At 33.7% G+C, this 63,854-nt stretch overlaps 4 protein-coding genes across 6 annotated transcripts; 2 read left to right on the forward strand and 2 right to left on the reverse strand.

Moving 5' to 3' along the window:
- Positions 1-1,037: 1,037 nt before the first annotated feature.
- On the forward strand, positions 1,038-18,060 carry LOC133173761 (B-box type zinc finger protein ncl-1-like). Of its 2 annotated transcripts, none has more exons than XM_061308787.1 (2): positions 1,038-1,120; positions 9,526-18,060. In XM_061308787.1, the coding sequence occupies exon 2, from the start codon at positions 9,548-9,550 to the stop codon at positions 11,846-11,848; it is 2,301 nt and encodes a 766-aa protein (XP_061164771.1). In that variant the 5' UTR covers positions 1,038-1,120; positions 9,526-9,547; the 3' UTR covers positions 11,849-18,060. The 2 variants fall into 2 exon arrangements, with proteins under 2 accessions (XP_061164771.1, XP_061164772.1); XM_061308788.1 differs by lacking the exon at positions 1,038-1,120 and adding an exon at positions 8,118-8,309.
- A 2,294-nt stretch (positions 18,061-20,354) lies between these two features.
- LOC133173765 (probable bifunctional dTTP/UTP pyrophosphatase/methyltransferase protein) lies at positions 20,355-34,147 on the reverse strand. Its single transcript, XM_061308792.1, has 6 exons — positions 34,020-34,147; positions 32,491-32,628; positions 30,543-30,646; positions 26,293-26,357; positions 25,733-25,859; positions 20,355-20,573 (listed from the first exon to the last, which is right to left on the reverse strand). Exons 1-6 carry the CDS (start codon positions 34,107-34,109, stop codon positions 20,438-20,440), a joined length of 660 nt encoding a protein of 219 aa, XP_061164776.1. The 5' UTR covers positions 34,110-34,147; the 3' UTR covers positions 20,355-20,437.
- Positions 34,148-34,357: 210 nt separating this feature from the next.
- LOC133173763 (protein ABHD18-like) lies at positions 34,358-45,287 on the forward strand. 2 transcript variants are annotated; one of them, XM_061308791.1, is made up of 12 exons: positions 34,358-34,437; positions 34,908-35,038; positions 35,659-35,743; positions 36,478-36,578; positions 38,646-38,724; positions 39,006-39,090; positions 39,998-40,025; positions 41,616-41,754; positions 42,087-42,176; positions 42,567-42,668; positions 42,832-43,289; positions 43,671-45,287. In XM_061308791.1, the coding sequence occupies exons 2-12, from the start codon at positions 34,953-34,955 to the stop codon at positions 43,723-43,725; spliced, it is 1,308 nt and encodes a 435-aa protein (XP_061164775.1). In that variant the 5' UTR covers positions 34,358-34,437; positions 34,908-34,952; the 3' UTR covers positions 43,726-45,287. The 2 variants fall into 2 exon arrangements, with proteins under 2 accessions (XP_061164775.1, XP_061164774.1); XM_061308790.1 differs by having other exon boundaries at positions 34,364-34,440.
- A 553-nt stretch (positions 45,288-45,840) lies between these two features.
- On the reverse strand, positions 45,841-56,670 carry LOC133173949 (uncharacterized). Its single transcript, XM_061309013.1, has 8 exons — positions 56,616-56,670; positions 55,989-56,054; positions 50,952-51,122; positions 50,678-50,762; positions 50,377-50,546; positions 47,739-47,845; positions 47,259-47,307; positions 45,841-45,980 (listed from the first exon to the last, which is right to left on the reverse strand). The coding sequence occupies exons 1-8, from the start codon at positions 56,668-56,670 to the stop codon at positions 45,853-45,855; spliced, it is 831 nt and encodes a 276-aa protein (XP_061164997.1). The 3' UTR covers positions 45,841-45,852.
- Between the last annotated feature and the right edge of the window lie 7,184 nt (positions 56,671-63,854).

The raw sequence follows: 63,854 nt of genomic DNA on the forward strand, positions 1-63,854 counted from the left end.
AATTTCTCGTGACACCCCCCCCCCCTGAAATTGCTTCTTACGGACCTGTTTAATTTCCAGTAGTATAATAAACCTAATTTATAATCGGCAAAAGAACTCAATTTGTTAATTTGGCGTAGCACACATATTGTTCCCGGCGACAATATGTAGGCCTACATGTATAATTTGGCAGCCGGCTTCAACATATGTGATGGACAATTAATCATGTGAGCAGAAAGGGTAGGAAGATAGGCTCGTAGCAACGATTTCAAAGGGGGGGGGGGGACTTCCCAGAAAAATCTGACAAGCAAAAAAAAAAAATCCTAATTTGCTGTCCAAACTATCCACATCCTGGAATTTGCCCGTACTAGAACTTACAACTACAAAAAGTGGGGCAGGGGGGGGGGGGGGCGCAAACAGCATCTATAAAAGATAAATTTACTATAGCAAAATGCTACACTCAGAAAAAAAGTGGGGGAGCCCCCCCCCCCCCCCCCCCCCCGCGTTCTACGGGCCTGGAACATACGTTGCATACCACAACAGGATACAATTTCTATACCGTCACATCTTCCATTTGATTGCATGGGCGGACTAAAGAATTTTTTTTCAAAACGAGGGTGTGGGACGGGGGTGAGTACATAATCAGTGAAAAAAATATACCCCCCTCCCCCCCCCAAAAAAAAAAATCTGTCAAAACGTCTCATGGATATGTCAGTCGCTTTCTTCATGTACCAAGACGTACATGACTTTTCTTAATTACCAATTTACGGGGGGCCCGTGTTCTCTAGGATGAGAGAATGGAGCCCCAAGGTAATTTTTCCGTCCGATCCCCCCCCCTTTTTTTAGATCCTCTATTTTACATCCTATACAGATCGGGTTATCATAACAAAGGTAAATATTTTTTAAAAGATTTCATTATTCCCGCCAAATTTAATGGGATTTAAACTCGGGTAAGCCGTGTTGACCACTAATCAGGCCCATTCTCGTCAAACAAGGTACACGCCGATAGGAGGCGCGGTTTCCTAATTAATTCAATCTCATATGCATATTCACAACGAGGCTTCGATATCTTTTTTCAATGGCGGGACGCTAAGACGCACATGTCTTCCCTCGAGATCAGATCACTAATTTAACTCACCAAGTAAGTAACTGTTAATTATTTATACATGTATGGACTCTTCATAAAATGTTGTATCTATGGTATAAAAATATTGTAGATCGGGTGTGTCGATTAGCCATTGTGATCCTTATAAGCTTTCCGGTCATTGTGTATTTCAAAACATGGCGTTTACAACATGTCAAAAAGAACTGTCTAAGAATAGAATGACATGTGTTGAAATTAATGAACGACAGTGTGTTTAGTAAATTTTCATTGGTGTGACATTCTGTGGTTATTGAATTAGTGGTTCGTTGTTGTGCTGAAGTTTTCTCTTTGTTTATAACGTTACTTTCATTGTTTTGAAATCAAGCATGTTTTCAACATGACCAAGCATAGTTCATTTCTGTCGAGGATTTTGATTGGTTGAAGTTTCAGAACTCTGTCTTTGTTATTCATTTTAGTCGAAAAATAGACAACAAACTAGAAAAAATAGTATCATTTTGAGCACTTGTCATCTTAATGTTAATATTTTAGTCGCACGAAACTTAAAGTTGTCATCAGCTTCTTTGTTGATGCAGTCGCCGGGGCAATGATGCCAGAGCTGATTCATGTTATTGTCGTGGATATTTTATGAGTCACTTAAACAAAGCAGATCTCTTTGTCAATTTAACACACTGTGTAGGAATTTTCTTTGTGTATTTCACTTGAGTAATATCCCTAGGAAATCAGGAAATTGTGACATTTAAAAAAAACTAGGTCAAACAATTTCTTGTTTCCTTTCTGTTGCCAGGATCCAGGGATGGTATTTTGTCTTTTACTGGGGATACACCCATTTGGTGATGATTAACACTGACACTTTAGAGCAGTCTGACTTTTTCTTAGCATAACCATGGATTAAAACTTTAAATATATCCAGATGTCAATAATAACTGGAGATGATTTTTAATTGGTCAACAATGAAGTAAGTTCTACTCTAATTTGTCACTTATGCAATTAGGCCAATATGAATTTCACAGTTTTTAATTTACTATGGAGGTGAGAAACTTCCTCAGGTAGTTTTAATTAATAAGCAGGAGGTACTCTTATTATCAGTAATTGTGTCATTTAACATAAATGTATTTAATATAAGGTAATATGAGGTCCATCAGTTCTTTCTGAGATTAACTTTAGAGACAAAGCATCATGCCTTCCTTTGAATCTTTTTTGGAAAGGTTAGTTGATATGAATTTACATAATATGTTTTCACCTTGTAGGTCAGTTTCTATCAGTTTCTATGATACTTATAGGATTATATTCTATTAATGTATAAGTGAAGGTAAGGTGATCTGTTTAAAAAATGAATATAGAAAGTGGTTTTGTTGCACATTGTGAAATAAAGTTAAATAGCAAGACAGATTTAAATAACTTAATATTCTGCTTAAATGTCTGTTGTAAATCAGAAAAGCATACCATATCGTAAATAGATATTCTACCATTTAACATTTAAATATAAAGCTGTTGAAGTTGAGTGATGGAGGAATTTTCTGTTGAATTTAGGATCATTTGCTTGATAAAGGATGCTCATTTTGCTGAGCACTATTAATTTCTTAAGTACCTGCAAGAATTTTTTTTAAATTACATTATACATGGTGCTAAAGTTGTACCAATTTTTTTTTTTAAGGATACATAACACAAGCAAAATTTAATGCATGGATTAATATAAATTTTTTGACTGATTTTGAATAGAAATGACATAAATCCCTTAAAATATATTTAAGAAATAATAAGTTTTCTTTGATGCTAAGTAAATGTATACAAAATTTTTTCCATATTACAAATATTTTAAACATTTTTACAAAATCTTGCAAAATTTTCCCATTTATCCTGGCAAACATTATTCAGGTAACCTGTATGAATATTATTCTATGAGATATATTGCTGATATCTGAAAAAAAAGTTTGTTTGAATGTGTTAACCAAGGTTGCAAATAACACTTTAAACCTTAAGGGCCATGTGGGCCCCCAACTTTACAAGTTTTACTAGCCTACAATGCTTTTCGGGCCCACAATTTTCTGTTCACTTAGTGAAAAAATCTTTTCCTATCATTATCTCAGGTAAAAATACTTTATTATGCCCCCCTTCGAAGAAGGAAGGGCATATTGCTTTGCTGCTGTCGGTCGGTCTGTCTGTTGGTCCACCACAGTTTCTGTTCATTTTCTTGGCAGAGGTTGCACATACTGAAATGAAATTTGGTATACAGATTTATCATAAAAATATCTAGGTCAAGTTAGCTAGGTCAAGTTCTGTTTTGGGTACAATTGAGCAATTTTTGACAGTTATGCCCCTTGGACTTAGAAAAATTCCAATTATTTGTTTAAGGGGGGCATAAGTGTTTCACAAACATATCTTGTTGTCCACAGTATTTCTTTTCAATTTTTCCTGCAGATTTTGACACCACTTGTATGAAATTCCCATGTTTTCATTCACTTCAAGGCATATATTTTGAATTATATGTTTCTGTCGTAAAATTACAGAAATCATACTCTCCCGACTTTCATCATGAAATATTTTAACCCACGGTAGCAGCAAAAGATCAGAAAACGTCTTTCGTACATACTTATTTCAGGAGGAAAATTAATGAGTATAAAGCTGCTAATTGTGAATAATACACAGTGCATCTTAATGGGATATGGACGAAAACCCACTACCACTGATACATATAAAGAATTTTCATACCTTTACTTTGGCATGATTCTTGGTTTTGAAAATGTTTTTTTAGGAAGAAAACAATGAAAACGAAAGTGCATGTAATAGTAGAACCAAACCACGATCTGGTTCCGGAAAAGGTCCGACAAAATTCTTACTTGCCATGTGAGCGATAACATCCTCAAGAGTTGGTCACCTACAGGCAAAATTACTCACATTTGCGAGTGGTTATTTGCAACCCTGTTAACTGTATTTTGTATCTTTTACAATATACATTTTAATTTTGCAGAATATTTGGCAACATTAAAACCTTGGGTCTTTCAGTTATACTGGTTCCTAAAAAAATATTTAGTTTAAATAGTTTTGCATCTTTTAAAATATAAATTATTGAATTGCCAATAATTTCCACAGTATTATTTTATTCTACAAAGTTTTGAATTTAAACAGCTAGGGGATGAAAAAACTAGTTGATTTGGGGGAGTGATCAGAAATATTCTATTTGCTTATCCTATCAGAAATATTCTATTTGCTTATCCTTTGGGCAAGAAATTTATCTAAAAGGCTGCTATTTAAACTTGCTTAGACAATGGTTATCCTAGTTGCCTTGCCAACCCGCCACAATGGTTTCATAATCTGGATTTCTCTTTGACCCTTTAAAGATTTCAGGTAGATTTTCATAAATTTCAGGTTTAAATGACTGGAAGTAAATGACCTGTCTCCCTCCATTTACTTTATTCATGAATTTGTAGTGTACAGTAATCTTCAGTGTACTAGGCCATATAAAATTAAATTTAGATTTTCATCCCTGCCTGCCTCTCTCAATTTAAGTGCCCCCATCCTGTTTTTAAGTTTTTTTTGTTTGTATCAAAAGTATTTATTACTTTTAAAGTTTTTTACTCTAGAAGAATCAGTCAAACTTAAAGAGTTACCCCCCGTTTATATTAAAAGTCGCATTTATATTAAAAGTCGCGTGACACTGTTTATAGCACAAAAGCCATGTAGAGAATGGAGAAAAAATTGGCAAGAAAAGCAGTTTACCTATATATACGAAAAAGATGATTTGCCAGTTTAGAGAAGGCAGAAAAAGCAAAATTAACACTTCAATATTTATTACTTTGATACATATCTAAATACCGTCAGTAAGCTTTTAAAGATATCAGAACAAAGTAAAAGTATAGCAAAACAAACAAAAATAAATTACAATTTTAAAAAATTTAACAACTCACAGCGATTGGCAGTTGTATGTTACTTTGTATTTTGAGGGAAAAAAAAAGGTTTCTAAGAAAATGGTCAACCTTAGAACTGTTCAGCATAGGCTATTCTATGCAATAATTTAAGCACACTGGTTTGCAAAATGATGATATTGAATGTGTCAAGATTAAAAAATTGGATGCACATGTATTATTAAAGGACAGTGGAAATCTATAATATTTTTGCACAAAACAAAAGAGTTGGCCAAACTTAAACATATTTAGAGCAAGCCATTGAGAAGTATTGACTACCAGCAACAGCATGTGCAATTTATTGGGATCCACGCCCCATTTCATAGCAGCAGTTGTGTGTGGCATGTGTCGTATGTGTGTTTTTGTAAAATCATAAACAGTGAATGTATAAGAAGAACTTTTTTTTTTTAGAAATTTATTAAAAGAATAAATGATAAAATCTATCCATATTGTGAGAATATTATATAAGAAAAATATTAATTATGTAGAGATTGTAGACATTTTCAATAATTAAAAGTAAAATTTGCCCATCTGGCCCAATTTTTAAGCAAGTTAGGATGAGAATCTACAGTTAAATTTATGTGGCCTTTTGCTGATTTTTCTAGATTGTGTTTTAGTCATCACATTTTTTTCTGAACTGTCTTGTAAAGGTCACCAAAGCAACCAAATTAATTATTGTGGAATTGGTCACATTGTACCAGTAGCTTCCCTTGTAGGTATTATGTAACTGTTTAGCACAATTTATAACTGAATCATCGTTGCTTCAAGACTTTTTAAATGATTCCAGTATCTGGGCTCTTCTCTGTTTAAATTTTATTGTGAAGAATTATATGCATGGTCACATCTGTTATCCTACCAAAGCTATGTGCATATATAGAGTTAATGTACATACAGTGTTCGAGATATGTATATGACATAAGGGGAAGGACTTACACTTATGGGCACTTAATTCAAGTGTTTCCAGAATCAGCTGTTCACTGTAGCCATCTCATTGTTAGGATCAGAGAGAGAAGGATTTACACATACATGTATGTAGATGTGGAAATTTGAGATGCATTGTTTTCAGTGCATAATGCTGTAAGCACCATGATTTGAAAAAGAAAAAGCATTTGTTTTAAAACCTTATATCCATACAAGCATAATATATATACAGGCAAGAAAAACAAGGTAGAAAATTTTATAGTACTATATTTTGGAAAAAAAAAAAAGAGAGAGAGAGAGAGAGAGAGACTTTTCTGAATCCTGTTGACAAGCTTGTTATTTGAATGATGAGGTTGTGATTTGATAGCAACATCTCACAAAATCCCTCAAGTATTTACATGGTTTGTCAAAAGCTAATATAACACTATGGTTTAAATGAATTATGAAAGTGATATAAATTAGGGAATAACTATCTTCTATTTTGGTATTTGCGACTGTTAATGCCGATTTAACTGTCCAAAACTGGGTTTTATCGGCAACACATAAGCGGAGCCGGTAAAATGGATGTTTGAGACCGTTAAATCAGCATTACTGGTCGCAAATAGCAAAATAGAAGATAGTTATTCCCATTCTAATGCAATCTATGCATTTTGTTTGATGTTTACATTTTATTTTGTTGAATTTTGTTTATATATGAAATACATCATGGAGCATTGTGTTTTTGAGTTGCTCTATTATGATGTCACAATGAAAAGCTTTCGTTCTCATTAATGCTCCTTTTACTGCTTCAAACATCAGTGTATTAGCCAATCAAAATGTGTTTTACAAAACAATTGCATTAGAATTCTTTTTATCTGGTTTTATGAAAAATATTGTACTCGGAAAATCTTAACAGAGGACCTTACATAAAAAACCATGTTTGTGTTTATAACCACACTGACTTGCATCAAAGACCACAGTGTAAATTTTTTTTTTAATAAACATTTCTTAAATGGGGAAAGGGGGGGTTAATTTGATGTCATCTTGTCATGTCATAATGCATTTGACAGAGCCTTGGGAAGGGGGGGGGGGCTTGCTTCTGGAACTGGAATGCTTCTGAAGCCATGTACTGATTTTTGCTTTATAGATATTTGCTAAGTTTTGGAGGATTGATATTTTTCAGATCTTAAGAAAATCAAATGATAATTAATTTTAGCATTTATGCCGTTATAATTTTTTTTTGAAACTATAGTGATAGAGTAGCTACCATCTGCTACTAAAATTTCCTTTGATCTGTTTTTGCTGACGGCAATTCTGAATTAAATGACTTTTGTGAATAGTCCAGTGACCAATATTAAGATATGTCTCCGCTGCAAAACTAAAACCAACACATATAAAACAAATGACTGTCTTCATTTTTTTTTTAAAGGAAGAAAGCATATATGTATTTTAATTTAGCTTAGAATTAACTCACTTGAAAGTTGGAAACCTGATTTTTTTTTTGATTTTTTTTTTATCCTTTTATTCAGTTTATGAGTACAAAGACATGAGTTAACAATTGATAAATTTTGAAAAGAGAATAATCCTATAATAATTATAATAATAAAGTTTAATCCTGTGGTGACTGCCATTCTTTCAAGTCTAAGATAGATCTAGCAATACATGGCAGATGTTTTGTTGTGCCCCACAATATCATTTCTACATCACTATACAGATGACAAATTGAAGCAGAAAATCATAAGGAACTCGGTTTCTCTTTGTTCCCAAAATTTGAAATGCATCACTTAACACCTGTATCTAAACAAAGAAACATCAGATAAAAACAATTATATTCCAAGCAGACTGCAAAAATTGTAAATCAATATTCCAAAATAAAAGTGATGCAGGGTATTTGAGGAAAACTCTGATTTTATCCCAAAGATGAATGCTTAATTTATGCAGGTACAACTGCTGAGTGGCTGGTTAAAGTGATTGTCATTTAAAATCCTTCCCCAATAATAATTCTGCATCACAGAGTTTATTGGAGGATGATCAAGCCTCTGCCTGCCTGCTAAGCACTTTGGAAAAATGTTTCACCAACATAATGAGTCATGCTTTCCGTCTGGTGATCATTTTGAGTCATAACCAGGTCTCTTGTTGGCTTGCCATTTTCTCTCCAAGACTAGTGTGTCATTCTGAAAAAAAATTGTCAGACTGGGCAGTTTGAAAAAATCTGACACAGGAGGATCTGGTTGTGTGGGTTTTTTTTTTTGTTCTAAAGAAGCAGCTAATGGTTTATTCAGCAGAGCATTTGGAGAAATTATTTACGCCTCAGTAAGGCCCCATTTCAGACACACCTGCAAAGGATAATACAGTTTCAGGCCAGATTTAACTCTGCAGAGATTTTGTGATTGAAACCAATAATGGAATTCATGGTTCTTCAGGTGATATCAGGGATATTTAACTTTTTTGTTTGTTAGTTCATTTGTTTAGTGTTTGTGTACATGGTGTATGTATATTTATTTATAGAACACAAAAAAATAGTTTCCTGTACATCCAGAATCTTAGTTTTTTTCTATAATTATAGCAGCTTTTTATTTATGAGCATAACACAGGCTATTTAAGTTTTGCTTCATGAGATTGACAAGATACAATGTTTCACTTTATAACTTTAATTTCTTTTTGGAGATTTGATATATGAATACACGGTCACTGGCCTTGTTTGTTTACCAGAAAATTAATGTTTAGGTATTTAGCCATGGGAGTGAAGTTCATGTGTCATTTAAATGAATGATCATGTGAAGTGATAACCTAAGTTAACAAAAAATGTAGAAAATGGTCATTTACACTCAAACTGTTTTTCACTAGGTTTTGGTAATTTGAGGTAATTGTGATTTTCAGTTATTATATTAGGATTTTATTGTTAAGCATACAAAGAGGATCGCATTGTCAGAATGAAATTCAATCTGTTAGCATAAATTTTATTTACATTATGATCAGCGTAGAGTTAGTCACACTATTTTTAAACACTCAAGGAACAAAGAAATGTTTTTATGAGACTTTTGGCCTCTTTTTACTTGTGTGGTTCATTAAAGAACATCAGCCGAATTAGAGGTCAAAGGCCCCAAAAGACACAGTGAGTTGTGCTCTCCCAATCTTGACTGTCTGTTCTTACCAACAGTAGTGACTGCAGCCAGCAGTTATAATGGCTGCTGAGATCAGATAGGAAGGATCTGGTTACAGTATAAATCTGCCACAAATCTTTGTTCTACTGATGTTGTTGTACAATCATGATAATGCTAAGAGTCTAGGGCATAAGTTTGCTAATGCATATTTATGTTCTGATCCAGACAATTTTTTCCCTTGCTTTCATTTTATGAACTTTCATGGTGACAGTAAATAAAATTTAGAAGTTTTCTACCTCAAGGCATTATATAAATTCATCCACTTCAAAAATAGTACAAAGCTACTGTGATAAATATAGTAATTAATAATAAATTGTCAAAATAAATAAATGCAATACACTGGAATAAAGATTGTGATTGCTATAATTATTATGAAAGAAAATTATTACTGAACTGTTATCTAAGGAAAATCAACCAGTTGGCATAATGATCCACTAATTAAGCTATGTATTTATGCATTTATATTTATTTTTAGGTGCAATTTGAAACGAGACATCATGTCATCACCCACACCATCCCAAAGCGATACAGTCACCACGGCCTCTACCGCCTCCAACTCGTCCGACAGCGAGATGGAAAATGCCAATGGGCCTAATACCCGCTGTTCAATTTGTCAAGAAACATACACTATACCCAAAGTCCTCAGCTGTTTTCATACATTTTGCCAACCCTGTCTCGAAAAACTTCAAGAAGTTGCAGACAAGATTAGCTGCCCAGAGTGCCACCAAGACACATTCCTTGGAGGTCAAGGCTTGACAGGTCTCCTGCCCGATTACGCTGTAAGCAACCTATTGGAAACCAACGCATTAGATACAAGTGCCTTACACTGCACAGGCTGCAAAAGCAAAGAAACCAACGCTGTTGCAAGGTGCTTTGATTGTGCAAACTTCTTGTGTGCCAACTGTGTCATGGCTCACCAGTTTATGCACTGCTTTGAGGGACATAGAGTAGCTAGTCTGAGTGAGATTCAAGGCAATAAAGATGAGAATGGCAGTGGCAAGTCAGAGAAACCTATCTACTGTCCCAGACACAAGACAGATGTGCTAAAGTTCTTCTGCAAAACCTGTGTACAGCCCATCTGTAAAGAGTGCACAGTTTTTGACCATGGGAGAGGCCATGACTGCTCATTTATCATGGACATCGGAGAAAAGCAGATGGAAGTCTTGCAGAGAATGGAAGAGGATGCGAAAAACAAAGTCAACGAACTGCGTGTAGCAGCCAAAGGGATAGAACACATTTCTAGTCGTCTGCAGGTGCAGTACCATAAAGCTCAGAATGATATCAATGACACGTACAACTTTTACAGAGCAATGCTGGAGGAGAGAAAACAAGAATCTCTGAAGGAGCTGGATCAGGTTTTCAATACAAAGCAAGTTGCCATTAGTTCCTTAGCCCAGAAGATCCAAGACAACATCGATCGTCTTTTCCAGGGATGTGAATTTGTTGACAAAGTTGTCAAATATGCAAGCATCACTGAAGCTTTGATGTTCAAGAATTTGGTGGAACAACGATTTCAAAATATGTTCAACTTCTGCCCCGATATCAACAATCATATGTATTTTGATATCGAGTTTGTGTCCAACTTTCAGGCCATCACCACTGGTGTACGCAACACATTTGGATACATCCGTGAGGCTGAAGACATCATTCCTCCAGTACAGAAACCACCTCCAATTGCCCGACCAAATGGTGTCATAACCACTGCTACCACCTCCACATCCTCCTCACCACCCCTAACCAATGGCCATATCTTTGAGACTCCCATGCTGTCAAAAGATTTCGGTGGCTCTCAGAATAGCCTCATATTTCCACCCGCAGATACTAACATGTATGAAAAATGGTCTAATGGAATGGACATTTTTCAGAATGGAATTGATGTGTTTTCCACCAGTGCTGATCCACTCTTTGACATATCAACTAAGCTTAACCTTACCAGTCTGTACCCACCTAAGTCACAGCTGAAGCGACAGAAGATGATCTACCACTGCAAATTTGGAGAGTTTGGTGTCATGGAAGGACAGTTCACAGAGCCAAGTGGGGTAGCTGTTAATGCACAGAATGACATCATTGTTGCCGACACAAATAACCACAGGATCCAGATCTTTGACAAAGAAGGAAGATTCAAGTTTCAGTTTGGAGAATGTGGCAAGAGGGATGGTCAGCTGCTTTATCCAAACAGAGTTGCTGTAGTGAAATCTTCAGGAGACATCATTGTCACTGAAAGAAGTCCAACCCACCAAATACAGATCTACAACCAGTATGGACAGTTTGTTCGTAAATTTGGTGCCAACATACTCCAGCATCCACGAGGAGTGACTGTAGACAACAAGGGAAGAATTGTCATTGTGGAATGCAAAGTCATGCGAGTCATCATCTTTGACCAATTTGGAAATGTCATCCACAAATTTGGCTGTTCCAAGCATCTTGAATTTCCTAACGGAGTCGTCGTTAATGACAAGGAAGAAATTTTCATCAGCGATAATCGAGCTCACTGTGTGAAGGTCTTCAACTACCAGGGTGTCTTTTTGAGACAGATTGGAGGAGAGGGCATTACCAATTACCCAATTGGAGTCGGCATCAACAGTGCTGGGGAAATCCTTGTCGCTGATAACCACAACAACTTCAATCTCACGATTTTCACTCAAGATGGCCAGCTTATCAATGCCTTAGAGAGCAAGGTAAAACACGCACAATGTTTCGATGTGTCCCTGATGGATGATGGTTCTGTTGTGTTAGCAAGCAAGGACTATCGTCTCTACATTTACCGGTATGCACAGATACCCGGCATTCCTATGTAATAATCAAGCAGAGACCTGCTGAATCTGGAACAAAGTGAACTCAGCGTCCAAGAGCAACTTACGGGGTAGTGTTGCTTTAGAAATGACTGGAATAAAATTCCATTTTTATTTACTGTATTACTCAAATGTTCATTTCTAGTCAACATTTGAAAATGATGCCAAGTATGGATAAGGGAAAAAAAAATAGGGGGCAAGAAAACCTTAGTATTGTAAGCCTTGTATGAGCAGTGTTACAGGCACATGTCATGTTTTTAATCATTTTGCATGCCATTACTGTTAAATTTATACAAAAATCAGTATTTTCATCAATTTTGTGCCTGTTCCAGCAGCTTTTATGAGTGTGAGCCCCCTGAAACACCTCAAGACTCTGTACACAAATTCGAAAGCCTTTTGTTCTTAATATGTGATAGCCGTGTTTTTGTTGTGGCTCTTCTTCACAATTTGTAAATGAAATGCCTGCTTTTGTAAGTTATTATTTAATAGTTTGAATTGTGTTATGTTATATATATATAAGTGTTATTTAGTCGTTTAATTTACTAGTTGTTCTTTTTCATTTTTTCCAAGTTATTAATATTTTTCTCGTTGTTGGTATTTTTTGAGGATATTACACAGAGATGGGTTAGAAATTTCACTGTGTTTTATTGAGTGTGCTTTTTTGCCGTAAGATAGGATAATCTTTTTTTTTTTTTTTTTTTTTTGAGTGCTACCTCAATGTTCAGAGAATCAAAGATCAAAATATACTGCAATTTAATGTCAACTCTCAATAAAATATGCAAAAGGAGTCAAAAATGAGGCTTCATATCCATTGATCATTATGTACTGCCTTAAAAAAAGCCATCAAAACTTAATATTTTTAATCAGATGATTTGAAAAATAAAATTTACAGAGAAAAAGAGAACAAAAGGTAGGGAAATCCAGACTTTGATAAGAAAGTGCAGGCACGTTGAGGAGTGATTAGTAGTACGTTGCTATAAAATCGGGTGTAAGGTTCTCAAGTCACAATGTAATGGCTGCAAATTTTTTTTTATAGCAAAGCATTGTATAACTAAAAGATTTTTTTTACTATGTATGTGCTCTGAAAGTGAATTTTTTGTAGCTTTAAATACATGGTTTTTGTGCAATGTTGAAAGGGGGTGGGGGTAGGAAGATACATAGCATTTTGTATTATTGTATTTTTATACTAAAAGATTTGTACTATAAGTTTTTGGCTGTTTTTTGTAATGTTATTTTAATGAGCTTTCCAAGGAAAACATCAATTTTTGTATTTAAAAAAAAAGTATGTATAAAAATATTGCTAGAATTTATTTGGTTTTTGAACAAAAATGGTCATGGCTTGCTTTCCCTGTACCAGTGTTTTTGGGTTATTTTATATTGTTATCAAACTGAAAGTTTCATATCAGTCTTGTCAAAAAAAAATTTCCATAAAAATAGTGTTAAAAATATCTTAAAAAAAAAAAAAAAATTGTGAAAAAGTTGCTTCTTGGCTTGAACATCCACTAGCATGAAAGTGCCATAGCATTTGCATTTTCCTCACGATAATTTGCCATATTGTTAGACTTTTTTTGTATTCCCCCCAACAAAACTCTACATTGCAATTTTTTTTTTTGTTAGTGAACAAAGATCAGCTTTTCATTTTCATTCATATCTACCCCATCATGTAGCAAAAGGAATGTTATAAATTTTATTGTTACAGCATGGTGCTAACCGTTAGACTTGGTCATTTCATGCTCTTTCATGCTAGTGGTTCTCAATTTTTTTTTTTGAAGTATTGTTGTACTTGAGTGTGTTCATAAACATTGATTATTTTTCTACAAAATGCTGTTAAAAAATTGTTGTTTTTGGGAGGTTGTGTTGAAATCTACCACAGTGTCTTCCTTCCTGTGTAAAAGTTAATTGTTAAGTCTACATTCATTGGCTTTGCCCAGGAAAGAAAGTAATGTAAAATTCATTTTCATTGGTTAAATTTTTTGTCAGCTAGATAGATGGATAAAACCAAATTATTACATTTTTTGCAAGTTATTCATCCTTTCTCTGCTGTTCAGCAGATTTATTACGTATGTAAACATACAATAAAGTTAAGCACTGTTTTTTTTTTTTTAATAAGGCCATGTTTTTTTTTTAAGTTGTTTTCTTTTGAGAGAATGGCTGCATTATGTTTGCAATTTGCCAATGGTGCTGAAAGCATCTTCTCCATGCACACACTCTTTCTGTTTGTAATTGACTTGAAACCATTTTATCACAACTGCATGTTCTACAAACCAGCAGACACTTAGCACTGTTCTAGACTTCAGTGTTGGTGGGAGTTTAAAGCCAGGAACATGTTCTTCTTCCCCTAAAAGAATCGAGTCTTCGGCAATCCGATGACAACTGACTGTTTGACAACATTCCTCCCCGTTTATGCTCTACTACTGTTTTTGTCGTTGATTTTAAAAAGATACGACCAATAATTATACGGTGTTCATCTATGCTCATTTATGAATCGAGATTTTTATTGAACTTTGCCTCCAGTCACATTTTTTGTTGATAATTTATTTTGTATTTGTTGACTTGTATTTAGCTGCCGTTCTGAGGGCCCTTGTGTGTATAGTCATTGCGTGTGTGTCAAATATTATGTTTACTAACTTGAAGTTGGGGGGAAATAACTGTCGTGACATTTCATTGAATGACATTCATGCAGTTTTTGTCCTCGGAGAATAGTGTGGCCTCCTTTATATATAAATATATATAATATATGTCTAATCCAAATGTTATGTGGTTTGAGAACAACTCTTCTATTCCAGAATATTAAAAATAATGGTATAAATTTTTAATATGATGATTTATTTATTGTAATTGAATATTGAAATGGTGGATTTTGGTGATTTTTAATGTATGAAATAGTTCTGGAAAGGAGGCAGTTCTCTGCCCACCACTGTTGTTGAGTGTCAGTGTTTTTGGCAATCAAGCTGTTATAACTCTGTGCCATTATATAACCTTGGTTTGTTTTTGTTTGCCCCCTTATTTATATTTCAGTTGATCGGTCATCTATGTGGTCAATACAATCATAAATTATTCTGTAGTTAGATTTTTATTATGTTCTTTGATGTGAATCCTTATTTAGTTTATCTGTGATTATAGTTTTGCCAACTTCAGGAATTTAGATAATTTTATCAAAATATACCACATTCTTTAATTTAGAAGGTGGTAAAATAGCTTGCAATTTCTCCAGGGTATTGCCATTGGCATTACATTGAAATGGCAAGGAATTCATGTATTTTTCTCTCTTTAAGTCATCTAAATTACAAAACTGGCATTATTGTATTCAAGTTAATGTCTTCTATGTTCTGTATATTGCAAGTGAGTACTCGTTTCTTATTCCTTAGTTTAAATTATATTGTTGTATTTTCTTTCTTTATTTGGAAAAGTCCCAGTTAAGCCACAAAGATCAGCAGATGATATTAATTGGGTGAAAGTGCATCCTTAAAGTGCATGTGGACTCTCTTCTTTGTTTACAAGTATTCGTGTTTTTTTTTTATGTCGTACTAATTGAGGCATCTGTCTAGACTGGGGAACCATACTGGTGCAAAGGATGATGTTCTTTGTAAAATTTAAATAGGTCCGAAGAGTTTGATTTTTTTTTTATGTTCAGATTTGTTCTACACCCCTTTCCCATCAAAGTTTTTCAGTTGAAATGCGGATTTGTTTCCTCCAGATGTAAAACTCTACAAAATATGAGGCTATTTTCCCTATTTTGCATTGATAGCGCCAAAATATGATTGGGTTCTGAATAGTAGTATAGTGTTGATTCTTACTCTATTTGTAAATGTCTTTTATTAAAATAAGATCTTTAATATAAAGTTGTATTATATAATAATATAGTTAGTTAATATGTTGTGCAGTTTATAAGTTATTCATACAGACATTTATCGTGTTGTTGTTAAATGCTTCATTCCAGTCCTGTATTATTCTGGGATATTTTATTTTATTGGATTATTTATGTTGTGTAAGAATCCAGAAAAGCAAGTTTAACAATGGTTAATCAAACAGAACATCACTCAAAATTGACAGGGAGCTTTAAAATCTAACTTCTGAATGAGACCACCCTATCAAAAAGCATCATCAACTTCACAGCAAACTTGAATAGTGAATCAGAGATTACATACATGACATAACACTACAAATTTCTCTGTGATTTGCTGCATATTTTACATCATTGCATATTTTACAAGTCATAAGAATCCCCATCCTTCGAATATATTGTTATTGTTAGACTTGAATTTTTTTTTTACAAAAAAAAAAAAGAAAAAAACAATTTTATAAAAAAAAAAAAAAGTGTTTGTTGGGACTGAATGGAATTTTTGCTTGCTTTCATCAAATTGAGAGGCAAAAACCTTTGAATGCTCTCCATAACATGGCCAAATAACATACACCATTAATGACTGAATGTGTATGTTTGAAAGGAAATTTTCCAAAGTTGTAGAAGTTTAAATGAGAATATTCTATAGAAGGGATCTATCAAGTTCATTGGTTGAAATTCATAGGATATATCAATTGGATAGGTGTGGAATCTTGATTTTGTTATTTCTTTGGAGAAATTTTGCCAAAGGGTGTTCAGCATTAATATTTCAAAGTAGCAGAGAGCAAGAAATTTTTTTTGCAATGTTGATTTTCTTTTTCGTTGATATGTTTTATAAACAAAAGTCTGCCAGTTAATCCCTTTTTTGTTGACCTTTTTATACTTACATTTACAGTTAGGTAGAAATATATGCTTATTGTCTTTAACTAATTTACCACTTTATGCAATTTTCTAGACCCCTGTACAACAGTTCAGTGTTTGTAAAGGAATGATTAGTTAAATTAATTTTGAAAGGAAATATATATCAGAGTGGAATGGCATTTACCCAGGAAATCTGGTCTGAAATGGTGGTCTAACGTTAAGTTTAGTAACCAAGATTTTTTTTTGTTATTTAGCATTTAGTGTGAATGTTTTTCTTTGTTGTAATCCTGTGTACAAAAGTTGAGTTTCTTTTAGAGTTTTGCTTTGCTGTTTTCAGTGTAGTTATTTAGATCAGTAGTTCTCACTCATGGTGTGTTAAAATGGTAATGTTCTGAAAAGGAACCATTTTATTTTGTTGTGTGTCCGATGACATGTTGAATTTGAAATGAAAGTTTGCAGATAGCTGTAAGCATTATCTGTTCAAAAGATATTCAGAACACCTGACAAAGTCACACTAGGACTAACAAGCCCTTTACCTCTAAAGCCAAAGACTAGACTACTGCAAAAAAGTATTCTCCAATTTGTACAAGTCATTGCATTGGAACATAAGTCAGTGCGCAATTCTTGCCGGTTTAAAATACTCATTCAGGGAATAAGGACAGTTGGGTGCAAGAAACACATGCATTGGTCTTTAATTAGTATGAATGATTCATTTTCTAATTTTCTTGTATCTAGAAGTCTAAATGATTGTCATTTCAGTATATTAGTGAATACGAGTTCAGGTGTCTTAATCACGTCAAATTTTTTAAGAAGTCTTCAGTGGTTGTTTCCGTCCACGTCTGATTTGGAAGCAGTCAGGGTTTTACAAGTGTTTGGCTGTGTGACTTGGTCAGGTCTTGTTCACTAGTCTTTATTTGGACCAGGATTTTTTTGCTTTTCACACATTCCATTTCTTGAAGAATTGAAGTCTTTTCCATCTTAAAGTGAATGGCTGAAAAATTCGGTTCCCATCATCCCAGGTGACCAATCATAAAAAAAAGTTTGCCAATCTGCGGAAAGGTCAACATAGCAGGATGAACCCAGAAGGTCACACACACCAGGTCTCTTTTGTGATTGGTCACCAACCATGTACATTACTGTGAGGTGATTAGTTTAGAAGTTTGTTGTTTTTTGAATGGGTATATGGTTTTTTTTCACTGTCATCCTGTTAGCGATCTGAATGCCCAGGCCTCCCAACTCAACCTGGCTGAAAAAGAAATTGTTAAAGGACACCTTATGCATTGTTTTTATACTAATTTGTGTTATTTTCTATGTAATTTTTGATGCAATAGTGCTTAGTCGTAGAACTATATACTTAGACGTTAACACTGATGGTTAAATTTTGATCTCTTATTTTGTATGTCAGGTTTTCATGTTAATATATCAACGTACAATGGAAAATTTTTAACTGTATTCACAGGTTTTTGTTATGCGTGTAAACTGAATGGAATTCAATAAAGTATTTTGTTTGCTTCAATCTTTTGTTTTTAATATAACGTCAATTTTCATACAAATATGAAGGGAAGGAAATGACAAATCAGATTCCAGTCATCCAAGATGTCAAATCTGTTGGAAATGATGTGTAAAAAATATGCAGATGAAGGACATTTCACTGTATCAACAAGGATTCTAATATTAACTATAAATACTTTGAAGTTACTCAGTTTATCTTGAGAATCTTGGTCATTGATATATTGTTTCAAATACCAGAAATAAAAATTCTAGGGTCCAAAGCCGAGTCGAAACTGTTATTTATCCGAAATACGAAAAACTTGGAAATGTTCACATTACGTACTATAAAGGATACTGTAAACCAACGTGTGAGAAATATCTGTGAGTTTCGCGACCTACTTTAGTTCGCAAATATTAATCCCTGCTAACTTTTAGTTTTGCTTTTGTAGAGAATGTTTCCCTAGTCACGAAAATTAATGGTAACAGATTGATTTCATACTGATGAATCGCGAATAAAAGATGACGTGAATAATAGTTGGTTTACAGTAGCTTGACTGTACCTACACGTACACTCAAGGAAAATATTAAGAAAATGCGGAAGCATTTTGTGTTGTGTGCAGGAGTTAGCTATAACCATGTTAAACTGGAAAACAGTATTTGAATTCAACCTCATAACCCCTTATCTTTTTGCAATATACAATGATGTGCATTAAAGTGGTGAAAATTTTCTTTTGAATGGAACTTTTTGAGCTTTTTTTTGGAATGTTGATTGTCAGTGTAACAGGAAAGGAGAAAATGTATGGCTTGACTGGGAATCGAACATCACCAGTAAGGTGCTCTACCGACTGAGCTACCCAGGCTGATATTCACGGCCCAATCCTTTACATTCCTCCCTCCTTAAATTGTTTCGCCCTCGAAGACACAATCCAAGTTCTTATTTTCCCCTTGCAGGACTTTCAACTGCAAGGCAATGGCACCAAATTAAACAAGCATTCTGAGAGTATTGCATTAGCAATACTAGTCCCCTACCGGCAAGTGTAATCTGGTTCCCGTTAAAATTGAAAATGCCATAATTCGGTCAAAAATCAATGAAGCGGAATGAAATGCAAACTTGATCTGTAACTCATCAAGATACACTCACATACCAAAAATCAGCTCAATATCTGCAAGCGTTTAGAAGAAAAATGCGGAAAACCAAGTGGGACAGACTGACAGACAGACAGAGGGACAGACAGACAGACAGACAGACGGACGGACAGACTCAGAGGAAACCTATAGTCCCCTCCGGTTTCACCGGTAGGGGACTAATAACAGGAAAGGAGAAAAGTATGATTGGACCCCTATATCATTAGTCATGTGCTCTACCGACTGAGCTACCCAAGCCAATATCCATGGCCCAACCATTACATAGCTAATTTCACAAAAGCCACACAATGTAAACAATGGCTAAAAAAACATTTTTACCACATTCACAATTGGATTTTCTTAAATTATTTGGAGTCCAATATCTAAATTAGAGATAACAGAGCTAACACCTAGTTTTTGTTGTTGTTTTTTCTTTTCAAATGAATCCAAAAATTATTTCCACCTAAATTTCAATCTAAAATCTGAAACTCCATTGTAAATTAAACCCAAAATTAAGAACAAAAGTTAAGGTACATACAAAAGCTGATTTCAAAAAATCATCACATCTGGTAAACAACCATCTAGCTTGCATCCCAAGGTTTTTAGTATGGTGAGGCCATTCCAATTTTTTTTTCTATGTTTAGCGTCCACGTGCGCCTTGGTTTTTGACACCCAATATCAGAAAAAACAAACAAAATCAGGAAACCTGAAATTGATTATTCTGGTTAAAATCTTTAAATTCTGTCATTTTCTGTAATGATCTGTCTACAATATGTCATATTACTAGGTATATTTTAAGCATTTAATACCTTGATTTTGCCAAAGTACAGATCTTTCTACGAGAAAAATAAATTTATGAAATCAAATTCTTTAATTTACCATATTAAAGTCTGTGTTTTACTTTTTTGGTCAGTGTGTTTTTTGTGAATAGGTATGTAGGTTTTGAAAGATGGGTGGACATAAACATAGAAAAAACTTGGAATGGCGTAAAGTCTGAGAGAGACCCAGTATTTACTATCTTTATCCAATGAATTATAAATGTTAGATTAAGGAATGCTCTCTCTTGTAGTAGGAAAAACCAGATTAACAAGATGGTGACAAACAATCTACAATTGGCTGCAAAAGACTTGTGAATCTTGCAAATAGATTTGCACTCTTCTTGTTACTGTATCTTAGAGAGCAGAACAAAATTGATTCTTTGTGAGCACAGGGATAAAATGATTTATTTATAGTATGAAACATTTAATGAAATGCAGTTAAGTACATGAAAATTACTGTCATAATTTGCATATATTCCGAAGTTCTACACAAAATCTGTGAAGAGGAAATCCCATGACATTGAAATAATCTCCATGGATGCCACTAATTAAGCTTCCACCAATGGCCTGGATTCCGTATCCTCCTGCTTTGTCCCTGAAATTTTTTTAAATGTCTCAATTAAGGTAGTAAGTGTACCAATATAAAACTTAATAATTATACCTATGGTCCTTCATGACTATATAATTAGAGTTGAACTTCAGTATTTTGAACATGGTCCAACAACCTTGAATACCATGGATATGTCTAAGTGATTTGGAAGTCCAAACCCCTTATTCTTTAAGTATTTTATCTTGGATATTTCAAATGCTCTGATGTCTCGGATGATTTTTCTCAGTCCCATTGAGTTTGAGATAACTAGCTTAGACTATGTATTGACAAGAACATATATTTTTGATATGCTTTGCCAAACAAGACAGTGTCAAATACTCTTCTCTTTGTGACCTTGACATCATGCTGAATCAAGGGTACTATACAAGAGGCCCAAGGGCTTCAAAGTGCTTTCTGAAAAATTGTCCAACCCTACTACTTCTATTCTAAGCCTCTTAGTATCCAGAATATATGTATTGAGAAAAAAGCCTTGAAATTCCAAAAGTAGGTCACCAAGACTGACTATGTTGAGTGATTCTACACCTCTTACCAGAACAAGAAGTCTGTGAGCCAATGCTCACTAATAATACCCCCACTCTGATGTGAATACACAAGTTCAGTTATGGACAGACACAGTGATAATCAGGAAGTGGACATTAGATCTTTACAAAAATGAATCCCAACATATGGCATCCTTAAACGAAGGGTGTGCTATAATTTCAAGCATCTGTGATGAGTAGTTGCCGAGAAAACTGCGACCAAAATTTGTCATGTATGGTACAAACAGACGCACAGATAAACTTGAAGTTGACATTGGATTCATACAAAAATGAATCCCAACAAATGGCATGCCTAAACAAAGAGTGTGCCAAAATTTCAAACAACTTCGATAAGTAGTTGCTGAGAAAACTGCGACCAAATTTTGTTATGCATGGTACGGACAGATGCACAGATAAACAAGAAGTTGACATCAGATTTGTACAAAAATGATATGGCATGCCTAAACAAAGAGTGTGCTAAAATTTCAAGCATCTGCGATGAGTAGTTGCTGAAAAACTGCGACCAGAATTTGTTTTGTATGGTACAGACAAACACACGGATAAACAGGAAGTTGACATCGGATTCGTACAAAAATGAATCCCACCATATGGCATGCCTAAACAAAAAGTGTGCTAAATTTCAAGAATCTGCGATGAGTAGTTGCTGAGAAAACTGTGACCAAAATTTGTTATGTATGGTATGGACAGACGCATGGATAAACAGGAAGTTGACATCGGATTCGTGCAAAAATGAATCCCACCATATGGCATGCCTAAACAAAGAGTGTGCTAAAATTTCAAGCATCTGCGATGAGTAGTTGCTGAGAAAACTGTGACCAAAATTTGTTATGGACAGACACACAGCTAGACAAACAGATGGACGGACAGACAGATACACAAAGGTGAAACAGTATACCTCCCTCTCCTTCGGAGTGGGGGTATAAATATTCAGACAAAGCACTGAAATTCCAAAAGTAGTTACAGTGACCTACTTTTGTGGTTGACACAAAACAGGACCAAAGTGAGTCAACTAATAAAGTTTGATGGTTGTAAGCCTCTCAGTACCCTTAATATTGAGATACAATTATGAAATTTCAAAGTAGGTCACTGTGACCTACTTTCTGGTTGATATAGTCTGTTGACCTAAGATGCATCAACAGATAAACTCTGCTGACTGCTGCCAATCAGTATCTGAAATATGATGTAAAGGGGTAAAAAATATTGGTAACTAAAGAAAGGTCTTGTCACAAGGAAAATGCATGTGAAATATGCCCTGGCACCAACCATTCAAAAGTTATAAGCAAAGTTATTTTATTTTTTTTTTTTTTTTGCAGACAAACAGACAGACCGATTACAGGCCAAAAACTGTAGATAAATAAACAGAAAAGTAGTGGTATATGCAGTCTACGGATGTACAAACAGACAAACAGATGTACAAGCAGCCAAAGACAAAAAAAGGCTATGCAGACATTAATTTTGATGACAGACATTTCCCCAGTTGTATATTAAGGTTCATTGACTCTCTGATAAGAGAGATAACTCACAGTGATAAATGACTACAGGTGACTCTTCATGTCTCCAACTCCAATCTCTAAAAGTTCTTGATCTCTCAAAGTAAAACCCTGGTCCCGTTTTTTCCCTCTATATACTGTAAATCACTTTTTATTCGCAAGAACTTTATTTTTGCTTAATTACGCGAAACGGTGTGCTTGCAAACATTTCATTCTCGCGTATAGAAGTATTCCTAAAAATTATATAGAGCAATAGCCACAATTTGTGAAAATTTAGTATTGCTAATAAAGAGTCAATGACTATTTCAGGAAAATAAGGTGTCGCAAAAATTTAGTGATCTACAGTAACTTAGCAAATTTACTCCCAATCTCTCAAACTTTTGATCTATCGAAGTTCTCTATCTCTCAAAATCCTGTTACACATATTTCATTAGGGTCCCGCAAGGAATTGTGGGTGCCCTATAGTAATCACTCTGTCTGTCTGTCTGTCCATCTGTCATTCTTCTGTCCACAAATTTTCTGTTTTTTTTCTAATAACTTTTTTTGGGGTTGACCAATTAAGTTCAAATTTGGTATGTTGGTTGAATAGGCAGCAAGACATATTTTGATGCTACGTTTGGTTCTCTGTGTCATCTGGTTTGGAGCTGGGGTGGTGGGGTAGATTCCTTAACTTTATATAAGAGTGAATGGGCAAAGAGAGATAACTGCGGAGAATTTTCCTATTGTAAACTATGAAAGACTGCAATGAGTCTCTTGGAATTAATTAACTTTCCTCTTGAAGAAAATCCAAAGCATTTATCTTTATCTGTCACACTGAGATTAATTAACACCTCTTTCTGCAAATGAAGTTTGTTCTGAAGTTAAGGTCAATTCTGAATGATATAATGTGGATTTAAATAATGTTCATACTTTATTTTGGTAAAATATACAATGAGTTATGATTTTATTGAATTCTAAAAACAAGATGTAGATAAAGATATCTTTTTTATTATTATTTTATTTTTTTCTCTTTCTTTCTTTTTTTTTCCTGCCTAATATGTAAATTCAAGAATGCTATTTATTTTAACAGGTATTCATTTAATAACCTCAGTCTATCATTGCTGAAAAAGTTCTTATTGTAAACTTAGAAGAAAAGGATGAGAGAGCAGTACAATTAATCCCCTGGGATTAATTATTTTGCTGGTTGCAGAAAATTAGAGGGTTATCTTTCTGTCACTTTAAGATTAATTAACACCTTTTTCTGCAACTAATGTTTGTTTTGAAGTTAAGGTCAAGCCTGGGTTATATTTGCATTCACTGAAGGCTGGCATTTTAGAAAACACATGCTTCATTCTTCTTTAAATAAACATTTAATTGAGTTATTATAAATTTGATGTTTTTTACTGCCTTATGTAAGTACAAGGATACAATTTACAGGTTGTTGGATATTTAGGAATTATCTTGAAATTTTATAAATACAGTTGCTGTTGCTTATTCTTCTTCATATATTTTAAAATTTTTGTAATCAAGTAAAATTCTCATTCCTTAATCTGCACCCTTACATTTCTACCCCTCAGCAGGGCCCTTGCTGACTGGTCAGATTTCTAGTTGTTTTTTACTCCCAATCTCAAAGTGTTGATTGTGCATGTACACCAATCAAGCATGTAATTAATTTAGCTAGGACTTACCTGGATAACAGTGAATGTCGGGGCTAGAGTGGATACGTCAGTTTACTTATGTGACACTACACCTATGGGTCGTCCGAGGGTTTACAATTAAATAATTGTTTGATTGGTCATTGACAATTCACAAAAAAAAAAAACAGATAGCCGTTCATAACTGATTTTGCCTTGGCAGTCAGCGAGATGATGATTTTGAGAATGTAATTTAGAGGCATGGCAAATTTTTTTTATAAATTACAAACTTTTGTTCTATTTCTACACAATGTCAGTAAGGTACAATTGCATAATGTTTCAAAATTCAATAAATGAATGGAGATACAGAGAAATCGGTTGTAGCACCTACTGAACTCTGGGGTATCTGGCATGCTATTCATGCTATCTGCACCAAATACATAGAGGATATTCAATGTTTTGTAGATGAATATGGAATTTATTTCACGAGTGGGACAGTATTTTTTTTATATTTTCACGAGTGTGAAGCACGAGTGAAAATATAAAAAAATCTTGTCTCATGAGTGAAATAAATTCCATATTCATCTACAAAACATTGAATTTTCTGTTTATTACATTTTCTTTGATTTTCCCTTTGCCTCTGTCTTTTCTTAACACAGTGTCATAGCTAGGCTTGAATTCATAGTTGAGCGGTTGAGACGTCATAGCTTCATAGCTTAGCAGTAGTGAGATTGAAAACATTACAAAGCATGGATTTTAGCAACATATTTGGGAAGAAATTTGCAGTTTTGGCTCTATTAAAATGTTTAGTTACTATCTCTATCTTATGACAGGCCAGAAATTATTTTTTACTTACTTTCCTTTCACACTGTGAGAGAATATCATTTTGGTATCCTTTCACACTGTGACAGAATATCACTTTGGTATCCTTTCACACTGAGAGAATATCACTTTTATTCAATAAATAAATCACAGTATTTCACTGTTGAAAATGTAATAATATCTTGAACGTAATGAAATCAAAACAATAAATATTAAAACTGAAAGTTTTGTTCTTATTTAATCAAGATACCGTCTTTGTTGTTTGAAATCAAGTGAATTACCAGTGAAATACGAATGAGTTTTCAATGTGAGTGTTTCCAGTAAACATAATAACAGACCAATATTATGATTGGACCTGAAAATTACAGATTTCTTTCCCTTTTCAATCTCTCCAACCCCTCTATCCTTTGAACTTGTTTTAAGGTCCCTTGAACTTCAAGAGATTGTGAGTCACCTGTATTATTCCTCTGTGAAACTGTTAACTTATTTTAAAAAGGTCACTGTGTAGAGTTTACCCACATAGGTAGGCTGAAATTGTGTGAAGTCTAGACCTAATCATAATTCTGATTTTTCTCCGAAAATTGTATCAATTATAGCAATATTTCATGTGAGTGAACAGAGAGATGATGGACCTTTAGTAAATAAGGTCAGTAGGAGGGAAAGCATATACATGTACTCACATAGCTTCTCCTGTTTCAACATATGACTTGATGACATTTTCTGGCAAATCAGGCATAATCACTTCTGACACCTCCTCAAACTGTGTGATATCAAGTCTGTCATCTAAAGAAACTCTACCCCTGAACACTGCAAGAAAAATACATATTATAGTAGTTTTTTCCTATCAACTGTTCAGGTGTTAATGCTATTTTGTCATGTTTATCTGTATAAACACGACCACCACAGTCCAAGGTATCCACAGCCAAAATATGCGCACTGGTTTACAAAAATCAGTGAACATCAAACTCAAGCCAATGGTTTTCATTACTGTCACTTCATCAGTCTAATTTATTATGTTTATTTTTGAAAAACACATCCCCAGAAGACTTTTATAAAAGATGTACTAATATGGCACTCACTCTCTCACCTTTACGAAAACACATTTTGAGGGATTAAGACTGCATGGGCAATGCAAAAGATGTAAGGAGAACTAATCTTACCCCATTGATTATTTTACTAAAACTCTCTTGCATTCACTTATATAGTTGATTTTGGTGTCATAACACACATTATAACTTACCATCAGAAGATTTAGGAGTGACCAACACCACACTTGTTAGAACCTTGTGACTGTTTCCACTTAAACTGTGAAAAAAAAAACCAAACACATAATTATAGACAAACATATATCTTATCAAAATTGGAAAGAAGAATTCCTTTCTTTTTAAATTGCAAACAGAATTCACATTCTGTATGTGATTTAAGTAGGAATAAAGCCCGTACATAACACAAAGACTGTATCATACAGAAAATGGTTTTCATTAGGGATGTCAATTTTGTCCATTTTTCATATTCGAATATTCCATGAAAGTATTCGAATATATTCGAATATTCTATAAAATATATAAATTCTGGTTTATTTTAAATATGCATATCCTACTCTCATGAAAAGTTCATAGTAGGTAATCTTATATTGGAAGTAAAAATGTATGAAGACTTAAGTAGTTGTAAAAATGTATGAAGACTTTTGTAGTTGTACAATAAGGGATTCCATTTGATATTTGTCAATGTTTTAAATAAATAATTGATTTAAATGTAGAAAAAATATAATTTAGCAAATGATACGTGTATATTTATAGTAGTTCCAACTGAGAAACCAGTCGTCTTACCAAAGGCAAGATAGTCGTATACTGTTTAGATTTCAATACGTGTAATTAATTGCAATTATCAGCCTAATAAAAGATATGATTATTACCTTTGATACAATGTTTTTTAGAATATAAACAAAGATTTCCATAGACAATTTTCCTACGTAATTAACTAATTTCCCGATGATAAATATAAAATTCAGGTTTATGTACAACCCCAGATAATCAAGTAATTTACACATTTATACTGAAATTTAGCCCTTTAAAATATTAATTACAGACTAATTCTATCGGACATTCATTCAATGATCAATTAAATTTGTTTTGGTAAGTATAACTCTTCATGTCTTTTACACATTCTAAGAAGGTTTTAATCTTGTTGTCCTCGATTTAGATCCGATCGTATTTAACTAATAAAAACTATGAAAGTACCTTTTGTATTATACATAAAGCATTATTGTATAATTTTTTAACACCTTATTCAAAACAAAATAATTTAGTAGATCTATAAGATAAGAAAGTATAGATCGACATTGATCGCTAGTAAATTAAACAGGAAGAATTCCAGCACTGTTCTAATAAAAATTTTTAAATCACAGTACTTCTTTTTATGAAATCTGAAAAACACCAAATATTCGAATCTTAAATTTATATTCGAATATCAATTCATCGAATGAATATTCGAATGTTCGAATATTCGTTGACATCCCTAGTTTTCATGCAATAAATAATGACAGCTAAGTGTATCCTGAATCATATTATCCTATTATACATCACAAATCACAAGAAGGTCTATATATTACATGCTGAATCACAAGAAGGCCCATCCTAAATCACCAGATGATGTTTATAAACATTGTTCAATGTATAACATCTTGACCAACAAGAAAGTCTAGTATATATTACATCCTAAGTCACACAAAGATTATATATATATATATATATATATATATATATATATATATATATATATATATATATATATAGAAAGCACTACAAAAACCAAATTTCAGAGCGGTCCGGATTTATTTCTTTACTACTGATTATAAAATTCAAATTCAACATGTAACATTGTAAATAAATAGTGTTTGGTAGTTTAGTAGTATGTTAGCCGTTTTTGTTTTTCTATTTCCTTTGTTTTTATGACTTCTTAACTTTTTTCTTTGTCCTGAGGAAGGAACAGGGCGTACTGAAAATTTGACAATTTCTATTGTTCGTGTCGTTGGTCATTTTTATTGCTTTATATATATATATATATATATATATATATATATATATATATATATATATATATATATATATATATATATATATATATAGTGGCGCCGCGGTAATCCGGACGCCAATAATCCGGACGCTTCACCTTCCGGACGATATTTTCTGGGAACCGATTTTTTCCACGTTATTCTGTCTCATTAATCCGGAAATTCGCGTTCCGGATCCGGACGGTCAATTTCTACTACAAAACGTAATATTTCATTGAAAATGACTCGTTTATCCGGACGGTAATTTTTCGAGGAACGACTTTTCACACCTTTCTTGCAGTAGTGATAATTATTGTAAAAACATTGTCCGTGGAGTCAGTTTGAAGGCGGTTACCTGTGACCTCTAAACAATAGCGTCTATAATTAGCGGGTGTTTACCTCAGATAAAACACACGTCTTTTATATTATAAAGCCCGAAGAATTTATCTTATACTGTGCATTAATTAAATATAAATCCGTTCAGAATAGAATAAATTGATAACGGTATATAAATTTATGAGAATTTTGGAGAGTTGTAAATAATTTTTTTTTACTGAATAATAAATCACGAGATTTCGTTGTGGTAATGAGTTGCGTAAGTTTATCAAAATACGATTTTCCAATTCTCAAAACGTACATTATTTGAAACGGTTTTTTTTCTTTTCATAAGACAATTCACTATGATACAAAATTCAAGAAAATATATTTCTATTTAATGCACTAAGAAATACGTAACTGGCATTAGTTATAAATACCGATCACGTTTTTTCAAGGTATATAACTTAGAGTTTATAGAAAAAGTATTGATAATCCTGAATATGGCTTGTGTTTACGTTGAATGTTTGCAATACGTACACTGATTACAGTATTTAGTTACTTACTTCCCTATGTAGTGAATATACGCGGTTAATCATTTGAACATTCTCAATGGTGATAATGAACAGTTCTGCTTAATATGAGCTTGAATAAATAAAAAAAAATGTGCCGAAATAAAACAGTAGCAGATCAAAATTTGGTCAGCCCATGTAATAGAAGGCGAGTAAAGTTTCCTGTGTTAGAAGAGGAAGTCTCAACATAAAACTGCCTATCCATTTTTCATCGTGTAAATTACATTTTAATTTTTTTCTTTTTTAAATATTAATTATTTCTTTTAAAACTATAAGAATAAAATCAATATGTCAAGGTAAAATAAAGGTGTTTTCTTTGCCTTCACATTTGACACCACTATGTTCATATGTACATGCTTTGAGATGGTACGTCTTTTAAGAAGTGATTCACTTATCCGGACGATTCATTTATCCGGACGATTTCGTTGGGGACGGAGGTGTCCGGATTAACGAGGCGCCACTGTATATATATATATATATATATATATATATATATATATATATATATATATATATATATATATATATATATATATATATATATATATAATAATAATATATTATAATAATATATAATATTACATCCTGAATCACCACAAGGCCTTTATAATCACCACAAGGCCTTTATAATCACCACAAGGCCTTTATACTACATCCTGAATCACAACAAGAAGCCCTTTATACTACATACCGAATTAAAAAGAAGGCCTATATATACTACATCTTGAATCACAACAAGAAAATTAATCTATGTATTACATTTGAATCACAACAAGAAAATTAATCTATGTATTACATTTGAATCACAACAAGAAGGCCTATATACTACATACTGAATCACAACAATAAGGCTTTTATAGTACCTAATGAAGAAATGAACCACAAGAAGGCTTTTATAGTACCTAATGAAGAAATGAACCACAAGAAGGCTTTTATAGTACCTAATGAAGAAATGAACCACAAGAAGGCTTTTATAGTACCTAATGAAGAAATGAACCACAAGAAGGCTTTTATAGTACCTAATGAAGAAATGAACCACAAGAAGGCTTTTAAAATACATCCTTAATAGAAACAAGGCCTATATATATAATACATAATGAACCGTAACAAGAAGTCCTATATACTACATACTGAATCACAACAAGGAGGTCAATTTACTATACCCTGGAAACAAACAAGGAGATCTGTATGGCTGAAAACCAGAAATTCTTTTTTGTAAGAAACCACAAAACTTTAGCACCTTAGAATTAAAATCATAGTAAACCATATATTGACTTCAGGTGCAGTCTTTCTGGAGAAGATGTGTCATGTTTAAATTATGCAGTATGGCCCCATTTCAGCTGAATTGTCCTAAGACTTCCACAAAACAACTACTGGTAAGCATAATTACATCAAGCTGTGTTATACCAAAAGCCATGACTATCACAAACATAATTACACTGTGATTCCTTTTTCTATCGCCTTCTTCGTTAACCTAAGCCATGGTTATGCTTCTTAGCAATAACAGGCAATCTTTTGGCAAAATAGTGTTGTTTCTTTTCTTCTAAATACCTAGTGATCATTTCAATAGCATGGTCTTTGCTGCTTGGTTTCTCAAAGATGTTATTTCCATTGGTGACTATTGTGTCAGCTCCTATGAGTAGGTCTGGTGAGGGCTACAAGTAGATTTTTAAATACTGATTAGAGTTAAATTATCAATTCATTTAAACAGAGTAAAATATTTATGAAATTTAAATTTCAAGCCTACTTCTTATGAAATATAACATGTATCAGAGGGCTTAATGAGTAAAACAAGGGAAATAAAAATTAAATAAATACCCCTGGGTGTATGATGTACTGATAGGGGCACTTGCTCCCTTAACTTTCCTTAACTCTCATATTCTATTTCATCATCTTATTTTCCATTTATTAAACTCTGCTTTCTTTCTTATTTCTAATTATGAAACTAAAGATAACAATACTCTTTCAAAAAATAGGAATGATGGTGCAACGAAGAAAAAATGTTTTGGATCAATCAGAATCATACCAAGATCTAATCTAAATCTGGGTCCCCCTGAACTCTGGACAGGTTATAAAATCTACCCACAGTGCTGTCTGACACTGATGAATGAATCTGTCTGACAACCCCTAACCCCACCTCTTTATTTAAAAGAATGCATGCCCTCCAACATACAACTCAGAACAATTGCGGACTGGTCTTCAACCTGTCAAATCAGCTAGCAGGGAACATCAAATTCAGCAGTTAGGGAGAAAATGCTATGGATCAGATGAGGATTTGAACCCTGGTCAGGTGTCCTCCAAACTTATGATGTGACTTATACAGATAATAGAACCTTCCAGACATCCACAACAGAAAACTGAGAATTTGATAGTTTAACAGAAAGAATACAGACATGAGGAAATATTAGGACAAATGTTAGCAGAGCAGGCTTTGATATCAAGGGTAAATAGTGAAGATAGTGTTTGTAATGTTATGATGCAAGACAAAGAAATTCTGATGTGTAATTTTGTCATAGCATCCAGGACCTTTACAGGAGCATTGAAAAGTGTATATTTATTAGGGATGTCACCAAATAGTCGACTATTCGACTATCAGTCGAATGGACTGATGATCGAATAATGAAACAACATTCAAATATTAAATAAATGCAAGAAAAGGGTGATAAAGAAAAGGAATTCTCATCTCAAAATTGAAAAAGTGTCCTTCCTCAAACCATAGACTTACTGGAGCTCAAAAACAGTTGCAGCTGATAATTTTCCACAACAAAAACTGTTGACTGATTTTACAGACAAATTTATGAATGACGTGATTTATGGGAAATCATACATTTTGAAGAATTACCAGTGTAAATCTGTTTCATTTAAACATCTTATCCTTACAGTAAGTGCCTGTGAACATCTGTGTGTTATACAGGCATTTGATGGTACTTTTTATATGAATTTATGTGAAAGTTATTTTGAGTTACCGTTATAAATTTGCTATGTACCAATGAAGTTTAAAATAAGATTTTGTTTTCAGGAAATGTTCCAAATAATAGACTAACGTTTGAATAATGTAATCGAATATTCAACTAAGGAACGTAAATATTTTGATATCCAGGTTTGGGTTGATAGTGCAATGATGATGAAGCAATGGAGCGATGGTGTGAAAAAATGATGATGATGCCATCACAGGAATCAATAGCACAATGCCACAATGTGCGATAGCGATGACATGATGGTGCAATGGTATGATAATGATGAAGTGATGTTCAATATTGCTTCTTTGTGCTATCACACTATTGTCATCTGTCACTGCATTGTCGTGCATCATCATGCTATCACATTGTCACATCAATTTCATTTTGCCCTCACTTCATTGTTATCATGCCATCACAAATATCACACCATCAACCATTTAGTCAATGCTCAATGGTGCAATAGTAAACTACACAGCTCTATCTGGATTCCATACTAAAGCATGCCCTCTATAAAGAAATTATACACTAAACCTACATACCCCGCATGAAAATAACCTTTCCACCACTTCTAAAGTCTTCTGTTTGGCAGTTTCTCTGACATACTCTAAAGGACTTGAAAAGGATCCTTTGTCCAAATTTTCTTCAAAGTTTGATTTGGCTGTATCAAACTTCAAATTCTAAACAAATTGAAAAATATTCATATCTTACTTAATAATTCCATGAAGTGTAAAAAATTCAGCATAAACCAAAATAAAAGGCTTGCTTTGGATTTATTAGCCTCAAAATTTTTTCATATCTGTAAAAGGATCTACAAATAGTGGTGTGATGGTTTTTGTATTTTGTCTATTTTTAACTATATATTAGGTATTTTCCCTTTATTATATGTATTGTTAGTATTTAGAGTAATCACCCTTTGCGCAGAACCCAGCTGGGCTTCGGACCTGTCCAGATTTCACTGTTGACAAATAGTGTCGTCAGGTAGCCTTCTATACAGTTCAGGCTAGATAAAGTTTGTTTCCAGATGTATTTTAGGGGCAGGGGCTAAATTAATGGTAATTACTAAAAATCACACTCTCCTTGAATCATTTTCTATAAATTTTTTTGTCAAATTATTTGTACTATTTAAGCTTTTTACTAAAATACAATTATTGAAAACACTGGAAATCTCTCATCCTTCTTGATGATTGGATATTATACGGGAACTGAACCCTAGCCAGTCCTGTTAAAAGTATTTATGCACATCAATTAAATTTTGAAAAGGGAGATTTACATGTAGGACCCACTTCTCTCGCATTAAGAATATGCTCTCAGTGTGATATGCAGGAGGTTGAAGATGTGAACATCATATTTTCCATTAGTTTGTCCAAAATAGAACAAAGGTTACAATTAAAGGAAACCATGTCAAAAATCAAATACAGGTTGTATAGAGAAATACTGTATATACTCGCCTATAAGTTGGTTTTTTGGGAGTTGTATTTTGGACCAAAACTCTTTGTCCGACTTATAGGCAAGTTATTTTAAAAAAAGACTGGTATTTTAGAGAGTCAATCCCTCTAATAAAAGCTTAAAAAAATACAACCGACTTGTAGGCGAGTAAATACGGTATATATATTAATTACCCAAGTGAACGCTGTTTTCGAAGAAATTTAAAAAATATGTATAAACACAAGACTTTCAGTGAAATACATCTATATGTGACAACTACAAGTACCAGGGACAGTGAGGGATTCTGTATTCATTAAAATCAGATGATGTAACCAAAGAGACACATCTAAATTCGATTCTCTCCACATTTTCATAATGGACCAAAATAATCAATAAAATTAAGAAAGACATAAATTTTTAAATGATGCATAGATATATTTAATGTCACTTATTTATAAAAATTAGAGGTGTTTTAGCATGTTTAGGGGTTTTTGGTGTACGGTATGCAAAACCAAACAATATTTCACTATTTGATCATTGTCATATATATATATATATATATATATATCACTCAATGCAGATATCCAGCTGATCAGATCTTTGACATATTTCCTGAAAACACTGAACTGATAAATTGACTTACAATGTTTCCTAAGATTTGTTTTCTCCTGGGAGAACTGCTGGCTAAAATTATTTTCTTAGAATTCAGCTGATGTAAAATTGGCTGTAGCATGCTGTCTAGAGTCTTGCAGAGATTGCACAACAAGAAAAGATAACCCTATGTTTGATTTAAAGAAAAATAACAACTAACAAGAAATATTGATATGTTTTTACAAATGTGGTATCCATATACATTTTTTTTAAATATAAAGGAGAAATACCTGATTAATACCGTAAATGGCAGAATAAATAATAGAAATCATATCGTATAAAATTTACGAATAATTCTATGAGCGAGTTAACAACAAGCCCATGAAGGAGTATAACAGAGGAAATTCCAGTCAAAAGGGTCATGCCGTTGTTTAGCAGTTGACAACTATTTCTGGATCTTTTTATAGTTTGTGGTAACTGAAAATGCAATTGTTTATGCTTTTTATGATGGCATAGTTCTACCACCACATTTCAGTTAGTTCAGTAACTTTGGAATTGAAACTTTTTATTCTTTTCAAATGTTCTCTATTTAGTTGATATTACAGTGTATATGTGTTCACAGGAGTTTGCAATTTTATCAATGAAGTAAAAAAAAATCATGCGGATGACAAGCCATGAGCTATAGCGAACACTTCGCTCATCCCCACAACGTCAGGGATCCTGAGTCAACACGTTGCCGTTGAGTAAAAAGGATACATGTTTTAAACGCAAAATATAAATACCATGTTTTATAATTTAAGACTTATTTATGACTGAAATTATGTTACATAAATTATGTGACATAACTATCTTGGATTTCTAAAGTACAAGGGCAGATTTATATGTCATTATCAGTTTTCATTGCATTGGTACCATCTGACCAAATAAATTTGCATTTTAGCACATACACTTCTCTGATGCCTCAGAAAGGTGTAACAATAGAGGGATGAGTGCGTTTGACAGCCTTTTTCGAAATTTAATCCTTACAAGTCAATTTGTGAAAGGATGGGGGCAACCAAAACATCTTAAAAGGTTTATGATTTATGATTTAAAATGTCTTGATTTATTCATGTGATTTCATTTTCAAATTGTGTTTAACGTGTCAATTTAAAAGAGTGAAAAAAAATGTGGAATGGGTCAAAACTTTTGGAAAAAAGAAATTGGATTAATACTCTGTTTATGTGGTGAGCTCTACTCATATGCAAGTAGTTTGCATGTGTAAATATATTCCTGTAAGACATCTCACTGTATAAACAAATACAAGTACATGCAAAAAATTCTCAAGTGAAAATTACACCTTCTCAGGGGCAGGTACAAATATGTTTACCCATATCCAAAAGCAAATATTGTGTTTCTTGATTGATAATAGCTTTTCACTAAACCTTTTAGTTGTCTAAAAAATTACAAGATTTATAGATTTCATTCAGATTTACTCACAGTGCATAAAATCATAAGCAAACACATAGATGTAAAATATACTTTTGCTCATAGAAGCAACCTAGGTCATTAGTACATACATTGCTTCTCATGAGAAAATATCTTGCCATATAAACTGAGTATATTATAATTATTATTTTATTCATCAGAGAGCATGACTTATGTTAGCATATGTAAATAAAAGTGATGTTGTTTTATATATAATATTTGACTAGGTTACTGGATCTTAGGAAAGTTTTATCAGTTCGGGATGCAGCATACAGTTTGGTAGACAAAAACCATAAAGTAAACATATTTTATGTAAGTTACTTGTATAAAACAGCATATCTCTTGTTTCTTGTAGTTTCTCTAAACAATATATGTACAATCAAACCTTGTTATCTCGAACTCAATGGAACTTAGAAAATACTTCCAAGATATCTGAGGATTCGAGATATCCAGGGTAAAATACTTAAGGAATAAGCATTTGGGACTTTCAAATCACTTTGACATATTCATGGTATTCGAGATACAGTATCAGTGTTCGAGATACCGAAGTTCAACTGTATATGCATTTGACATGAAATGTTACATCATATGGATGGAAAGAAAAGTTGTTGAAGATTTATATTACTTTAAATGTTGCATATTTGGAGAGGTATGGGCATATTAAAATAACTTTAACATTGACCATAACTTTTAAATTATGCATGGTAATGTCTTCATTTGTGGTATACCTGTTCTAGCAATAAATGATTAAATAACTTCAGATGGTGTAAAGGTTATATTCAAAGGTTAATAAAAGATTTGCCATCATGGGAATTTGATTTTTTTTTTTTTTTTTTTTTGTTTGTTTTTTTTTTGTTTTTTGTTTTTTGCATTTCTTCTGTCAAAATTTATATTTTCTTTTAAGACAAATAAAATACTGTTAACACCTATAAAATATTCTGAGTTGAATTGGAATTGATATATAAACTTACTGACATGTTTGTTTATGTAATTGAACATTTTGCTACAGGAGATGTTTGTTTATGTTACTGAACATTTTCCTACAGGAGAAAGAAGAGGGAAACATTAAAGTATTGGAGGGTGAATTTCACTCACCATGGGATAGTATTATCCCAGGGGTCATGCCAAATGTAGTCAAAAATGCCAGGTAAAAGCAATCACAGTTAATCGTGATTATAATAAATATGCTTAATATAATGAATTCACACAATGATTTCATTATCTATGGTTTTAAAATATATTACAGACTTAGAATATATTACAAATTAAATCTGTAAAAAAAATTGTATTGTTCATTCCTGGCACTTCAGTATAAGCATGATTACTGCAGGGTTCGACACTTACATTTTTAGGCATTAGTCCGGCCGGACTAGTGCCTCAATACTTTTACTAGTCCGCACGCGATTTTACGAGTCCGTCAAAAAAAAAAAAGAAACGTCAATGTTTAATAACGATTAAGGAGATGGGTGAACATGACGAGCGATAAGCCTATAGTGTGACAAACATGAAGATGAAAAATTAAATTTCAATTATATCAAAAATTTTCCTTGTTATTTCGTCTAACATAAAAATATACTTTACGTAAAATCTCTACAGTTTGCAAAAATCCCGCAAAGATTGAAATTATTTGCCTGTGAAATATTTGACACACACAAAAACGGGCTAAAAGATTCATTTTCTCATACTATAATACTACTTTTCGATATGAGTGGGTCTTCGCTCCACCTTTTTGAAAGTTAATCCTCAAAGTTTGCATAAAAATATACATTTTTTGGTTACCAAAAATATGGAGCAATGACCCACTATACATTAAAAATATACTTTCATGACATAACATTCGCAGCTTTTCGAGAAATACTTGAAGTCCATTAAGTCAAGGGTGATATCACAAACATGATTTAAATGCCACACTTCATCAGGACTTGTGTAGTCTAGTGGTTAGTGTGCTAGTCTCGAAAGAAAATGATACTCAGGATTTTTATTGCTAGGGTTCGAACCACACGAATACCACAATAATTTTTTTTAATAAAAGAATAAATTTTGCCGAGAAAATTTTCCTCAGAAAAGTTTTGTTTATCATAATTTCATAAATTTCAATAATGAGAACATTACTCTAAATACTAAATTCACAAACCGAACATGATTTTTATATATCTGAAGCTATAGGCTTTCTGCACGCTAAGTTCGCCCATCTCCTTTAAAATACCCATAACAATGTATTTTTTTTTTTTTTAAATAAACAAAGCATTTGTTAAAATCTCGCGATCAGGAAGTGCGATCGTATTCCCGATCTCGTTCTGTTTTCTTTAACGTTACACATCATCCAAAACATCTTTATGTGTTATACTAAATCATGATCGCTAAAATATTTAGTTTCATATCAATCAGTCCTAAAAGAAAGCGCCAAGTTGGCTCGGATTTACTTAACTACCCGCCAAGAAGGTAGAAAGCTAAAAATACATGCGGGGTTTTCCAGTAAAAGTAGAATCGAACATCGTTAATTTATTCAATTTGTTTTCCAGAAATTTTTATTGGTCCGTTCGGACTAATTAGCCACAGATTTTATTAGTCCGAATGAAAATGTATTAGTCTGAGACTAACGGACTAACGTTAGTGTCGAACCCTGATTACTGTACACAGACTCTTCCTCACCTTTACAATATATACAACACAGACCTGACATCTAGCTTTACAAAGTAAAGTCATTGACTATACATGTTTAAGCTTAAAGTCAGACTCACTGTTAACAAGTTTAACTTGGACCCACTGTTGACAGGATTAATACTTTGATGAACTGCTGACAGATTTTGTGTTGTTGTGACCCACATTTGACAGGTTTTGTGCAACTGTGACCCACAGTTAAAAGACTACATATAAATCTGGTCCACTGTTGTCAGATTTAATATAACTGTAACCCACTGTATACAGCTTTTATTGAACTCTGACCTACAATTGACAGATGTTATGTAACTCTGACCCACAGTTAACATATTTTTTGGCACAGTATTGACAGGTTTATAACACATAAATCTGGCCCAGTGTTTGAGGTTGTTCTGACCCACTGTTGACAAATTTTATATATCTCAGACCCACTGTTGACAGATGTTATATAACTCTGACCCACGGTTAACAGATTTTTTTTACCTACTATTGACAGGATTTAAACATATAAATCTGACCCAGTGTTTAAGATTGTTCTAACCCACTGTTTCAGGTTTCAGATGATACTCCCACACAGGTGGCAAGGCCCAGCTCACCCTATTTGTATTCATCATGGAGGCACAGGGGATCATGTATGTCCTTACTTTGCTTAATTTTAAACTTGTTTTCTTAAAGTCTTTAATTTGTTAATAGAAAAAGTAAAGTAGAGAATATAAATGCAGAGCAATTAAAGAAACAGTTTGCTGCTCATTCAAAATACAAGTATTTTGATTTATTTCTTTTAAATTCATTAATAATATTGGAATATTGTTTAAATACTAGTCAGTAAAAGGTACCTGAATTGTATTTTGTAAATTACATTTTATTTGCATGAACTTCCCTTACAAATGCAAACAATGATTTTCTGATGCAGGGTTACCTATTGAGAAGAAGATTAATGGCTGAACCATTATTGAGTGAACATGGAATCGGCTCAATCATAATTGAGAGTCCATTCTGTATCCTTTTCAAAATTAAAGATCCAAGTTCTGTGTTAACTGTGAAAATCTTTGCATGTTTTATTGTTCACCCTCTCCAGTGGAACACCCTTATTTTGACTACAAGGCATGCTAGTACATGTACTCAGGAGCGGATCCAGGAATTGAAGTTGGGGGGGGGGTGCAAAAAGTATAGGCTGGGGGCTTCTGGATTCTAAAGATTTTGTAGAGTAAAAATGAGATCTACCGAGTAGACTTTTATATTTTCTCAACGAAACCATAATTTACGCTAACTTTGACAATTATAGAGGGATGCACTGGGTGTGCCCCCCTCCTTAAATCCGCCACTGGTACTGGTATCCCAGTTATATCATAAGTTTGAGTCTCAGTGTTAAAACCTTATACCAATGCGTTTTACACACAGGGTGCCAATGTATTGGAGTCAGTCTCTTTGTTTGCAAGTTTAATACTGCATGTGCATGTTTATAAATTTTTGAAGTAAAAAGGTTGGAAACTACATTAACTAATAACTTGTGATTAGAAGTATTATTGATCTTGAAAGAAGGTCGTTTGATCAAAGTCAGATATTGTTGTCTTTTCTATATCCTTGTAATGGTAAAACAATAATAGTTAATCATTTGAGCAAAACTTGCATATCAAAAGAAAGTATGTGATAATCTTGTTTATATGCTATTTTGTCTAGCCTTTAATTTTGTAATGGAGATATATTAAATCTCATACTTTTCCAAAAAATGGCTGATATGCTGTGAAAAACTGACCTAAGATCAAATGGATACGGCAAAGTGAAGAGTCTGGTTCAAAAAATTATATTTATGTCCATGGTACCTCTGGATCACTGTTGCTGGAGTTTGTTTGTATCCCAGTTTTTTTCTGTAGTTTGGATGATTTTTCTTTAACAAAACATTAGATGGGACCAGAAAACCAAAGGACCAATTGTAAGTTCCAGATATAAGAGAAAGGACAAGATAAGCTAAGACCTCTTTTTGGCCCCTGGTTTGGGATGTCTTTTAGAATGATGCAACAGTTTATCAATAAACATAGAGCACAAGCTTGCCTATCTACCAAATTTATATATTTCATACACTCAGATGCATCTTGTGTATAAAAATCTCGGATAGGCAAGCTTGTGCTCTATGTTTCTTGAAGAGAAAAGTATCTAGAATTTGACAAAATTTCACCAGAATTGAGGAAATTCGGGAAAATGTCCTATTTCTGCACCCTCATGTGGCCTCCATGTAAGCTTTGAATCAAAATTAGTGCTGGTTTTAAAATGAGCATCATTGTAAGTTCTTAACTAAAAACTATCACAATTTTAACTGTGTTTTGATTTTTACATCAAATAAGGGGCCAAATTCGGTCGTTATCATACCTTGTCCTTTCACAATGTTGATAATTGCATCATATTATAAAGTAAAACTTGACTTTACAAACACAGATGTAGCAAATAAAAGGATAAATACTTTTTTTATTCCTGCAACATTCCAAACAATTCCATGTAAAAATTTTACGGTTATAACGAACTCCAATATACACCGTATATACTCGCCTATAAGTCGGTTTTTTGAGAGTTAAACTTTGGTCCAAAACTCTTTATAATCTGACTTATGCGCGAGTTCTAAAAAGACTGGTATTTTAGCAGTTCAGCCCCTCTAATTTAAGCTTAAAAAATACAATCGACTTATAGGAGGATCGACTTATAGGCGAGTATGTACGGTACTAATTTTCTGATATCGTGTGTTGATTTTGTGTGAATAAAAAGAAAATTTAGATTTTTTACAGCAATTTTTTTTAATCCCAAAATTAAAAATATTATACTAACATATAATTTTCACAAGTATAATTTTAAAAAATTTTAAAGGATTAAATTGAGCTTTATGAGATTTGATCGTGTGAGCAACTCGTATGCATATCCTGATAAACTTTTAAAAATGACACATTATTTTTATATGCATTGTGACTGAATTATAACAATAATATACTACATATATTAAATTTAAACTTAGGAAATTATTTTTTTTTTCTTCAAATTTCTAAAATATGAATTAGTTCTTTTAAACATGTTGACCACTTATGATGTCATTTTAAATTTATGATGATCATTTATGACTTAACAGGGAATTTCTAATCATGTGATGAACCTGTTTTTATATACATGTAGGTTTAAATATGGATTGCTCAAATAGTGTTATATAAAGGAAAACAATTGCAGAATCAAATGTATATATTTGACTTTATTAAATAGCAATTTTTTTTCTCTCATCACCAATTGTGTTTTGCATGTTCAAATGAATGCAAAAATATATCTAGATTTTATTTGTACTTTAATGACTGTTGGCTTATTGAAGAACAAAGTTAAATGACACCAAATTAAATTTGACTTTATGAGAAGATAAATTTGCCTTGAAACACAGCACATGTACAATGTAATCTGATTTCTGGGTAATATAACCACGTGTTAACATTTCGTCAAATTTTAGTCTGAATAATTTTACAGTTGTGAAATGCCTGACACTTGATTTTGACAGCCGCTCCAGCCTACAGAATGTGAGCGATTTGATTGTTATGGGGGGTGCTCTGATGTTTGAGACGGTTGTTCTCCTTCACTGGTGCGAGGAACAAGGATGGGGACCATTCTGTTTGACTGGCATTTCTATGGGAGGATTCGTAAGTAGAATTAAGTCTGGTTTGGTTTGAGGTGAATCATGCATTTGATTACACAATATTGATAAAGGGAAGATTAAGAATACATGTATTACATATTTATTATTATTTAGTATAGTTTATCACCACATAAGTTAAAATGAATAACTAATTCAAAGAGCGTCAACTTTTTTTAATAGATAGTTACAAATATTCTAAATCTAGTTATGTATACAGGAAGTTTAATGATTTATTTCAATCATTAAAAAATGATTTATTGAATTTTAATATATACATGTATAATATTTATTTATTATCTATATATAATATTAATAAATTTTAATGTATATTTACAGATGTCTTCATTAGCTGCAACAATTTGGCCAAAACCCATTGCACTGGTACCATGTTTAGCAGGAGTAACTGCCTCTCCAGTGTATACTAGGGTGAGCACCGAGTCATTCATGTAAAAGGATTCATTGTGTAAACCGAGCACTCTATAATGATCTAGATTAATCAAACATCATAGGTGGAAAAATGAACTCCGATTCTGTTTTGAATGAAAGTACAAATGCACTCAACTTATTGAAAAGGTTGAATAAATGATGGTTTGGTTTTCTTGTTGTGTTTGTGGTCTTAGGATTAGATTGAGTACATATAAAGTTAAATATTTGATATGTTTTGATTTAAAATTTTTTTTATAAGTTAAGAACAGAAGTTACACATTTTGACTGTTATATTTACATCAAAGAAGATTTTTTTTAAAAAAAACTCTGTATTTTTGTTTGTTTGTTTTTTTGTTTTTTGTTATTTTCATACATTTATGTTCCTTTCAGGGCATTCTCTCAAAAGCTGTAAGATGGGATGTTTTGAAAAATAGCTATTATGAGGACAAAGAATATGAACATGAAATCAGAAAGATGCTAGTCTCTCCAGAGGTTTGCTATTGTTACTGCTTCAATTTTTCAAAGCGATTGCAATTAAATTGAATTTGATTCTTAAAATTAGAAACATTGATTCTGTAGACAAACCACTAAGAAGAAGTTAAATAATTGTTTTCTGTGTGAAGTACTGCTTAAGCTTCTTTATTTCTTGCTGTAGAGAGGAATTAGCAGATTTTCATCTAAAGACTACACTGTACAAGATTACCATAAGGATGTAGAGAAAGCTCTACTGCGCATCAAGGAGGCGGGATCACAGGTGGACAGTATAGGGACTGCTATACGACAGTTAAGAACTGTGGACGACTGGAAAGCTAAATCATTTTCATCCATTTCTCATAATATATCTCAGTCCAATGTAATCAATAGAAAACAGTTGAAGTCCTTTGATGCAGAAATACTGGACTTTATGTGGGAAGTGATGGAGGAGTTTACACACCTGGGAAATTATTCCTCTCCAGTGGACACGTCTATTATTTTATCACTTGTGGCTGAATCAGATGCTTATATACCTCGTGATAATGTGATGACCCACCAGGACTTGTGGCCAGGTTCAAAGGTGAAGGTCATTCCTGGAGGTCATGTGTCATCAGTAGTCAGCAGTAGGCATTTATTCAGGTCAGTTGTTTTATTTGAAAATTCCTTAGATAGAGTTTGATACAATAAAAAAAAATAGACAACTGATTTAGTACTGTGTTTGAAGAAAAAGCAAAATATGTAATGTACTACAGTTCATGTAATTGATTGGATTTTATAAAGATTTCCTGATTTTAAAGGCAGCAATTTAAAATTCCTTCACATGTGTTAATTTTCTGGAATATAGTTTAAGATCATTGAATAATTGTTTGATACAATTTAAAATATTACATAAGCTATGTACAAGTGGTCTAAAAGATATTTCACAAATTATTTCAAGTAATTTTGTATACATGAAATGATATATTTGTGTAATTGTTTGTAATATTTATAGTGATAAAAAGAAACTTCTATTGTTTGTAGACAAGCCATTGTTGAGTGTTTGGAAAAGCACAGAACTTCTCAAAGTATACGTTGATACTTTAATAGTGTGCCAAATTCATTATCCAGCAGTATTCAAGGTTGTCATTGCAAAATAAAGAACAATGTTCATGTATTTCTTTGTCCCCTGCATAGCAGAGAGTGACACTTAGGGATCATTTTGCCTGGCATTAGTCACATTCTAGAGTCTGATATTTCACTTATATTGAATCTTCTCATATAGAATAGTCTTCCTGATCTTCTCATGTTAATTTAGTTAGAATGATCTAACTGTGTCTCGGGACAAGCCCTCACCACATCTATCGTTAAACTGGATCCGTAGGACAATTTCATTTTAACGATAGAACGTTTCTATCTACGTTAAATTGACCTTATGGACATTGAGGGGGGAGGGAGGGGGGGGGGGCATTCAGCAGAAGATAGGAAGTCAAGTATAGCATGATAAATAAGTTGTGACAAGAACACTGATACATGTATTGGTGTTTACTCTTTGATCTTTGAGCTTCTGTTCAATGCTAGGGTGAAACCAAGTTTCATGTGAACTTTGACCTTTTCAATTCTATTTGACAGATGAAGTTATATAGAAACATTCATGTCATAAATGATGCTATCACAGGTGACTTGTTGTATGTCCATCTTAAGACGGGACATATTATGTTATAGCATTCATGTCCATCCATCTGTCTGTTAGCTTTTTTGTGTCCTGCTCATAACTTTAATACTATTGTCAGCTGATACATCTTGGGTAGAAGGTGTGTCATGCATTAAAAGTAGGTCGCTCTGACCTTTAATTAAGAAGATGCTATGGCCAAATATAGAAAAATCCTGTCTGGCTCATAACTAGAAAACTATTAGGCTTGAAATCATCAAACTTGGCCAATTTATGCATCTTAGGTAGAAGGTGTGTCACAACCTATTTCAAGATTTTAAAAATCTCTGTTTTCAACAGATTGACATAAATATGCATTTTTATTGCAACACAGACTACAAAGCAGTTAGTGCATATCCTTTCATCCCTTGGGAGTAATGAGTGGACATGCTTCCAGTTAAAGATTTAATTAATGAGTTCAATGTAGGAACGTTAGCTGTCTCAATCATTTTTGTTAGAGCATCTCTGATCAAGCAGCTCTTATCTGTATCCTTTGGGAATGAGACAGAAGAACTGCTTGTCAGTTTATAGCATACATGTATGTCATTTGTTGGCCAGCCTTTTATTTTCAAAATTAATTTGATATAGATTAAATTGTTAAGACTAATTTGATATTGTTTAATATGATATTTTTATTTACTTTTTTGAAAATATCAAACAAATGTAATATTTGTTATAATAAATGCCTACACTACAGGAGATGTATAAACATCAGATATTATCAGGAATGGAAAAATCATGGAAATCTTTGAATGATCAAGGTTGACATGATTTTCTTGCACTTTAAACTGTTTATGAAAATTAAACAATATTGCTGTGACGGGGCACTTTATGTGTTCCTTGGAACAATCTAGTGTTTTAACTGTGATCTGATTTATACTAGAGACTATTTTTGTGATTTTTTATACCAACGTTTGAGTTGAATAAACAATGATTTGTAAAACAAACAATTTTTAGATCATTTTTTCTGAACAAGAAGTAGAAAATCAAATAATGTACATTTCTTCAAAATATCAACTTTTCAAAAGAAAATGATGTATACATACTGTAGATCACTATATTTTCGCGGCACCTTATTTTCGCAAGATAGCTGTTTGGTAATTAAATTTATAAGCGAGACAAAAATTTCGCGAGCTGTGATTTCTTTTGTTAAAATCCTTAATTCAAAAATACACAAGAAGAAATTTTTGCAAGTAGAAAGACTTGCATAATTATGCGAAAATAAAGTTCTCGCAAATAAAAAGTTATTTACAGTATAGTCGAACCTCATTATCTTGAATGAAGGGAAAAACTTCAAGATATCCAAGGGTTCTAGATATTGAGAGTTTAATACATAGAGAGAAGTGGTGAGAACTTCCAAATGACTTCAACATATCCATTGCATTCAAGATATTGATGTATGAGATACCAAAATTTGACAGTAGTTTTAAAGAATACATGCTCCATTTTTTGGGGTGGATGTTCAGGATTCAAATAGTATGAATGTAGAATTGATGGTGTGCCGTGCATTGAAGGTCACTTTAGTTCAGTGACTGAGAAAGTTGACCCTTTTTTCCACTGAATGCAGGAATACACAAACAAGCTTCCAAGGCACAACACAGATAAACCAAGAGACATCGGCAAGCCCACCGTCCATACTATTGCTGAAATGTAAGAAAATATGTAGGATTAGCAGGTCTGATACTGATAATGGTACTTGTTTACATTTATCTCAGTAAATTTTTTGTGTTCGACTTGGATTGAGAATGTTTTTACATCAATTTAGCTGCTTTAACAGTTTTGTGTAACTGATGTTCTCTCTCTCTTTTGTTGGGATCTATATAGAGCACACTCTTCAAATTCTACACATAGGTAAATCCATCATCTCAAGCCACGGTCTGGAGTCCGCTCATAGCTTTCTCCAGAATGGGAGAGGATCATACATTTTGGCCTTGGTTTGCAATGATGAGGTAAATCAGGAGGTCCACAGTTGATGTTGACCTAATGAATTGTCCTTGATCTTTGAGGATGACATGAGTAAATGATTAAATATGTATTTAAGTTTAGGATGCCCTACATGTATTCTACTGTAATCATGACAAGCACCTCACAATTAACATTACACAGAAGTAAAACAGGGTAATGTTTTTTGATACGAGAAAGAAAAAGGACCCTGCAGGGCGTTTATCTATGATATTGAAAAAAAATATAAATGCCACATGTGGAATTGGACCTTTAGTCAGAAAATAGGTCTGAAATTTGAGTTCCAGAAAATTTGCCAACTCTTTCAATGATAAATATGTACTACAAGATATGCATATTCATTTGCATATTTCTTGTGAAATTTGTGGGCCATTGGCTAAATTCTTAATTTCTAGTACAGGAATTTAATAATGTGTATATATCTTTTTCACTTATATTAAGAAATAGAAGACCATTTCTTTATTTGCAGTATATTACACATCCTTTTGTCTTGGACTACTTGTGTACAGTTTTGGGTTTGAACCCAAGATATACAAGGTATATATCTGAAGAGCCAATATCATGCTGAGTTGACAGGCACAGATCATTGGATCAAACATGACACAAGTTTGCAGATCTGATGATCTGTGCCTGTCATTGGATGAAGTTACCTAATGTTATAGATTTACTATACACCCCTTTATTATTAACTATATCCATTTATGATCCATTATACAACTTTTATGTATTAAAATAGAAGACTTTTTCAAGGAACTCTTTGATACACAAGAAAAAACATCATGTATACAGCTTTGTACCACGTACGTCATCAGTTTCAGAGAGGAGTGATATGGATTCAGAAAACTGCAGTGTGGTGATCTGGAAGGTTTGACTGTCACGTGACTGGGTGAAATAAACAGTAAAAGCAGTGATACACAGTTGGTATCAAAGGATTTAACAGATTTTATATAAGGAAATACCTGGTCTTCCAAGAAATGTTTCCTGGGTAGTTGTAGGGTTACTCTCAACCTAAAATACAATAATGATAGACAGAACATCCTGTATATCTAGCTAATTTAGTATATTCAATATTTTAGCTATATCTTTGTTTATTTTTTTCTTAATTATATAAGTAAATTCATATTTTAGCTGTGAGCATTTGAAATGAATTTTGTTCAAAGTGTGTTAAAGGCATGTATAATTAAGTATTAAAGGGGGGGGGGCTTCACTTTTTTCCAAACATAACCTTTACTGCTTTACATTAAAAGAAATGTTCTTATCATCAAACATCCTCCTAGGATGTAATTTGTAAGGAATACTCTGAAAACAATGGCTGTCTGGTAGTCAGATGATCTAATAAGGCCTATACGCCTTTTGTTCATAAATCAAACCAAATGAACAAGATAATGTTAAAGTTTATACATTTCCTAAGTTTATTTTATCCCCAATCTTATACTTACAACTGAGATGAAGATTTGAGCTGATGCAGACTTCCCACAATAGTCAGTGGCTTGAATTTCTATGGAGTACTGTCCAAGTTTCAGCCACTTCAAGGTGTAAATATTATCTGGCAATAGAAATAAAAATTGTGAGTGTATAATGTAGGAGAATTTATTTTCTGGTATCCCAAACAATCTTAACTGACAGCTCTAAATGCAGGGACAATTTGTACAAACAATAGTTTTCATCTAGCATACAAAAGGTATGCAGTGACATTACGGAGTTTTATAAGGAAATAATTTTTCAGTGGTAATGCAATTGATAGAACTTATAGTTTGGACTAACATGATGTCTCATTTAAAGAAAAATATATAGACTCTGTTGTCATGGATATTTGCAAGGTCAAGGCGTCCTCCCTGTCCTTGACTGGTAAGGTCATGACCTGACTGTATGGGTCTGCAGTGTCACCAATGGTCACTGTGAAGAAGGAAGCTGGCACACCATACTTCTCAAAATAAGGAGGGGTATCTAAAAATCAAAAGGACATAACACAGGCCTTTCTATCAATAAGTTGTTATATATATAATTGATCCAGAGTAATACCGGTGTATATACCCCCTTTATCATATAAATTCATGTATTTATATCTAGAGGGAATAATTTATATAAATCACTCTGATCAATCATATGATGGCTTACTGATAGAAATTCTGAGGCATTTGCATATAACAAGGACATCATCCCCTCCCAATCAGATTCTATTGCAAGGTCACAGTTCCTCACATATTTAATAGGGTGTTAAAATAGTGAATATTATAATGTCTTTGACCTAGATATTTTATCCTTTCCTTTTAAACTCACCTGAGCTGAAAGCTCAAGTGAGCTTTTCTGATCACAATTTGTCTGTAGTCCGTCTAGCTGTCCGTCCATCTGTAAACTTTTCACATTTTCGACTTCTTCTCCAGAACCACTGGGCCAATTTCAACTAAACTTGCCACAAGCATCCTTGGGTAAAGGTGATTCAAGTTTGTTCAAATGAAGGGTCACACCCTCATTCAAGGGGAGATAATTAAGAAACAGTGAAAATCTGATGGCATGCTTTAAAAATCTTCTCAAGATTTACTGGGCCAAAAAAGTTAAAACTTATAGGAAACCTTCTCTACATAGTGTAGATTCAAGTTTGTTCAAATTATGACCCCCAGGTTAGGAAGGGGCCACAGTGGGGGATCAAATTTTTGCATAGGAATATATGGGAAAAAATCTTTAAAAATCTTCTAAAGAACAACAAAGGCATGTCTAATCATATTGATAAAAAAGCATTCTCAGGTAGTGTAGATTCTAGTTTGTTCAAATCATGACCCCGGGGAGTAGGGAGGAGTCACAATGGGGGATCAAAGTTTTACATAAGAATATGTATAGGGAAAAAACTTGAAAAATCTTCTCCTCAAGAACAGCAGAGCCCTGTTTAGTCATGTTGATATGGAAGTATTCTCAGGTTGTGAAGATTCAAGTTTGTTGAAATCATGACCCCGGGGGTAGGTTGGGGCCACAATGGGGAAACAAAGTTTTACATAATGATATATAGAAAAAAAGATTAAAAATTCTTCTTCCCAAGAATAACAAAGCCATGATTAATCATTTTGAAAAGGAAGCACCCTCAGGTAGTGTAGATTCAAGTTTGTTGAAATCATGAACCATTGGGGTAGGGAGGGAGGGGCCACAATGGGGGATCAAATTTTTACCAAGAAATATGTATGGAGATATCTTTAAAAAATTTTTGCTCAAGAACAACAATGCCATTTGTTACCTTGATATGGAAGCATTTCAGGTAGTTTAAAATTCAAGCCCCCCCCCCCCCCGTAAACTTGTCAATACTGAATTGATTTGTGCTTTTTCCTAGCCAATGTGTTCAGGTGAACGATGTGGCCCATGGGCCTCTTGTTTTCTATCTAGCATTTCTGAATTATATGCATAAAATTGCTCAATTTATTAATTCTGAGACATAGCAGTTGTGTAATGTGTAACAGTTTTCTGAACAATTTGGGTAATACAGTAAAACTCGGTTATATCGAACTCCTTGGGACTTTGTTAAAGTATATATACTAATTCGTTAAAGTATTTAGCGAAGTCACACTTTTTTGAGAAAATGCAGACTTGTATTTTGGTCATAAGCGGGGTGGGGGGGGGCAAACATGAATGAACGTTATGAAGTTATGAACATGTACAAGATTGCATAAGACACAGTTTGATAATGGAAAATGTATGCACCGTTTGTCACAGCCAGAAAGGCTCGGTATCAGGATTGTGTATTTTGTGCATTGTGTGTTTTTCTCTGTTTGTCTAAATATACTGATTAGTATAGTGACATATTTCTCACAATTAACTCACATGTTAACATAAATAAGTCGCATGTTAACACAATTCTTTTCATCTTGCTTGTATGATGTCGTATAATGGCGTAAGTAAGTAAGTTTCCCAACTCTATAAAAAGATTGGCAACTTGCAAGTCAACATAATTATTATGCAAATAGACATAATTATCTTGCATGTTGACAGACTTTTCTTGCATGTTAACATAATTTATCTTGCATGTATAGGAGGCTTAAGATAAAAATAATCAGATCATGTACACGATACTCATTTTTCACTGAGATTTACTTTCAGATACACTGGCAGAAATAGCATACTGCCTGGCGTACAGGAATTCCCCCTGTCCCCAGTTTTCTGTAACACCAGAGACGTTGGACGCTCTCCGCCGCCAAAATCCACGCCCCCGGGCTATCACCGGACTGGTCCGAAATGGGATAATTTCCTTTCCGTTGTATTTCCTGAGCAAAAAAAAAAATATCTTGAGAGTCAAATTTAAATATTATTAACATAGATGACAAAAAAAAAAAAACAACAACAACAACAAAAATCCAAATGACTTCTTTCCTTTTGCCCATAAATAGTTTCTTACCATCCTATGACATCACCCTTGTTAAAGTGAATTATTTCTGGGCTTGTGGTGGGATTCATTGGTGGGATTTGTTGAATTGTGGATGCTGGAAAGAATTTTTTTAAACAATAAAATTTAAAAATTAGATTCTATTGTATATATACACGCATATATATTATACACATGTATTTTTTGGAACAACGGTGTAACTCTCTCTCTCTCTCTCTCTCTCTCTCTCTCTCTCTCTCTCTGAAGGGAATTCAAATTAAGATTAACTAATTGTTCTATATCTTACCTCCAGTTGTATATACTGATATTTCTTGAATTAGGCGATAGGACATAGCCTTTTGGGGTCGCCATATTTGTAACCATAATTTCCCTTCATCGATGGATAAGATTTTCCAGTGTTTTACAACTCCACAAAAAGGAAACGTGTATTCCGGGGAAGTTGATAACAAGCTCAATCCTTATATTTAAAAAAAAATCACATCTCTATTACAAAAGTACTTAAATGGATTCAACTATCTTGAAGGTGAAGAAGGGGGATGCTTGCAGTTTTGATAGCTGTATGGATTATTTAGCATGTGAATTAATTAAATGGTCTATAGTTTAAAATCTATTTAAGTTTACATGTAGTTAGAGATTCGACTCCTATTTAGAAAAAAAAAATCTCCATATCTCTCTAATGTCACCAAATCAAAAATCTAATATGTAATAGCTAAACCATTACTAGCTATATTTACATAACTTGCTATTATCACACTCCGAGGCAGATTTTACAGTTTTGCTTTATAATGATTTATTAAAATTACTCTCTTTATTTGAAAAAGAAAAGGATGGTGGCAAGAAGAATCACGTCATGATGACCTGTTGTAGAGGAGGACTCCTCCCATAAATAGCCAGTTCTCCCCGAATCTGTACTCAAAAGTAGGATTTCTCACCGAGGGAAATCTATGAGGCGCTGTTTTGGTATTTACTGCCAAAAAGTGATATCACCTATTCAAATAGGTGATATCAGCTATTCAATTTGAATGAGTGATATCACTTATTCGAATAGGTCATATCAACTATTCGAATAGGTCATATTACCTATTCGAATAGGTCATATCACCTATTCGAATGGGTGATATCACTAAATGGCAATAAATACCAAAACGGCGCCTCATAGAAATCTCACACTAAAGCCAAATCCCCTTCTTTCTTTCTTTCTCAGAGCAGGATTTCCTCTCTTAATTAATTCTTAAAGTATATCGAGAATATTCTGGCTAAAAGTTTATATGAAAATCAGCTGTGTATTTTTTTTAATGGAAATCTGAGTGTTTTACATAACATGTATTTTAAAGTTTAGGGGTGGTCAAATAGAAAGAAGACAAATTAATCGCGAGGAGCCCCTGGTATAAACATGTGACTCTTGGGACACTTAACATGTTGATATTATGTACATGAAATATGAAGATAACGAACAGAAGTCAAGCTAAAGAGTCCATTGAAATAAAACAAGTTGGGAGCAGAGCAAACAGGGACCATTAAAAACATCAGGTGCAATGGAGGAGTAGTGCATCCCTGTTGACTGGTCACACGCGCTGTGTGCTCCTTGACATGATCGAGCAAAGGAAAAAAATCCGTAGACAATTCGGTGTGAAAAAAATGGTCTAACAAAGTAGTTTGAAATACAATTGGAGAAAAAGATCTATTTAAAAAGAAATTCCTCTTTGTTTCCATGGATACAGTTTAAAATACAATGTACTATTTTTTCCAAAAGCCAGTTTTACCAGACGAAGGAAAGCTTTAAAAGAATTCATTGGACAACTACTAAGAAAAGTGAGATTTAAAATTTTCATACTTCGTATGTTTCAATGGAACTGGTCCCCATTTCGAAGAAGGGACTCTTGTATCAATCTGTCGCCCCCTCCTCCCTCATACCCAGTACAGCTGTGGCGTTTTAATTGGTGGGGGATTGTATCCTGAGGAAATCATTTTCTATAACTATTACATTTACTGGTAGTATGATCGATTCCTCCGAGAAAAAAAAAATTGAATCTGGTGTTCACGAGACGTTCGGACGGGAAATCCTACGCTAGAATCATTTTTTGTGGTGGAAGTCTTACTCTTAGAGCCTATTTTCCGGGGGGGGGGGGGGTCCTACTCTAGAGTCTATATTTTCCAAGGGGGGGTGTTAGAGGGGATATTATATTCCATTCTCTATCCAGAGTTTTCTGCCGCTACGCTCCTAAAGTGTATGTGGGAGCGTAGCGGGAACGACAACTCTGTGAGAATGGTTCCAGGGTTCGAAATCCACTACATGTATATACAACTCGCAAAACGCGAGTTAGAATTCCCAAATTGCGAGTTAAAAATTAGGTAACTCGCAAAAACTTGCGAGTTGAGTTTTTTTGCATTGAAACTGTAGCAAAATTATATAATATGACAGAACACAATACTTTTGATTTAAATCAGTAATTCAAATAAAAGTTACACTGTAGTTGTATTTTGTGTATTGTACAGTAGTTACTTTTTCCTTAAGTTACATGTATTTAATTTATATAAATTTAACTTTATATGAAAATTGCGAGTAGTCTTATAAAATTGCGAGTTCACTTTGTTGGTACTCGCAATTATTTGCGAGTTGTAATTTTAAGGAGTTTCTAACCCTGGGTTCTATTCTACAAGACTGGTAATATCCCACTCAAACACATGACATATATTCGACGTGCCAGTGGTACCATACATGCAGTTCTCCGGCTTAGTTATAATGTAAGATTCCAGTGCAAGTGCAAAGAAAATGCGAGACTTAAAAAATAAACACGTGTAACAGGCCCGTAGGAAGCAATTTCAGTCGGGGGGGGGGGGGCACAGTCATATATGGCTTAGTTATAATGTAAGATTCCAGTGCAAGTGCAAAGAAAATGCGAGACTTAAAAAATAAACACGTGTAACAGACCCGTGGGAAGCATTTTCATTCGGGGGGGGAGGGGGGGCACAGTCATATATTTTCAGTTTGGGGCACTATCAACTACCTACGAAAGCCTATTAGGATCAAACTACGGTAAAAAAAATTTAAAAGGCGTTATAACGCCTTTTCAAAAGGCGTTATAACGCGAAAAAAGGCGTAATAACGCCTTTTGAAAAGGCGTTATAACGCGGAAAAAGGCGTAATAACGCAAATAAAGGCGTAATTACGCCTTTCCAAAAGGCGTTATAACGCGAACAAAGGCGTTATTACGCCTTTCCAAAAGGCGTTATTACGCCTTTCCAAAAGGCGTTATAACGCCTTTCTAAAAGGCATTATTACGCCTTACCAAAAGGCGTTATAACGCGAAAAAAGGCGTTATTACGCCTTTCTAAAAGGTGTTATTACGCCTTTCCAAAAGGCGTTATTACGCGTTTCTAAAAGGCGTTATTACGCCTTTCCAAAAGGCGTTATTACGCCTTTCCAAAAGGCGTTATTACGCCTTTCTAAAAGGCGTTATTACGCCTTTCCAAAAAACGTTATAACGCCTTTCTAAAAGGCGTTATTACGCCTTTCCAAAAGGCGTTATAACGCCTTTCTAAAAGGCATTATTACGCCTTTCCAAAAGGCGTTATAACGCGAAAAAAGGCGTTATTACGCCTTTCTAAAAGGCGTTATTACGCCTTTCTAAAAGGCATTATTACGCCTTTCCAAAAGGTGTTATTACGCCTTTCTAAAAGGCGTTATAACGCCTTTCCAAAAGGCGTTATTACGCCTTTCCAAAAGGTATTATTACGCCTTTCCAAACGGTTTTATTACGCCTTTCCAAAAGGCGTTATTTCGCCTTTTAAAAAGGCGTTATTACGCTTTTTTTCAATACATGACTTACTTAGCCACCCTTGGGGCTGATTATAATTAGATTTCTAGGAAAAAAGATTTTTAAATGTGTAAAATATTTTCAGTGTTAAACCAACTTAGTCCTTCTCTGGTGCCAGACGCTTCTACCAAGGTGTATGGATTTCAGAAATTTTGTTGAAGGCTAATTGCTCATTATATATCTATGCAAATACTTTGCCAGTTTTTTACCAAGAGGAGAGAAAAATATTTCAAATTTGACATGAATTTTTAATACGTGGCTAGCAAAACCCAAAGCTGGTTCTGCCTATATCCTGGATTTTCAAAAGTAGAGTGTTGACTTCTCTTAATATGCATGCAAAATGCAAACAACTGTCTGCGAGATGTGCAGGAATATAGAAAATAATACTATAATTTTTAAAATAATTTATAATATTAAAACTATAATCTAAATATTGCATAAATAAAGATGGCTTTGGTTCAATCTTTCATATATTTACAATTTTAAAATAACGCCTTTCCATTTTTGGATACAACTCCTTTTCAAACAGGCCGGTAGTACGAATGTGAGTGGGGGGGGGGGGGGGGGGTCCTCACCCCACTTTTTGGGAGAATAGTCTTGCTATAGTTTAAATATAAAAAATCATTAATTGATTGCTTGGTCCCTTAACATTTTGTTGCAGTATGGTTAAACTCGGGCAAGTCATTTAAAAAAAGTTTTACCGAAAAATTAGAAAAAGTTTCCCCTCAAGTTTAGGCAGTTTATTTTTTTCGGGGGGGGGGGGGGGTCTTGTTTTTTTGTTTGCTTGTCAATTTTATGGGACCCCCCCCCCCCACACACACACACACTTTAAAAGCACGGGCCTGTCAAAGACATTATAATGGCCCTTCAAAAGGCATAATAACGCCTTTTTGAAAGGCGTATTAATGCCTTTTAAAAAGGCGTAATAACGCCTTTTAAAAAGCGTAATAACGCCTTTTGGAAAGGCGTTATAACGCTTTTGAAAAGGCGTAATAACGCCTTTTGGAAAGGCGTAATAACGCCTTTTGGAAAGGCGTAATAACACCTTTTTTCGCGTTATATAACGCCTTTTGGAAAGGCGTAATTACGCCTTTATTTGCGTTATTACGCCTTTTTCCGCGTTATAACGCCTTTTCAAAAGGCGTTATTACGCCTTTTTTCGCGTTATAACTCCTTTTGAAAAGGCGTTATAACGCCTTTTAAATTTTTTTTTTACCGTGGTTTGATCCTAATAGGCTTTCGTAACTACCAAAAATTTCTTGACAAGCAAAAAAAAAAATAAAAAAGGTCATCAGATGTTTTTATTGAAAGGGCACGCGCATATAGTAGCTATTCTTTCTATAGTATACTATATATCGGCAAAATTATTGGGGGGGGGGGGGGCACGCACCCCCCCCGTGCCCCCCCCCCCCCCCGGTTCCTACGGCCATGTGTAAATGGTGAAAAAAAATTAATATTTTTTTAAAGAATTAATGATGATTGACGCGGAGTGATGGATTTCTTACCTTCAGTTTCCTCTGTGGCATTATACCCCGAGACGGATAAATTGCCTCCCACGGTATACCCCAAACCTACATGAAATATGGAGATAAAGAACAGTATTCAATCTCAAAAGTCCATTCAAACAATACAAATACCAGGACCAGAGCAATTACGGACCTCTAAAACATAAGAGGTGAGATCAGGTGCCATGGAGCAGTGAGCATTCCCTGCCGATCGGTCACACCCACCATGTGCTCCTTGTCATGATGGTATAAAAGAGAATCTAAAACAGTATCTGTGATGAAAATTTGTCATAATTACTCTCTCTCTGATTGAATACATTCAGTTCTGTATGCATGTATAGAGTTATATGTAGAATTTACGTAATTACCATCCCTGCGCCCTTAACCCCCCCCCCCCCTCCATTCGGACGGGTTCTGTGAAATTGAAAATTAAAGCCATTGTGTTATATGTGTACTTGTGCCGCTTTTCTATGTTAAAAATAGTTGTAATTAATGGGAAAATCCAAACATCTTGATCTAACAACTGCAATGTTATTTAAATACATACAGATTTAACTAAAATGAAGGTATCTACTGTAGCGTTTTCCTCATACATATATAATAAAGATTTTTTTAATGTTAACTTACCAAACGTGTACTTCAGAGACAATGTAATACACAGGAAGTTAAAATAACAGTCCATTTCTTTGTCTAATTTATGAATTACACATAGTGAAACTTTGAGCTATACACGTACTATAGTGTTATAATATTCATGTTGCTGGAAATTTATTGCAAATTGTCGCTGGACATAAAATGAGGATTATCGCATAGGCAACACATCCAACCAGGGATGATATGTCTATTTTACGGAAACAGCAATTATATTTCTGAACACACAACACAAATCTAGCGTAAAACACATGCTTGGTGAAGTGTATCTTGGACGTGTACATGTTTAGCTCGCCTGACCAAGAAAATCGAAGATGGTGCTTTTCTGATTAAAGATGTGCGTGTGTAGTATAAATACCTTAATTCGTTTTAATTTCTTGGTGTTCTTCATGATTTTTGGTCACAATTTTAAATGCAAAAACACATCTATGGGTCTACGGAAATCATTTTTTCCCAGGGAAGGGGGGGGGGCAAAATTTAATATGGAATAATTTTTAAGAATGAAACCGAACAAGCCAGAAAAGACCAAAACTTATCTAAAGACATTCTTTTTGACTACAGATTCAAAATTATTTACACTCTGGTCCTTGAGGCATAGTTGGAAATACTGTGTGAGGGTAAGGGTATCAGTGTGTGAGTTTGTCCTTGTGTGAATTGAAAGTGACGTAATTTGCATCGGGATCGATGTCGAATGCTGCCTTGATTTATATGCTCTTTGCGAGGGGATGCTCTGCTTTACAGTGCCCTTGTTTTGTTGATAACTGGTTACTTAAAATTATGTGCGACATGGTATTATGTAGCGTGTTCGAAAAGTTTCTTTGAAAGTCACGTGATTATATAGGGTATAAATAGTAAGGCAATGTGGTAGCACTACAATCTAAGCTCGCTCGCTAGGATTTAGAGATTAGTATGGCTGTCAGTGATGCAATGGAGTGCAATGAATTTGGGCTCTACAGTTGTATTAATTAATGTGTTATGAATTGAATTGAATTGAATTGAACATATTTTATTGACAAAGTCAAAAGGATCGGACACAAGTTCAGAAACTTAGATAGTCTTCTCCTAATACAACATTTTGTAAAATTGCCAAAATAAAAAAACATATATACATATGGTCTACTACATATATATCGTGGTAAAAAAAAGAAAAAAAAAGAGTTCTTTAAGTGTACAAGTATAATCTGAATTGGTAATGTGTTATGGTTATGTGTTAGCAGTATATAATTGAATAAGAGCACTAGCGAGCACCGTTCCTACTTAAGGAAGCCCTAAACACTAACAAAAAGTTCTTTTTGGACTTGGAGAAAAATATATCATATAAAGGTGTGCATATTGAGTCTATTTAGTTCATGTTCAACATAGGGTACCTGCCTTATTTCTGCAGGAAAAATGCTCAAAGACAACGGACTATTCGTGAGCAGAAATCACTGTTGTTTACTTACACTGGGAAAATTAATGGAAAAAATGAAGTCAATTACTTATTCTTGGTCTAATATGAAGCTAGGAATATTCTGATCTATTACAACTTGTGTAATTAACCGTTTTTCTATCTTACTTCTAAGGGCACATCACTTTAACTGCATAAAACTACCCTATAAGTAGAACTCTTTAGTGTGCAGTGTTTAGAGCTTCCTTAATATGTGTTATGTTTTATTCATTTAGCACCTCATTGATTTATATTCGGACGAACGAAGTGAGAAAGAACATAAAAGATATGAAAATTTCCGACTTCCCTTTTAGCTCACCTGAGCTGAAAGCTCAAGTGAGCTTTTCTGATCACCCGTTGTCCGTCCGTCCATCTGTAAACTTTTCTCATTTCCAACTTCTTCTCAAGAACCACTGGGCCAATTTTAACCAAACTTGATACAAAGAATCCTTGGGTGAAGGGGAGATTAAATTATTGAAATAAAGGGCCAAGTCCCCTTACAAGGGGAGCTAATCAAGAAAAGTCAAAAATCGGGTGGGGTCATCAAAAAATCTTCTTCTCAAGAACCACTTGGCCAGAAAAGCTGAAACTTATGTGGAAGCACCCTGGGGTAGTGTAGATTCTAAATTGTTCAAATCAGGACCCCCAGCGGTAGGGCGGGGCCACAATAGGGAATCCAAGTTTTACATTTAAATATATAGGAAAAATCTTTAAAAATCTTCTTCTCAAGAACCACTGGGCCAGAAAAGCTGAAACTTATGTGGAAGCATTCTTGGGTAAAGTGTAGATTCTAAATTGTTCAAATCATACCCCCGGGCGTAAGGAGGGGCCACAATAGGTATTACATGGGGGGGGGGGTGGTCTGGTAAAGAACAGCATGGCCAAAGTTACTCAGGTGAGCGATGTGGCCCATGTGCCTCTTTTATTGAAGAAGCAGTTGTCGGTGACATCAAAACCCTTTTTGTTTAATTTATCGGAGGGTGTAGAATGTTGTACGTTTTAATGTTACTGACTTCTGAAAAACAAAATAAACAAATGTATTTAAAAAACCCCTAAGTTTCGAGGATTGGATTTTTAAGTACAAAATGTAAGATCCCTACAAAAAATTACTATGGTTAACTATAGTAAAAACTGTTATACTTTGATTTACTATGGAACTTTACTCTGGAACTTTTTTGTGAAATTTCAAAGCTAAAAATCGTTTAAATTCGATAGCAGTGATGTAAAAGTTGTAAATAATATGTGAATATACAAGTAATAGTTCCATTTAATATAAAAACTGCATGTATAAGTTGGAGAACATAAAACATAACAATCTGAAATCCATAGTAAAAATACTTTGACTTACCCCGATACTATAGAAAAAAAACTTTGATTGATTTACTGTATTAAAAAAATTATACTTAAGTTAACTATAGTAAACTGTAGTATTTTTGTAAGGGATGTTCTGGCACAAAATTTACGATATCCGTATATCGTATATTATCTTGTATCCGAAGGCGGCTTTAGCAAGCATATATGCATGTGGTACATTTTATGTACTGGTATGTACTATAGTTTGTGTTATATATATACATAATTATCTTGCATGTCAACACAAATAATTGCATGTCGATATAGATAAGTTGCATGTCGATATAGATAAGTTGCATGTCAACATATTTATCTTGCATGTCAACATAAATTTATAAGTTGTATGTCAACAAGTTGCATGTTGATGCTATTAATTAATATGTTGAGTGTCAACATTTTTATCTGGCATGTTAACATAAATAAGTTGCATGTCAACATAAATGTTGCAGTTAGCATTTTGGAAAACATGTGTGGGCAATTTTGGATAATTTTGGACAAATTTCCCAATTTCTGAATTGATTAGATTACATTCATCTCGCATGTCAAGTTTGGTATATTGCATGTTGACATATTTATGGTGCATGTCATAATTATCTTGCATATTGACATAATCTATAGGAAAATGCATAGAGGGGACAGAAATATGCCACCATAGACGCTATTTAAACTCCGTACACGAGCCTATCAAAAAGAAAAATTAGTATACTTATTAACGAAGTTAGCCCCCCCCCCCGGCCATCTCCCTACACTCTACACTTGTACAATTTGCTTCTTATGTATTTTTAAAAAGTGTTTTCAAATGACCCATGAAATCGATTTTGTGATAAATGCAATATACTTATAAAATAATTGCATACATCCTCCCTTTTCTGTCTCTTTTACTTTTTCCTTTGTTTTCTCTTTGTATATTTTAATTCTTAGTCTTTTCTTCTCCCCCTTTTAATTTCTTTTTGAAGTCTTCAGGTATAATATAATGAGTTCATGATATCTTCAAATAATAAAAGCGTCTTTAATTATTTGAGTTTATTTTAATGTTGAGCTCCATGAATAAAGGTGTGTCCCTAAGTCATTGTCTCCCACATGTCTCCTCCCTCATCATATTTCAAACAATTTACATGTAAATGCGCACCCGCTCTTTTTTTCAAGTTTGTAATTTGTATAAAAATTAATTTAGTCTCTCTCTCTCTCTCTCTCGCCTTTTCACAGTTTTTCGCGCTCTATTGACCAGCATTGGTCACGTGAGCTGACCCTGAGTGAGAATTCGTCACACTGATATTAGAGTCTAACTCGAATAGCAGTGATTTGCATTTGCTTCTGCAAAAGCCTTCCAAGCAATCTATCAAAGCATTCTTTCATCACCAAAGACACAGAAGAAGATTACTTCAGACTGAGGTAAGTTGATTTTTGTTGTAATCATTATTTTTGTTTTACTTTATACAATGTTTTTGTTGAAAACGTGATCATCGGTGAGTACTCGATTGTTCCCGCCGCCATTTCAGGTCACTATCTAATATTAGCCACACATTCATATTGGTACATGAAACATTTATTTACACCATTATCATATTGTAAGTTAAACATATTTATTAGACACTATAGACAATAGACAATATTTATTTCCAGTCAAGGGCCCCCAGAGAGGCATGAAAGACATATTAGTAGACAAAGGCAGTACATTATCAATAAGGAGATAAATTTAAAAAAAAATGTGTAAAAGTAAAATATATACAAATCAAGTTGTTGTGGTTGTCATATTAAATGATCAGAGATGTAGCTTCCAAGTTGAAGTAAGACATTCATATTTTCACATGTAATGATCCAAAATTATTTTTGAGAACTATCTGAGCTATTAAAATTTTTATTATGTTCAAAAATTCAAGTACTTGTATACAAGAGAACCAGGAGTCTCTATTTGTACTAAGTGTTTCAGAATTGATCAAAGCATTGTACAAGAAGAGAATTGTTATCAGAATTTTCCAATCTATGCCAATATAATAACATTGATTTTATGATATCAATATAATGTGAAAATGTACCAAGTTCTGACATTACTACCAAATTTGCATTTTTCTTATGAACACCCAGTATAAATTTACAAAACTTCAAGTGTAGCTTGTCAGCTTCTGAAAAATTATATACATTGTCAATTGAGATACCATTTCTGAATCGTGGAGAATGAGGATTAAATACATCCCATATTTCACTGCCATATAACATTATTGGTTTAATTGTATGGTCAAAAATATGTAGACTAGTTTTAACAGAAGGATGAAATGCTAAAATATCTTTACATACCTTAAAATAACATTTCAAACCTTTTTGTACAATGAATGCATCTTTAGCCTGCGAAAAAGTACCTGATGCTGTGAAATAAACACCAAGATATTTATAATTGGTAACATTTTCGAGTATACTATTATTCAATAAAAAATTATTCTTCAACAGTTTACCAGATTTATTAAAAAATAAGACTTTTATCTTATCATCATTCACACTTAAACACCATTTTTGACAAAATTCATCTAATGTGTTTAGATTTTGTTGAAGACCATTGTCTAAGGTTGATAACAGAACAACATCATCAGCATATAATAAACAATGTATTTCTAAATTATTAAGTGTACTAGGGTCCAGTGTACTAGACAACATACTTGGTAGATCATTAATAAATATTTTGAATAAATTTGGGCTCAGATTGTCCCCTTGTCTTACACCCAGTTGAGTATAGAAAGGTTTTGTTAAATAATTTCCTATTTTAATATGTGACCTGCTTTTGGAAAACATATTTTTTATTAAATTGTAGAATTTACTTTCGACTCCCATTTGTAGAAGTTTCAACTTTACACCATCATGGAATCCATGTCAAAAGGAAATCAACGAAACATGCATATAGTTATTTATTAGTTTTGTGTGCTTTATACGGTTTAAATAAAGGTGCAATTATAGCAGGAAATGTCTTCGTGCATAAAGACTGCGCTTGCTCTTGGGGGATCTAAATTTCTTCTTCCATTCTAAATAAATTTCAGGTGTCCAAAACATGTTTGTTTTATAACCAGTAATAACAAAAGTCATCATTGCCCATGTAGTTCCGTGCATAATTATTCTAGAGTTGCATTTTCAGATGCAGACACGCGTAGTATCAGGGAGAGTGAGGGCAGCCAGGAAAAAATATGAAAACTTATTTAATAAAACTGTGAAAAGCAATAATAATAATAATAAATTAAAATTAAAAATTTAAAAAAAAAATTAAAAATAAAAAAGGAAAATTGTGCAGACATGAAAAACCTATTTTGGGTGAAGGGAATGAAAAATTATGATAACAAAAAAAAAAAACTTTGAAAAGCAAAATTAAAAGAAAGAAATTGTCACATTACACATTGCCCTGATTTGACTATACTGAGACAAAAAGTGGGGGGGGGGGGGGGGGGAGTAACCAGCTTTTCAAACATTTTCAACAATAAATGGTTATGCTTAGAAAAAAGGGTATGTCAAACTTCATATACTGACACATATTGATGAGAGGGACTCAACAACAAAAAAAATTGACCTTGACATTTCTTTTGATCCTGATATTTTTCTTAAATTTAGATATTTGTGAGAACTTGTCAACTGTTCATTTTTTTTTTACCTGTCCTTGACCTTTCTTGTGACCTTTGACCTTACTAGTTGCATTTAAATATCAGTTTCAAAGAAACTATTGAAGATATTTTCATCAAACTTCATACTTTTTAGGTCACCTGAGTCACTCAGGTGACCTATTGCTATCCGTTCTCGTCCGTCGGCGTGTGTCGTGCGTTAACATTTGAACATTTTTAGCTTCTTCTCTGAAACCGCTCAACCAATTTCAACCAAATTTGGCATATAGCATCTATGGGTGAAGGGGAACAAAAATTGTGAATTTCATGGTCCCTGCCCCCCCCCCCCCCCCCGGGGCCTGAGGGGTGGGGCTAAAACCACCAAAAATAATGCAATCTTTAAAAATCTTCTTCTTTACTCCTGGACATCAAGCAGTCAAACTGTTGGCATCATTGTAATAAGCATTGAGCCCTCTACCAAAATTGTGAAATTCATGGCCCCAGGGTCAGGGGTTCTGGCCCCAGGGTGGGGCTATATAGATCATATAGTGAAAGTGCATTATTTCTTTGAAAATCTTCTTCTCTGCTCCTGGGTATTAAATAAAGTTACTAAGTACATAGTTATGATGAGCAAGAGTGCCTCTTCCAAAATTGTGAAATTCATGGCCCCAGGGTCAGGGGTTCTGGTGTAAGGGCGGGGCTCTATTGATTATATAGTGAAAATGCACTAATTCTTTGAAAATCTTCTTCTCTGCTCCTGGGTATTAAATAAAGGAACTAAGTACATAGTTATGATGAGCAAAAGTGCCTCTTCCAAAATTGTGAAATTCATGGCCCCAGGGTCAGGGGTTTTGGTGTTAG

Source organism: Saccostrea echinata, unplaced genomic scaffold (genome assembly GCF_033153115.1).
Source record: "Saccostrea echinata isolate AGI-Se365-2 ecotype Australia unplaced genomic scaffold, CSIRO_AGI_Sech_v1 ptg000056l, whole genome shotgun sequence".
Taxonomy (NCBI): domain Eukaryota; kingdom Metazoa; phylum Mollusca; class Bivalvia; order Ostreida; family Ostreidae; genus Saccostrea; species Saccostrea echinata.

Coding starts and splice junctions, on each gene's coding strand:
- LOC133173761 (XM_061308787.1), top strand. CDS start 9,548: ATGTCATCACCCACACCATCCCAAAGCGATACAGTCACCACGGCCTCT.
- LOC133173765 (XM_061308792.1), bottom strand. CDS start 34,109: ATGCTACAGCCAATTTTACATCAGCTGAATTCTAAGAAAATAATTTTA. Junction 26,358..30,542: donor GCTATTGAAATGATCACTAG/GTATTTAGAAGA, acceptor TTTTTTTCACAG/TTTAAGTGGAAACAGTCACA. Junction 25,860..26,292: donor CACTCCTAAATCTTCTGATG/GTAAGTTATAAT, acceptor TTTTTCTTGCAG/TGTTCAGGGGTAGAGTTTCT.
- LOC133173763 (XM_061308791.1), top strand. CDS start 34,953: ATGAGTGCGTTTGACAGCCTTTTTCGAAATTTAATCCTTACAAGTCAA. Junction 36,579..38,645: donor AATGTAGTCAAAAATGCCAG/GTAAAAGCAATC, acceptor CCACTGTTTCAG/GTTTCAGATGATACTCCCAC. Junction 43,290..43,670: donor AGCAGTAGGCATTTATTCAG/GTCAGTTGTTTT, acceptor TATTGTTTGTAG/ACAAGCCATTGTTGAGTGTT.
- LOC133173949 (XM_061309013.1), bottom strand. CDS start 56,670: ATGGACTGTTATTTTAACTTCCTGTGTATTACATTGTCTCTGAAGTAC. Junction 50,763..50,951: donor ATCAGTATATACAACTGGAG/GTAAGATATAGA, acceptor AATTCTTTCCAG/CATCCACAATTCAACAAATC. Junction 45,981..47,258: donor AACATTTCTTGGAAGACCAG/GTATTTCCTTAT, acceptor CTTACATTTCAG/CAATAGTATGGACGGTGGGC.